Source organism: Somniosus microcephalus, chromosome 12 (genome assembly GCF_052327205.1).
Source record: "Somniosus microcephalus isolate GS21.2 chromosome 12, FLI_Smic_1.0, whole genome shotgun sequence".
Taxonomy (NCBI): domain Eukaryota; kingdom Metazoa; phylum Chordata; class Chondrichthyes; order Squaliformes; family Somniosidae; genus Somniosus; species Somniosus microcephalus.
In genome coordinates this window covers 54,598,961-54,671,049 of record NC_140998.1, presented here as the reverse complement: position 1 = coordinate 54,671,049, position 72,089 = coordinate 54,598,961, and the positions used below count along the sequence as shown (strand labels likewise).

The 72,089-nt window shown below is 43.3% G+C and overlaps 1 protein-coding gene and 1 long non-coding RNA gene across 2 annotated transcripts; one reads left to right on the top strand and one right to left on the bottom strand.

Annotated features, from left to right (window-relative positions):
- Positions 1-15,322: 15,322 nt before the first annotated feature.
- Positions 15,323-68,138, bottom strand: LOC147109199 (potassium channel subfamily K member 10-like). Its single transcript, XM_086002898.1, has 7 exons — positions 67,344-68,138; positions 65,068-65,390; positions 62,757-62,874; positions 52,758-52,918; positions 44,032-44,218; positions 39,346-39,488; positions 15,323-17,899 (listed from the first exon to the last, which is right to left on the bottom strand). Exons 1-7 carry the CDS (start codon positions 67,426-67,428, stop codon positions 17,294-17,296), a joined length of 1,623 nt encoding a protein of 540 aa, XP_085859024.1. The 5' UTR covers positions 67,429-68,138; the 3' UTR covers positions 15,323-17,293.
- LOC147109200 (uncharacterized) lies at positions 53,557-66,139 on the top strand. Its single transcript, XR_015080191.1, has 2 exons — positions 53,557-53,673; positions 65,169-66,139. It is a non-coding gene; the product is annotated as an uncharacterized LOC147109200 (long non-coding RNA).
- Positions 68,139-72,089: the final 3,951 nt, after the last annotated feature.

Sequence of the window (72,089 nt, the reverse complement as noted above, 5' to 3'; positions counted from 1 at the left end):
CAGTTTCTCACTCACGAGCCAAGCAAATTTTTATTGTGGGAACTTACTAGTATGTAAATGCTTGCAACATTCAAGTAAAATGCAGCAACTTGCTATTCGCATCCAAAAATAAAAATAGAGGATATATGCCAGGCTACAGTGGAATGTTGTTTTGCATATTATTGAAAATTTTTGGAAGAGTTTTCTACTCTGACGGGGGCTGTCGGCAAGTTTGAAAGGCTGGCTTGTAGTTTAAGCTTTTAAAATTAAATATATACTTGGATTTCCAAAAGGTTATCCCCTTACGCACTACAAACAGGCTGCTGCACCTGATCGTACCAGCTGTAAAATTTTCAGGCATAATTGCTGGGAAGCTGGTGGGCAATTAGCCCAACTCTGCACCAGCAATTAGGATTTCCATGTTTCTGCGGATTCTCTGTCAATTCGGAACGTGACAGATCGCAGGTTCTGGATTTAGCGTGTGCACAAGCGCATGCGGAAATCCCGAACTTGCTGTCAATTTCAAAGGCAGTATGACGCCGTACTCTGAGAGTATGCCATTTAAGAAGGAGTTAGATATATTTCTTAAGGCTAAAGGGATCAAGGGATATGGGGAGAAGGCAGGGACAGGGTATTGAGTTTGGGTGATCAGCCATGATCTCATTGAATGGCGGAGCAGGCTCGAGGGGCCGAATGACCTACTCCTGCTCCTACCTTCTATGTTTCTATGTTTCTATGTACCCACCACAAATTCTGGCCAATATTAATAGACACTAATGGTAAGCAAGTACAGGAGAAAAGCATTCATATTTGATTTGTTTAAAAACCTTCACTTACCCGGAGCTCTTGGCTTTTTTTGTTGCATTTAAGTCAAATGTTCTTGAATAGCGCACACCCACATGCCTGGCCCCAGAGACAACAGATATCATCCTGGCTCAGGTGCAGTGAAAAGCAGGGAACTAGTGAATATGAGTTTTTTTTTATTCATTCATGGGATGCGGGCGTCGCTGGCAAGGCCAGCATTTATTGCCCATCCCTAATTGCCCTTGAGAAGGTGGTGGTGAGCCGCCTTCTTGAACCGTTGCAGTCCATGTGGTGAAGGTACTCCCACAGTGACTTTGTCGTAGCGGTTTGGTACAACTGAGACGCTTGCTCGGCCATTTCAGAGGGCAGTTAAAAGTCAACCACATTGCTGTGGGTCTGGAGTCACATGTAGGCCAGACCAGGTAAGGATGGCAGATTTCCTTCCTTAAAGGGCATTAGTGGGTTTTTACAACAATCCAGTAGTTTCACAGTCACCATTACTGATAGTAGCTTTTTTTAAAATAAAATCCAAATTTTTATTTAATTAACTGAACTTAAATTTCCCAGCTGTTACGGTGAAATTTAGAACCAACATTTCATTAGCCCAAGCTTTTGGATTACTAGTCCAGTAACATAACCACTATGCTACCATTCCCACATCTACCTCATGTTTTGGGGCAAATGGGGTGATATACCTTAAATAGCTACAGAGACTGGTAGTTATAACTCAAACAGTTGGCTTTTAATAGCTTAGAACTGGACAGAACAGAACACACATGTTAGCCTTCTGACCAGCTTCTCAGAAGTGAACTAGGAGGCGGAGCCAGGGGCAAAGTAACAGATCAGGACAATCAATGGCACAGCAGAGTGGTATACAGTACATCAGCATTCCTGGCCAACCAAGAAAACAGCAGGGTTACAATAGATTACATTAGGAAACTATACACAGGTAGAATAAGGTATATACTTATAAGACTTATTTCACCACATTCACCCCTCCTATAAGTTAAGTCTGACCGGGGGTTTTACAGTTCGTAGTGAGCGACGTAGCGTCGGCCGAGGAACCTCTTGGGGGACTTGCTCAGGTTCCTCCGCCGTCCCGGCGTCTGCTGGGTTTTCCAAAACGACGTTTTGTACGTCTTGTACCTCCGGGCATCCCACCCCCACAGGCGGCGCATCACGGTGCTCCACACCCGCATCTTCGCTAGCAGCATCGCTCTCTCTCTCTTCTCCTGCCGGAGCCAGGTCCTTTATTGAAACAGTATCCTCACGTCCATCAGGGTATTGGATATATGCGTACTGAGGATTGGCGTGGAGGAGCTGTATTTCCTCCACTAGGGGATCAGTCTTATGACCTCTCACATGTTTTCGTAGCAGTACCGTGCCCGGGGACATCAACCACCCGGGTAGTGAAATACCTGAGGAAGATTTCCTGGGGAAACCGAACATCCTCTCATGAGGAGTAGCATTTGTTGCGGTGCACAGCAGAGACCTTATGGAGTGCAGTACATCGGGAAGAACTTCCTGCCAGCGAGAGGTCGGTGGGCCTTTCGATTTTAAAGTCAGAACGACTGCCTTCCACACTGTCGCATTCTCCCTCTCAACCTGCCCATTGCCCCGGGGGTTGTAGCTAGTGGTTCTACTAGTAGCAATCCCTTTTGATAGTAAGAACCGGCGTAACTCATCACTCATAAACGACGTCCCTCTGTCGCTATGGATATAGTTGGGCATACCGAACAGACAGAATAAGTTGCAGAGGCTTTTGATTACCGTAGCACTGGTCATGTCCGGGCAGGGAATGGCAAAGGGGAAACGAGAGTATTCGTCTATAACGTTGAGGAAATAGACATTACGATCAACCGATGGGAGAGGACCTTTGAAATCAAGGCTTAGGCGCTCGATGAGGTGAGCTTGTTCGGGCCTGTAGAAGCGGGGTTTGCATTCCGCACAAACGCGGCAGGCCTTAAGAAAGTGTCTGGGATTCTTCTCTTATTATGCTCAGTGGGTGGCCAACTATTCGGACAAAGCCCGAGCCCTTATCAAGTCGGACCTCCTCAATGGAGTAGGGTAAGTTGCGAGACTTGATGAAGTGATTCAATCGGGTGATTCCTGGGTGGCAGAGTGTGTCGTGGAGACTTTGGAGCTTGTCAGTACTAAGGCTGGCATATACCCCTCGAGATAGGGCATCGGGTGGCTCGTTGAGTGCTCCTGGCCTGTACATAATATCGTAGTCGTAAGTGGACAGTTCTATCCGCCATCTTAGGATCTTGTCATTTTTTATCTTGCCTCTCTGCTTCGTGTTAAACATGAAGGCCACAGACCGCTGGTCAGTGAGGAGTGTGAAACGTTTGCCGGCGAGATAATGTCTCCAATGTCTGACCGCCTCGATAATTGCTTGTGCTTCCTTCTCAACGGAAGAATGCCTGACTTCAGGACCTTGTAGTGTATGGGAAAAGAAGGCTACCGGTCTCTCGGCCTGGTTGAGGGTTGCAGCCAATGCGAAATCAGAAGCATCGCTCTCTACCTGGAAGGGTATCCTCTCATCTACAGCACATACCACGGCCTTTTCAATGTCCCGTTTGATGTTGGTGAATGCCTCCTGCGCTTCTACTGATAGAGGGAAGGACGTCGACTTGATAAGGGCTCGGGCTTTGTCCGAATAGCTGGCCACCCACTGAGCATAATAAGAGAAGAATCCCAGACACCTTCTTAAGGCCTTAGGGTTATGTGGCAGTGGTAGTTCTTTAAGCGGGCGTAATCGTTCAGGGTCTGGCCCGATTATCCCATTCTCTACCACACAGCCGAGAATACACAGGCGAGTAGTGTTGAAAGTACATTTGTGCTTGTTATAGGTCAGGTTTAGTTTTTAGGCAGTCTCTAGAAATTTAGCGAGATTCCGGTCATGCTCCTGTTGGTCGCGTCCACAGATAGTAACATTGTCCAGATACGGAAATGTTGCCTCCAACGCATTCTCATCTACCATACGGTCCATTTCCCATTGGAAAACAGAAACTCCATTCGTGACCCCGAAGGGTACCCTAAGGAATTGGTACAGGCGTCCATTTGCTTCAAAAGCCGTATAAGGACGGTCGTCTACTTTTATGGGGAGCTGGTGATAGGCAGACTTTAAGTCAATAGTGGAAAACACACGATACTGGGCAATCTGGTTCACCATCTCGGAGATGCGAGGCAAGGGATAAGCGTCTAGTTGCGTATATATGTTGATGGTCTGGCTGTAGTCGACCACGAGCCGTTTCGTTTCGTTAGTTTTAACCACCACTACCTGAGCACGCCACGGGCTATTACTATTTTCAATGATACCCTCCCGCTGTAGCCTTCCTACTTCTTCTTTTATAAATTTTTTATCTTCCGAACTGTACCGTCGACTTTTGGTCGCGATAGGTCTACAGTTTGGGGTGAGGTTCGCAAACAGGGATGGCGGGCTTATCTTTAAAGTGGAGAGGCCGCAAACTGTGAGCGGGGGCTGGGATCCGCCATATGCAAGTGTGACGCTCTCGTGGTGGCACTGGAAATCTAGGCCTAGAATTAGTTTCACGCAGAGCTGCGGCAACACAAGGAGTTTAAAATCTTTATACTCTGTGCCCTTAACAGTCAGTGTTACTTTACAGAAACCAATTACCTCCGAAGTGAGGGACTTAGATGCCATCGCGATTTTGCTCCGGGTAGGGTACACCTTTAGAGAGTACGGTTTGATGAGGCTAGGGTGAATAAAACTCTCAGTACTCCCGCAATCGATTAAACACTTCGTCGGGTGTCCGTTTACCTTAACGTCCATCATAGACTTTGATAGTGGATGCGGTCTGGACTGGTCAACCGTGACTGAGGCTATCGTAGATCCGTAGGCGGCCGCTGAGACGGTATCAAATTCTGGGACCACGTGTAGGGCCGCGGAGACTGTATCAGGTACGGGATTCCCCTTACATACCTTGCTGAAATGTCCCCGTTTCTTGCACTTGAAACATGTGGCGTCTCTCGCAGGACATCGGTGTCTGGGGTGCTTGAGCTGGCCGCAGAAGTAGCATCTTGGTCCGCGGGACATCGCTGCAGTGGTGGGGCTGGGTGGAGACTCCCGTGGTGTAGGGCTGGTCCGAGGCCCAGGCGGAGAGGATGGCACCTCCTCGCTCGGCGCGCACGAGGCTGAGAGGGCCGCATGGCCTGACGCATAGGTCTCGGAGTTCTTCCGCGCCACATCCAGTGATCGAGCTGTAGCCACGGCCGTCTTTAGATCCAGAGTGTCCCTTTCAAGCAACCTCTGCCTAATGTAATTCGATCGAAGGCCCGATATAAACAAATCGTGAACCGCTTCTTCCTGGTCCAAAATGGCCGTCACGGCCTTGTAGTTGCAGTCCTTCGCCAGGGCCTTTAGATTCTGTAGAAAATCATCCAGCGATTCCTCCGGTAGTTGCCTGCGGGTAGCCAAGAGATGCCTGGCATACACCTCATTAACAGGCTTCAGGTATTGGGCCTTGAGAGTCGCGAGTGCATCCTCGTATGTAGAAGCGTCCTCGATTAGCGAGTAAGTCCGATGACTTACTAGGTTAGTCAGTAGGCCCAGTTTGTTGGCCCCATCATCGAGCGATGCAATGAAATGTTCGAAACACCGGAGCCAATGTGCGAATTTCTTCGATGCGTCCGCCGAATGTGGATCACTGTCTCGACGCTCCGGCTTCAGGAGTCTGTCCATCCCTGGAAGTAATAAGCTATTAAAATTGATATATCTTAAATAGCTACAGAGACTGGTAGTTATAACTCAAACAGTTGGCTTTTAATAGCTTAGAACTGGACAGAACAGAACACACATGTTAGCCTTCTGACCAGCTTCTCAGAAGTGAACTAGGAGGCGGAGCCAGGGGCGAAGTAACAGATCAGGACAATCAATGGCACAGCAGAGTGGTATACAGTACATCAGCATTCCTGGCCAACCAAGAAAACAGCAGGGTTACAATAGATTACAATAGGAAACTATACACAGGTAGAATAAGGTATATACTTATAAGGCTTATTTCACCACATGGGGACTGTTCTTGAGGGAGAAAGTGAGGGAAAATGAAACCACAGTAAATGTATATTATCACTTAATTAAAATAGCAGACAGGTGCGTTACTTTTTTTTATACACGATGAGGAAAATAAATGAACAGGCAGGGGCAATTTTACCCTAACCCGCCCGTCAGGAAACTGACGATTTTGGGTACAACACTTGTTTTACACCCTGCCCGATTTTACTCTCCATTGAAGTCAACAGAGAGTGATATCGGGCGGGGTGTAAAACTGGCGTTCCACCCGATCCCGTGGGTTTCCCACTCAACGGGTTAGGTTAAAATTACCCCCAAATGATACTATCACTGAAACTGGTGTACTTGGATTATACTGAGTTTACCGATACAATATTACAGTATTAGATCCATTTCCAAACCAAGGGAGCACCAAGCTATGCTGATGCTTTCACCACTGCTAGTAAGAGGGGGTGAACTGCAACTCTTTAGACCTCTGCACACAAGCAGTCTGATGCCCCCACTTTGAGATTTGCACTGCCTCCTGCGTAACCATTCTGTTTCTTCTGACTGAAAAGAGCTGATGTGAAAGCCAATTCTTTCTAACTGGAAAGAAATAGATTGAGAGGGGCTGTGCGAGATTTATATTTTTTAAATATATGTAAATGTATCTGCTTTAAACCACCTGTTGTGATACTGTGAAAGGTACAAAAAAGAATTGGTTGGAGAATTGAAGGAAACGCCATTTTCATTGCCTTGCTGGAGGGCGTGGAGGAGATCGCAATGTAGTGGTTCATCCATTGTGCTGTGAGAGGGCTGAGGACATGAAATCTGTAGGAAGCTGATGAATAGAATCATCAGTAAGCAATGCATAGGGTTGGATGTTGAGTGGAGGAGGTTGTTGATATGAAGAGGGAACAGAGTGGGAAAGGGAACATTTCAGAAATTGATAAGAACTGTTCTGTGATTTGTACTAGTTGCAAAAGTATGTAAATAAATTATTAGACACTAACCTTTAACAGCATCTTCCTGCTTCCTACCCAGCAAAGCCCTCAGCAGTCAAGAGCTGTTAGTCTCCTAGTATCCAGCACACACAGTCATGTCTCCCTGATCTACCTGCAGGCTTCACTTAACCTCTTCTGGCACTCCTCCATATCTCCCTTGATCTGGGAAAACATACTCATTCTGGGAGCTATCTTCCTCTCCCCTCCCACCCTGTGGGCTGTGGGAGGAGGAGTAGACCAGTTTAGGACTTCATCTTTTTTGTGCTGTTTGTCAGTCTGTATTGTTCTTTTCTGTGCCAACTTTGAAATTTACCCTCAGGAGCTCATTTATACCATGCCATCAGTCTCAGTCACATCTGATTTCTATGCTTCTGTAATTCTTTCATTTTTTTCCTGATATTTTGCATAAAATAACACCAGCTTAATGTGTGCCAAAGTGAGATAAAAAGATGTATCATTTTTATCATGAATATCAGTGCCCACACTAAGGAAGGAAAAATATATTCTGCTCAGTAGCTGCTCCATGTTTTACATAGGATATACAGCACAGAAACAGGCCATTCGGCAAACCAGTCCATGCCAGCGTTTATGCTCCACTCGAGCCTCCTCACATCTTTCCTCATCTAACTCTATCAGCATAACCCTCTATTCCCTTCTCCCTCATATGCTTATCTAACCACCCCTTAAATACATCTATACTATTCGCTTCAACCACTCCTTGTGGTAGCGAGTTCCACATTCTCACCACTCTCTGGGTAAAGAAGTTTCTTCTGAATTCCCTATTTGATTTCTTAGTGACTAACTTATATTGATGGCCTTTAGTTTTGCTCTTCCCCACAAGTGGAAATACTCTCTCTGTGTCTACTGTATCAAGGCCTTTCATAATTTTAAAGGCCTCTATTAGGTCACCCCTCAGCCTTCTCTTTACAAGAGAAAAGAGACCCAGCTTGTTCATCCTTTCCTGATAGGTATATCCTCGCATTTCTGGTATCATCCTTGTAAATCTTCTCTGCACCCTCTCCAGTGCCTCTATATCCTTTTCATAATGTGACGACCAGAATTGTACGCAGTATCTAAGTGTGGCCTAACCAAGGTTCGATGCAAGTTTAGCATAACTTCACTACTTTTTAATTCTATCCCTCTAGAAATAAACCCTAGTGCTTGGTTTGCTTTTTTATGGCCTTGTTAATCTGTGTTGCTACTTTTAGTGATTTGTGTATTTGTACTCCGAGATCCCTTTGTTCCTCTACCCCACCCAGACTCGCACCCTCCAAGTAATATGTGATCTCCCTATTCTTCCTACCAAAATGTAATGGCCCAGAAATTCGGGTCGGAGGCTTCCCGCGGGTGCAAGCCTCCGACCTGCACTTACCTAGCGTGCTGGCCGTTGTGCTGTGGGACCGCGTGGGATTCCGATCCTGGGCCTCCTCCAACTGCCGGTGCGTAGTGCTTGCGTATCCCAGGGGCGCAGTTAGTTCGAAGCGTCCCCTGGGATCACGTGGGCCATGGAGAGCCAATGGTAGCAGGGAATGCCCATTCATAAATTTGACAGGACGTGCTGTCAAAACTATAAATACAAATCAGCCCCAAAACTTAACTAAAACTTCAAATAAATTTTTTTAAAAATCACATTTTTAAAATAACTATAAATTACATAAAATAACTTTTAAACAATAATTTAAATTTTTGAAACAATTAATTACAGTTTCTAACGGGGCTAAAAATAAACTTACCTTTCTTTAAAGTATTTAAAAATAATAAACCTATGGAAAAAACGTTTTAATTTTACTTAATTCACCACTTACCTTGTTAAAAGCAGGCCTTGCGACTACTTTTTAAAAGTGTAACTGCTGGAGACTTACCCTCCTGGAGAAACCTGCAAAAAAAACGGAAGTTCCAGGCGTACGCGCTGCCTCGCCGGCGCACGCGTCCGACCTTTGAACCCCTTCCGTTAAGGGAACGGAAGTTCCGGTTTCCCGCACATGTGCAGTGCGTGCATGAAACCGGCACTTTTGTTGGGCCTACGCGTGAGTACACAGCGCGTACTCACCCGCGGGGACCCGAAGTTCTGGCCAATACCTCACATTTATCTGTGTTGAAATTCATTTTGTTTTTTGATAGTGGTATTGATAAGTTTTGAAGTTATTTAGCAAATACTGAACAATTCTACCATTTTCAGTAATAATAAATGTAAGTGATTTACAATCACCATCCTCTGCTGAATGATCTCAACCATAGGCTTTAAATTTGCGCAGCATTTTGCTGCTACCAATGGTGGTCGACAGTGCATTATCATGACTGGTCGCTCTGTAGCTGCACAGCAATATTTTCCATAGAATGTTGGCTCACAAACAAAGAGACACAGCTGGGAGAAGACATTTTATGAGTCAGAATTTAATGGAAAATTATTTAACGCAACAAAACATAAATTAGCCGTATGATGTCATTCTATCCAGAATGCCGCATACCTTCTGGGGTTCTTGTGAATTGTGACTTTACCTCCTCGAACAAAACTCTGAGATTTTACTGAACTATTTTAAAAGGACAGATTACAAACTGCCTTTCTTAATCTTCAAGAAATGCCTAGAAATTCAATGGCCCCACGCCCATTTCTGGGGCGCTAAATGGGGGCCTAAGCCTCCAATATGGCAGACAAGAAGTGCAGGCTCATTTTGAGCCAGAAGATGCACAGCCTGCCATATTTGTATACAAAAAAAATAGGCGTCCATATGCAAATAAAGGTTCTAATGCCTGTTTGAAGTCCCTCTGCAATATTGGTTTGCCCTGAGACAGCCAGCGCCAGGTCTACATGCGACCTAACAGGCGGCCCTCAAAATGGCTGCTGCAGGCTGCCAACAAAAAGGTCCGTTCATTAAAAATATTTACCTAAATGTGGATCTGGGCGCGGCAGGGCTGCTTCTCCCGACCCCATAATAAAGCCATGGGCTGCTGTCGGCCACCACTCGTCCACCTTCCGATTGTGACCTCGACCCCCTCTGATCGCCACCGCTGCCCCCTCCCCCCATCCCAGCCACCGCCCTCCTGATCAACCCCCTTTCCAGGTCCCCTTTAAGGACTCACCTGAGGGACGCTACCAGCAGTGCAGCGGCCTGATCCTCGAGGCCTCTTCACCAGCGAGCTGCCCGGGACACCCATTAAGTGTCCCCAGCCTATCGGTTCGATGACTTTTTAAAAGTTAATTCACGGGATGTGGGCATCGATGGCAAAGCCAGCATTTATTGTCCATCCCTAATTGCCCTTGAGAAGGTGGTGGTGCGCTGCCTTCTTGAACAGCTGTAGTCCGTGTGGTGAAGGTACTCCCACAGTGCTGATAGATAGGCAGTTCCAGGATTTTGATCCAGGGACGATGAAGGAACGGGGATATATTTCCAAGTCAGGATGGAGTGTGACTTGGAGGGGAGCCTGGAGCACAAGTCTTCAGCACTACAGTCGGGATCTTGTCGGGGCCCATAGCCTTTGCTGTATCCAGTGCGCTCAACTGTTTCTTGATATCAAATTGGCCGAAGATGGGCTTCTGTGATGGTGGGGACCTGAGGAGGAAAGCGAGATGGATCATCCAGTCGGCACTTCTGGCTGAAGATGGTTGCAAACACTTCAGTCTTGTCTTTTACACTCGTGTGCTGGGCTCCACCATCATTGAGGATGGGGATGTTCATGGAGCCTCCTCCTCCCGTTAGTTGTTTAATCGGCCGCCACCATTCACAACGTGATGTGGCAGGACTGCAGAGCTTTGATCTGATCCGTTGGTTGTGGGATCGCTTAGCCCTGTCTATAGCGTGCTGCTTCTGCTGTTTAGCATGCATGTTGTAGCTTCCCCAAGTTGGCACCTAATTTTTAGGTACACCTGGTGCTGCTCCTGGCATGCCCTTCTACAATCCTCATTGAACCAGGGTTGGTCCTCTGACTTGATGGTAATGGCAGAGTGAGGGATATGCTGGGCCATGAGGTTACAGAATGTGGTGGAATACAATTCTGTTGCTGCTGATGGCCCACAGCGCCTCATGGTTGCCCAGTTTTGAGCTATTTGATCTGGTCTGAATCTATCCCATTTAGCACAGTGGTAGTGCCACACAACACAATGGTGTCCTCAGTGTGAAGACAGGACTCCGTCTCCACAGGGACTGTGCAGTGGTCACTCCTACTACTACTGTCATGGCCAGATGCATCTGCGACAGTTAGATTGGTGTGGACAAGGTCAAGTAGGTTTCTCCCTCATGTTGCTTCTCTTTCCACCTGCCGCAGACCCAGTCTAGCAGCTATGTCCTTCAGGAATCGGCCAGCTCGGTCATTAGTGGTGCTACCGAGCCACTCTTGGCGATGGACATTGAAGCCCGAGACATAGAGTATATTCTGTGCCCTAGCTGTCCTCAGTACTTCTTCCAAGTGGTATTCAACACGGAGGAGTACTGATTCATCAGCTGAGGGAGGGCGGTAGGTGGTAATCAGCAGGAGGTTTCCTTGTCCATGCTTGATCTGATGCCATAAGACTTCATGGGGTCCAGAGTCAATTTGAGGACTCCCAGGGCCACCCCCTCCCTACTATGTACCACTGTGCCACCACCTCTGGTGGGTCTGTCCTGCCGGTGGGACTGGACATACCCAGAGATGGTGATGGAGAAATCTGGGGCTTTGGCTGAAAGGTATGATTCTGTGAGTATGACTATGTCAGGCTGTTACTTGACTAGTCTGTGGAACAGCTCTCCCAATTTTGGCACAAGTCCCCAGATGTTAGTTTGGAGAGCTTTACAGGGTCGACTGGGCTGGGTGTGCCTTTGTCGTGTCCAAATCCGATGCCTAGTTCAATGCCCGGTGGTCTGTCCAGTTTTAATCTTATACTTTGTCATAGCAGTTTGGTACAACTGAGTGGCTTGCTAGGCCTGACACCTGAAGCCCAATATTCACGTGAGCCCCCGTTTTTGGGCATGAACAAATTTTTACACACAATGTTTACAGAATACACTACATAAAGAAAAGTATTATAAACTCCTGTATTCGCTGCTCAAAATGCGGTCTCCTCTACATTGGGGAGACCAAACGCAGATTGGGTGACCGCTTTGCGGAACACCTCCATTCAGTCCGTAAGGGGGACCCCGAGCTTCCAGTCACCTGTCACTTTAATTCTCCGCTCCACTCCAACTCAGACCTCACCGTCCTCGGCCTCTTACACTGTTCCAATGAAGCTCAACATAAGCTCGAGGAACAGCACCTCATCTTTCGATTAGGCACTTTACAGCCTTCTGGACTCAACATAGAGTTCAACAATTTCAGGCCATAACCTCTGCCCCCACCTTTTTTTTTCCATTCATTTTTTTTCTTCTCTCTCCCACATGGCAGCTGTCTTTCATTCTGCCAGTGCCATTTACACTTCATCTAAAGCCATCTTTTGTTTCTTAACTTGTCCCATTACCATCTCCTTTTGCCTTGCACCATCTCTTAATCTCTCTTACCTTTCATCCTATCACCGGCCTTCCCTTCTGTTCTTTCCTCCCCTCTCCCCCTCTCCCTGCCCCTGCACTTGCTTAAAAACCTGTTCCATCGCCAGCTTTTTCCAGTTCTGACGAAGGGTCATCGGCCTGAAACATTCTCTCTCCACAGATGCTGCCTGACCTGCTGAGTATTTCCAGCATTTTCTCTTTTTATTATAATAAACTCCTGGTGGGTAAAATTCAATGTTATGAGCTGGGCTTCTTCAGACAGGCTAGAAGATTTAAATCTATCCTGTTCCACTGTCTATGCATGTAATGTGATCAGCACCAGTGCTAACCAGAGTGTGACAGATCAATTCGAACAATAGGTTAGGGTTAGGTTGCAGCAAAGGAATTTGTAAAGGACCACCATGAATATCTTTGAATACACAGCTGGACACTGGCAAACGGAAATCAAGGCAATGTCAATGTCTTATCAAAACAAAATAGTGCTACAGAAGTCAACTTTTGAAAATAAGGAATTGTGAGACTATAGAACCATGGAAGTTTAAAGCACATTTGGCCCATCGCATTTGTTAGAGCAATCCAAAACTTATCCCACTGTCCGGCCCTCTCCCATAGCTCTGCTTCATTTATCTTAAAAGATGCAACGGTATCTGTCTCAACCACACCCTGTGACAAAGCATTCCATTCTCTAACAATTCTCTTTGTAAAGAATTTCCCCTAACTTCTCTCCTCACTTTCTTAGTGACAATTTTAAATTGATATACGTTCATACTGACCTCCCTACCAGAGGAGGTAATCTTTCCCTGTTCACCCTATCAAAACTTAAGAACCTCTATTAAATCTACTACTAGCCTCTCTACAAGTCAGTAATTTTACTGATTTATCCCCAGTTACTTCTTCTTAGGCAGCCCCTCGGAACCGAGGATGACTTGCTTCCACATTAAAAATGAGTTTGCAGGTGACTGATGAGTCCAATGCGGGACCTACAGTCTCTGTCACAGGTGGGGCAGACGGTGGTTGAAGGGGCGGGTGGGTGGGGTGCTTGGGTTGACGTGCGCTCCTTGCGCTGCCTGTGCTTGGCTTCCGCTTGCTCCCGGCGAAGAGACTCGAGGTGTTCGGCGCCTTCCCGGATGCTTCTCCTCCACTTTGTGCGGTCTTGGGCCAGGGATTCCCAGGTGTCGATGAGGATGTTACACTTTTTCAAGGAGGCTTTGAGGGTGTCCTTGAAGCGTTTCCTCTGCCCACTGTACAGTAGCTTTAGACAAAGGACGATCCATTTACCAGTTGTCATCGTGAGAAAAATCTCTATCACATTCCTCTATTTGTAGTGATAAGTCTCAGCAGGATACCACCAATGTGACAAATTCATATGGTCTATGATTTATTGGAGAAAAAATAATTTAAGCTGGAACCACATTTTTCTGCCTCAATGCTGCTGAAAATGTTCTGTACTTTTGCACCCTAATGGTGTGGCAGTCGTCTTGTGCAGAGGTGCAGACTAGATCAAGGCTTCTTTCACTGTTGTGGCTGGCTGTAAATTCGGTATTATTTTACTCCTGTTGTGACAATTTTCATCACAAATATAAATCACAATAATAAATTATAATGGAAAATGAATTTTCCAACCTCTTCCCTTTGTATGTCGTCATAAATTTAAACGTTCCTGTTATTACACATCTTGTCATGAAAGTAGTGTAATTTTGGGCAGGACGAAGTGTGAGAATTTAACTCCTCACTCCCATTAAGAAGATTTTTAAGATGCTGACAAAAAGTGAAAGACAACTCGCATGAAAAAATGGGAAATATTAAAGCATCCTTTATGCTTGTGATGATCATCAATAAAATTAAATAATTAGATTAACTTTAAAAAAAAAATCCTGTACCTGTTGTACACGGCATAATGGATAATCTGTGGAATATCTCATTTATTCCTTCCAAAGACTAACACAGCTCACTGCTGGCATTATCATATTTTGAATACTGTACATAAAGTATCACCTGGGCAGGGCACAAAGAGGAAAATTGGAGGGGCGATGCCTCTGATGAAGCCTGGCCTATTCCCCTTCCATTTAAATTAACGGAAAGAAAGTCAGGCAGACTCCAATACGGGCTGCAAACCTCCCTGTGATACAATACGCCCAGGATGAACATCTGCCCTTAGGTCATTCCCACTTGTGGAAAAAACTAAGCATTCCACTGTTCCCATTATAGAACCTCTGTTCTTGTTTCATCTAGTTAAACATTTGCTTGTTTTCGCTGGGTATAGTGACATGGGTGACAATTACATAATTTTAAGTAAGATCAATAACAGTGGGAGAAATGTCCTATTCAATGATAGTCAATTGTTAATCTTCAAAGTCAATTGTTAATCTTCAAAGTTTTTCCTAACGGTTTCTTCTCTTATATCCATGATGCCACAGTTGATGATTGCTCAAACACTGAGGTCAGAGAAATCTCATGGAAATCAGTAAGACGCAGTTATATTTTATGTTTTCCAACAGCAGAGATCTGCAAATGCATTTTAGTGCCAGTGTAATGAAACTAAACCTTGTGTTTGAGCATTTTGGAGGAGGAAGGTTGTGGGAATCCCCAGAGTCTGGCATTATCAGCAACTTTGAAGTAACTTCTTATTCTTTTAGTTGTCAATAGTCTATTCCTTTTCTGTAAAATATCATGAAAAATTGTCAGGTGCGGTTATGGTGCCGTGCTACCGTTTTGGGAAAAAAAACAAATTAAAAATACGTTAGGATAAATTGCCCTCGAAATTTCCTGCACTGTGTGTTGTCATTTCTCTCTGATGTTTCAGCAGAAAATTTCATTTTTAGCTTAGCAGAATTCACATTGTACTTTAGTATTGAAGTAATGCCATATAATGACATAACACAAACACTTAGGAATGCTATTCTTTTGAGGAGCTCAGAATGCGATTTATATTCTCCCATATAAATTAGGGCTCAATGGGTTTATAGAACATTAGTTATCTCTTACTTTCTGGACATAAAATCATTTAGTTCTGATACAATACAGTCATCAACACTGACATCAAAGAATCACAGTAAGAAAACATCTCAAAGTTATTAATTTTTTTAGTAAAAAAATAGTTGTACAACTTCACAGAAATAAAATATGAAAATTGGATTATTCATTAGAAACGCTCTACCAATAACATTGGATCCTTCTCACTTGACCAGTCGTAAATGATCGTACATTATTCCAGTGCTGTTTTAAAATATGATTCTTTGATTTTCTACACTTAAAAAACACATACAATTTGGCCCTGAAATTCATTGGCCTTTCTGGCGCACCCCTGCTGAAACTTTTAACAGGAGTCACAAAATCAGCCGGGACTCAGATACGCCGGGGGCAGGGCCTCCCCAAGTCAAGAGTTCCCACACCCCAGCCGGGACCCCAGTGTGGGGCCACAGCATCTGGGGAGACCAGGTGTACCTGCGCCAACAGATATGGAGCCAACCTGGGGCTTCAGGTTGGGATCAGAGCCTGAGTTCCCAAAGATGAGGGGCCATAAATGTTTTAATATATTACAAGTGGCTCCCTGACCCAGTGGGGTGCTGGGGGCAGCCTTTGTTTCCCTTTCCGGGGGAGGAGGCAATAAACCAGGCAGCCTCCCAGCTTGGAGAGCTTCAACTGGTGTTTCCAGATTCTTCCGCCAGAAGGCAGAATACACCCCCTAAACCATCAAAGGCCCAACTTTTGCAGCCCTTTCCCCCCAATCCTGTGAACTTTGGTGTGGTTAGCGGCGGAGTCCCAAGGAGCGGGGGAAGCAGATACCGGCACATAAGCGAGGATGCGGTCCCTCACTCCGTGGATTGTCAAGGTCTTTGCGTTTTGCATCAGTTAAACCACTCCCTTCAAATTGCTGAAGTTGCAGGTTCAAGACCCAGCAATATCTGACATAAATATACCAGGTAGCAATATGAATCCAAGCATCAGTCCCCATTCAGGCTGCTAAATGAGACATTCCAGAGGAGAAGTGTCTGGCCCGGGGAGAATATCCTTTTTGAACTGCAGCACCTGCACTCTAGGCAACTGCGGGGTGTCTAACCTGTTTGACAAGCCTCTTCAGCAGAAAGCTGAATAGAGGGTGGTAGTCTTAGTATGGGGAAACAACAAAAATGGCACAACATGGATTAAAAATACCTGCTTAATTTTATCAGGCTCTGTCTTCATTTTATTGATGTTAATTTTCAAGAACCAATACCAATTAATTGTATTAATTGCAGAAGAATCACAGACAACAAGAGGATGATCATAGATCCATACACCAACATGCTTTCTTTGAATTATTACTTTTGTGTAATATTATTCCCAACGCCCTATATTTTTTTAAAACCTAATATAGGAAACTTTGTAAAAGCAGGACAAGGGAGCCCTGCGAAATCAACGTTTATCAAGATCAGTCCAAGAAGTTGCTTATTAAATTACAAAGATATGGACATGCAGACTGTGGTCTTTCGTTGAGTGCTTATGTCAGTCTTCAGCAATTACACCAGGATATTGCAACGGTGTATGCAGAATTCTCATGTCCCTCAGAAATGTAACATCTTCAAAGGGTCATACAGCACACGCCAAGTAGATGCACAAGGTTCCTAAAACAAACTGACGTTTGTTTAAAAACTGTAGAACAGTTTATAATAAATTAGTGGAAATAAATATTCCAAAGCTGAATCCTCTCAGTAATAAACATGTACAGAGATTTTGTGGGACTTCTGCTAACAATATACAGAGCCATCCACTTCTTTCCTCAGATATACTGCATTGGTAATGAGCACTAGTGGTCCACGTATAACTTTTTCAAGTTTGTATTAAGATAGTCTTCAAACATATTCCCATAGATCAAACAGATTAATTCAAGCCGATGTTTGATATTTGGTATATCACAGTGGCACAATAAATCAATCTAAAGGTTTGTGTAGACCATGCATGTATGAAAATGGTTTTCTCACATTTTTAAAATGATAAGGCACATGTCAGTAGTTAAAAAAATCTCCCAACTTTTTATATTGTTCACCAAAGTGTTTTCATATCTTTTTTTCAAGTAATTTCCTATTCTCTGGATTTTTGGTTTCATTAGGTAGTCGGTCATCCTCCACTTCTGGATGCTGAACGTAGCTTGTTATAGCTGGAACATCTGTGTTGTTTTCTTTCTCTATTTCCTGTTCCTTTTTCTCTTCATTCAGTGTGCAATTTCCAAATGTTTCATATATTTTTCTAACATCCTCTGGTATCTCTTTCTTTAGTTCTTTATTTTTGTATCTCTTGGCCCCTCTTGCTGAAGATCCAAATTTATTGATGATGTTGTCTTCTGAAGCTCCTTGCATGTGCTTGTCATAATGCTTTGTTTCTTCCTGCTGTAGATTGTTAGAATTGCCATTTATACTTTCCTGAGATGATGCCTTGAATTGACCTGTCTCCAGACCCGCAAACGCTAACCGTTTCTCAGGGGAGAGCATGTCCAGGGAATGAGCTCGTTGGTCCAAGCCAAGCCGCCTTCGCTCCATGTTTCGGATGGTTGCTGCCCTCTGAAGTTTGTCGTGAATCTCCACACTTAATCGTCTTCGTGTTTCCCTGAACTCCGCTGTCACATTTGCTTTCCATTCAGCGGCGTGAGCCTTAATTTCACCAACCTGCAGCCACATAGGAATCATTATTTATTGTTACACAAACACGAAGAGTGACTCAGTAACACACCAACAGTAGTATATGCAAGATCAACAATGGTGTTAAATAAAGACAACTTTACATACAAAATAGGAACAAAAATAAAAGCTGTGTGTGTGTTTGTGGCAGTGTCAATGTTTCTTCCTTGCCACAGTTTTAGTTACTCCTTTAATAAACAACCATGGTAAAGGGTCAAGGCCTGTAATGCAGAGCACCAAAACCAAAATGAATAAAGGGGAAGAGAAAGCAAATCAGTGTTTAGGTGACACCAGGGCAAACTTTTAAAAGTCTGAAGGTTCCAGAAGGAAGGAAAGGACTGAGGGAAATAAACAGTTCTACAGTTTAAGCTGTCATAACTATAGAAGATAACTTAGAAGACCAGCTATTAAATCCATTTGTTATACATGTCAGCAAATCAGAAATGGTTCTGACATAGGGCAAAAATCATCAATAAATAACAAAAAATAAAAACAAAGTCCCCAAAATTCCTCGGGTTGCAATCTTGACAGTAACACCAAGATCACGGCCAATGTCAGCCGTGGCTCAGGGGTAGCACTCTCGATTCTGAGTCAGAAGGTCGTGGGTTCAAGTCCCACTCAAGAGACTTGAGCACATAATCTAGGCCAACACTCCAGTGCAGTACTGAGGGTGTGCTGCACTGTCTGAGGTACCGTCTTTCAAATGAGGTGTTCAACAAGGCATTTTCTGCCCTCTCAGGTGGCCGTAAAAGATCCCATGGAACTATTTTGAAGAAGTGCAAGGAAGATCTCCCCAGTGGCCTGGCCAATATTTATCCCTCAACCAACATCACTAAAACAGATTATCAGGTCATTATCACATTGCTACTTGTGGGACTATGCTGTGCACAATTTGGCTGCCACATTTCCTACAGTCTCCATAGGGAGGGTTGCCTGGGCTCCCTCACCCCTATCATAGAATCATAGAAAGATACAGCACAGAAGGAGGCCATTTGTCCCATCACGTCTGCGCTGGCTCTTTGGTAGAGCTATCCAATTAGTCCCACGCCCCTGCTCTTTCCCCATATCCCTGTAATTTTTTCCCTTCAAGTATTTATCCGATTCCCTTTTGAAAGTTATTATTGAATCTGCTTCCTCCACCCTTTCAGGCAGTGCATTCCAGATCACAACAACCCGCTGTGTAAATTTTCTCCCCCCACCCCATGTCGCCTCTGGTTCTTTTGCCAATCACCTTAAATCTGTGTCCTCTGGTTACCGACCCTTCTGCCACTGGAAACAGTTTCTCCTTATTTATTCTATCAAAACCCCTCTTTTGAACACCTCCATCAAATCTCCCCTTAACCTTCTCTGCTCTAAGGAGAACAACCCCAACTTCTCCAGTCTCTCCACATAACTGAAGTCCCTCATCCCTCATACCATTCTAGTAAATCTCTTCTATTCCCTCTCCAAGGCCTTGACACCTTCAGCTGAGGCCTAACCAGTGGTTTATAAAGCTTTCGCATAACTTAGTTGTTTTTGTACTCTATGGCTCTATTTATAAAGCCCAGGATCCCGTATGCTTTTTAAACAGCCTTCTCAACTTGTCCTGTCACCTTCAAAGATTTGTGTACATATATCCCCAGGTCTCTCTGTTCCTGCACCCCTTTAAAATTGTACCATTTAGTTTATATTGCCTCTCCTCATTCTTCACACTTCTCTGTGTTTAATTTCATCTGCCATGTGTCTGCCCTTTTCACCAGTCTGTCTATGTCCTCCTGAATTCTGCTACTATCCTCCTCACTGTTTACTACATTTCCGAGTTTTGTGTCATCTGCAAAATTTGAAATTATGCCCTGTATACCCAAGTCCATATCATTAATATATATCAAAGAGAGCATTGGTCCCAATACCGACCCCTGGGGAATACCACTGTATACTTCCCTCCAGTCTGAAAAACAACTGTTCACCACTACTCTCTGCTTTCTGTTCCTTTAGCCAATTTAATATCCATGCTGCCACTGTTTTGCTAACAAGTCTATTATGTGGTACTTTGTCAAACACCTTTTGAAAGTCCGTATACACATCAACCGCATTACTCTCATCAACCCTCTCCATTACTTCATCAAAGAACTCAATCAAGTTAGTCAAACACAATTTGCTTTAAACAAACCCATGCTGACTTCCATTTATTAACCCATACTTTTCCAAGTGCTAATTAATTTTGTCCCGGATTATTGTCTCTAAAAGTTTCCCTACCACCGATGTTAGGCTGACTGGTCTGTAATTGCCGAGTTTATCTCTCTCCCCCTTTTTGAACAGTGGTGTTACATTTGCAATTCTCCAGTTCTCTGGCACCTCCCCCATATCTAAGAAGGATTGGAAGATTTTGGCCAAAGCCTCTGCAATTTCCACTCTTACTTCCCTCAGTAACCTAGGATGCAACCCATCCAAACCGAGTGACTTTTCTACTTTCAGTACTGCCAACCTTTTAAGAAGACAGATGCAAAGTACTAATTTACTACCTCTGCCATGCCCTCTGCCTCCACAAAAAGATCTCCTTTTTGGTCCCTAATCGGCCCCGCCCTTCCTTTGACTATCCTTTTACTATTTATAGGTTTATAAAAAGACTGAGATCCCTTTTATGTTAGCCACTAATGTATTCTCTTACACTGCCTTTGCCCCTGTTATTCCCTTATTTAGATCTCCTCTGTACCTGGCTCCCCAGCCATTAGATTTTCACCCCTCTGAGCAAGGGAGCTGGTTGGGCAATATTTTAAAATAAATTTGAGAGAGGGCTTCATGGTCCAGGCCACTTTTCTTGCTCGGACCCCACTAATGGAGCCCACATACTCCCTTGTGGTAGCCAAGATGGATCCACACACTTGGTGTACCAACCCTAACAATGCCGGGTCCCAACTGTAGCAGGAGCAGAAATTCCCGGATTAAAAATGTTCTCAACCCCTGGCCCTATCCGGTGCCAGTCATTTGCCTTCTAAGGGGCGGCTGGATGTTCTACCCCTGAAAAGTCAATGAGCGTACTCTCAGAAATAGTGGCGACCTAGTGTGACCGGGTTTCACTGGGTGTTCTGCTGGGCTTCTGCTGGAGTTATGGCGGGAGACCAGTGGAAGTCCTGCAAACTTTCAGCTCAATATTTTTGGTTGTCAAAAATTTCAGCCTATTTAATTACTGATATTAATCATCTTTCAAGTAACTGGTGTTAAAGCTATATTTCTATAGAATATTTTAAGCGTATAATTGCACGCAAATTTTAGCATCACTCCAAAGTGATTTCCACTTTAGTGCAGCACTAAAGAAGCAAGGACTATACTAGTGATCTGACTACAGATCACACTATAAAATTAGAAGTGAAATTGCCATCAGCTGGGATTTTCACCTACAAACTGCAAAACCCCAGACCACAGTGTAAGTGTGGTCTGCAGTTTGAGTTCAAAAGTGTACAATATACTGGAACATTCCTAAAACACCATGAAGTCGTGATATCAGAACATCAAAAGGCGTCAAACCAATTTAAAAACTAGTTTGGGTTGGGAAAAACCAGCGTAAATTGGCTTTCTAACCCATAGCAAATTGTTCTCAGTTCACTTGGGGAATTGCTAATGCACCCTCATTTATTTTGCTCTAGCAGTATTTAGGATTTAGTGCTCCTTGAAAACTGTAAAATTTGATAAATTTGGCATCCAAAGCTTAATCAATAAATTAGGAGCTGCACCATTAGTTTTTCTGTCAATCATGCAAGTTGTCAGCACTCTGCATATTAAAAAAGCAAGGTTTGTTTCAGGGTTTTAAAAAAATGACAGGAAAAATTTGAAAGTTTGTTTAAAAACTTGGTGCTGTTTCCAGCCTGCTTGAAGTTTTATGTATTTTAATAACTAAAGAAAGATCTATTCAATTGTTATTTCACAACGGTTTGATCTTTCCCTAACAATTTACAAAGTATAAGGGCTAATTTCCCAATCAGATGCTCCTGGCAACGAGCAGCACTCGCAGGAAGTACTGGTTAGGAAAACTTGGGCTTACGGCTCTGATTTTGCATTCCTTTAAATTGATGAGGGTAAAAATAAGAGAGTCAGTAGCAGAATTTAATTTTTTTTTAAATGGGGGAACCGAGGACAAGGAACTCCTCACATTTTGTGAAAATGCTTTGTTTCCTCCATTTTTTCTCTCCCCTCCCCAGAAGGTGTCAACAAACTATTTGACAGTGGCGGCAGCACAACCAAGTTCAATCCTATTGCCAAAGGCAAAATATCGCGGATGCTGGAAATCTGAAATATAAACAGAAAACGCTGGAGATACTCAGCGGGTCAGGCAGCATCTATGGAGAGAGAAACAGAGTTAACGGCCTGTAACATTAACTCCATTTCTCTCTCCACAGATGCTGCCTGGCCTGCTGAGTCAATCCTATTGTCCCTTGACATCCATATGCTCACACTGAAATCAGCAATCCCTGCATAGACTGGAGACTGAACTTGGAGTTCCTGATCTATGTGGCTCAGCTATTCACTGGCTTACCCAGCTGAGGCATCAGAGAGGTCATGCTGATTTATTGCACTCAGATTTTCAATTCTTTCTCATCAGTCTTTACCTGTATTCACTGTGTATTTTTCCAGTTTCCTGGATAGCCATGAGCACAATCACACCAAGGTAAAGTATGAAACACTGTTTCTACATGTTTCTTGGTTATAACATTTATATTGTTTGCTTACAATACCTTACCTTATCTCTCCCTTACTATTTCTCTTCCACCCTTTCCCTGCTTTGTTCCTTTCCAACTCCCTCCCCTCCATATATTTTCTATCCATCTCCATTATTTTTCACTCTATCGTGAAGTGTCTTCCAGTCAGATGTTGCAGTGTCTCTGCAGTTAGCTTCTGTAATATGTTGCCCAGTAGATGTCCTCCCACCAATCACTTATGGCGTTGGCAGAAATTGTTTTCTTAAATAGTGCCTGTGGCCCCTGTACTATAGTGAGAATATGCTCAAGAACGACTGGCACCAGTTTGCATTCTATCATCATCTTGCAGGTTCTTTCTCCCCCCTGTGATATTTTAAAGCTGTAGATGAGTTTGTTAAATCTTTCCATTTTGGAAAGTTTGCAAAATGTTGGAACTTCTGTATGAACAGAAGCAAAACTGTTTTGCAATTTATTTTGGATGATGGACTGCCAAAATATTTTTTCTCCAGCGGTAGATTGAGCATTTTGTTTCCCTTACTTCAGATAAGAATTGTTCAATTAAGGCAATTCCCTAACCACATAAAGTGCAGAGTGATGAAGCAAAGAAACAAACACTACAATTTAGTGGTTAAGTTGTGGAGACTTAACCCATTTCTTGAACCATCTACTCATTAATATGTACAATGGAGCTTTTCCTTTTGAGTTTCACAAAGTCTTTAAAATGTACCAACGGAACAAAATATTTAAATGAATGAGGACTGCAATATAAGCTCTAGATTTAAAAAAAATGAACAGTTATCTTCGATTCTGCTGGCACAAAACTTCAAGGTTTTAAAAATTACCTTTGGGATCTATCACCAAATAACAATATTGCGAGCCAATTAATGCTTTCTAAGGGAAATTCCTTGTTGTTGACTTTAAATCCCCAGGTACTAAACGGAGACACCCTGACTTAATTTCAGTCTAGAGAGCCCATTAGAGTGAAGACTTTAATTACACCTGTCTGAGCAGGTCCCACAGGTGAAAGAAGAGTGATCCAACATAAAATGCCACACATCCTGACTTCTCAAAACTAGTGCCATGCAATGCAGGGTGACTGTATCATCCTCGATAGGCTGCTTATGAGCTTTTGCAGATAGTGCCCCTCATCAATATCTGTGGCGTCCTTGGCTTTTGAGTTATCCCTTGAGGTACAGTCGTGGTTAGTACTGAAGCCTTGCATTATAACTCTGATTTTATGAGGCATTGTGGCACCTCACTGATGATGGGTATGTCACAAACTCAGATGCCTGATACTTTGCCTCTGAATTTTGTGACGTGATTTTTCTGAGCCAAAGAAAGCTGTGCTAGCGGTAAACAGAACCCTAGTTTTAATTACATTTCATGACTTTGGTAAATCTCTACCTCAGTACACCTCGCCCATACAAATGATAGTTAAATGGGTCTCGCCTGCTTAAAGCTAGTCCTTGAAGCAAGGTTTGAGTTGGTGATGAACTGTAGGTATTTTCTTTGCAGAAAGATTTAAGTACAACTGCAATTAACTTCTTGCATAGCCTTTTTGGCCTGTGCATTTCTGCCTTTTTGCTAAAGCCTTCAGTTGCAATTGTTCTTCCCATTGTGCTGCATGAATTTGATGAGGAGATCAGTTTCATGAGGAGGCAAAATCTTCACCGGGGCAGCAACTTCACTCCCATCAATATCCTAGGACCTGTATTTATAGACTACGACACTCCTCTCTGATTAAGTCAGAGGAGAGCTGACTTTTCTGCCTCCACTTAACTGCAGAGGCAATGATTGTGCTGTGGGCCGTCTTACAGACAACATCAATGACTGGGGTAGCTTCTCACCTAACGGTAAAGGTTTCAATGGCATCAAATTGCTATGCAACAGGATCCTTCCTGGTCACTGCAAGGGACATCTGCCAGACAAACTAATGTACATTTGTATAAAGAAAGTGACTGATGCCATGTTTACCAGGGAAAACAACCTGTAAGCATCAGTGCAGGCCCCAAGGATTTTTGTATCGGACATTTTGTATAAGAACATAAGTAGTAGAAGCAGGAGAAGGCCATACGGCCCCTCGGGCCTGCTCCGCGATTCAATAGGATCATGGCTGATCTGAACCAAGACTCACGTCCACTTCCCTGCCCGCTCCCCGTAACCCCTAATTCCCTTATCAGCTAGGAAACTGTCTATCTCCGTTTTAAATTTTTTTTAATGTCGCAGCTTCCACAGCTCTCTGAGGTAGCAAATTCCATAGATTTACCACCCTCTGAGTGAAGAAGTTTCTCCTCATTTCAGTTTTGAAACGGCAGCCCCTTATTCTAAGATTATGCCCCCTAGTTCTAGTCTCACCCATCAGTGGAAACATCCTCCCCACATCCACCCGATCAAGCCCCCTCACAATCTTATATGTTTCGGTAAGATCGCCTCTCATTCTTCTGAATTCCAATGAGTAGAGGCCCAACCTACTCAACCTTTCCTCATAAGTCAACCCCCTCATCTCCGGAATCAACCGAGTGAACCTTCTCTGAACTGCCTCGAGAGCAAGTATATCTTTTCTTAAATATGGAAGCCAAAACTGTACGCAATATTCCAGGTGTGGCCTCACCAGTACCCTGTATAACTGAAGCAAGACTTCCCTACTTTTATACTCCATCCCCCTTGCAATAAAAGCCAAGATTCCATTGGCCTTCCTGATCACATGCTGTACCTGCGTACTAACCTTCTGTGTTTCATGCACCAGGACCCCCAGATCCCTTTGTATTGTAGCACTTTGCAGTTTCTCTCCATTTAGATAATAACTTGCTCTTTGATTTTTTCTGCCAAAGTGCATAACCTCATGTAGTGTATGTACCTTTAAGAGGAACTATGTTTTTGAAGCCCCTGTATACTGTAGTACCAGTAGTGACCACTCGGGTATATAAGCCTGTGTAGCGTCTTGTGTAGTTAGTTCACCTCCAGACTTTGTTCAGTAAACACTTGTTAAATCAACTCCTGCAATCCGTGTCTCCATTAACACACGGATCTAACAGTGGCGACAAGTTAGAAACGAACTTACCTGCAATTCGGCAGCACCTCAAGGGGATCGATTCCTCAGACGAAGGCCGAAGCCAGAAGCCAGAAGCAAAAAAAAACAAAAAACTGTGGTTTCACCAGCTAAACGAGCTGGTGGCAGGTAGTGCACTGATCCTTCCTGGGCTGCGGCGGGCTAGAGCTCGATCGGGTGGCTCTGCAACGGGGCCGGGCAGCGAGTCGGGAAGCAGAAGCAAAGAGAGAGAGAGGGTGGAGCACTCAGGGCACGGCCGGTGCTGCAAAGCAGGTCGGCGTTCGGACCGAGCAGAGGGAGGGGAAAGTCCCAGAGGGTCTGCTCCACGACGGGAGCGGTTCTCCAAGTAACGGAGAAACTATTGAAGCGATATATAAAAAAAAATAGAAGTACCGCGAAAAGCTGCAGGTCGCAACGGGAACCGCGGAGAACAGCGTTGGCAGCAGCGGCAGCGGCGGGAAAGCGCGGGAGGCGCCATCTTAACTCGGCGGGGAAGAAAGAAAAGCGCAGGAGGCGCCTGATGTAAGAAAAAGGAGACTTACCATCAAGTAACTTTAAAGTAAGCTTTAAGTAACTTATAAACACACTATATACAAGAGAGGTCTTTACCATGCCTCTGGTAGAAGCCTCTTACAATACTGAACAGACCAGTATTTATACCAGTCCAACAGGAAGTGACATATGACAGGAAGTGAGGTATGTACACAGTTCATAGTTCACAGTTCATAGTTCACAGGAAGTGATGACATAACTTCCCGGAAGTTAGCATTTTTATCACATTCTTCCCTCCTGCAGGATTAGAAGGCTGTGGTCTACCTTTTGGTCCGCAGCCGCCGAACAAGGAAGAGTCGCACCCGTTTGGATTCCCGTCGTAGAGGGTCGCTGGTCCGCTTACATGCGGTTGGCCATTGGTCAGAGTCTGTGTGGCCTGGATTGCCCTGTGAAGGGTCGGGGAGATCATGGCTTCGAGTACGAGCCCCAATAGGTTCAAAGTCGGACTGCCTCTGTTCAGAGGGAGGTGCAGAGCTGGTCTGTGGCGGATCAGTACTTTCATGCGCGGTACTGGGAGGGTCGCAACCTTGAGCACGGGGTTCTACCGGCACCAAGCTAGTTGGTGTCCGATCAGGATCCTGGAGAGGGGTACCCGATAGGTCCCAAGAGTTTCCTGGTGAAATGCCATCACCCAATGTCCCACTAGGTCCTGGTGGGCAGGGAGCCAGATCCCGTAATGATACGGTAGATTCTCGGCCGTCGGAATATCGTATGTTTGCATAGGTGGGGTTGGCATCGGTTAGTTCAACCTCGTCTACGAGAGGGTCATTTTTAGACGTCCGAACGTATCTTCGGAGTAATACAGGTCCAGGAGTAGTTAGCCATGACGGGAGTGATGTCCCATGAGATGAGCGACGCTGGAATCCAAAGAACCGCTCATGAGGTGTAGTATTTGTGGCTGTAGAAAGCAGGGACCGTATAGAGTGCAATGCATCCGGAAGCACTGTTTCCCATTGCTGGTCTGGTAGGCCCCGAGATCTTAAAGCGAGACGTACGGAATTCCAGATGATACCGTTATACCTCTCTACCTGCCCATTTCCGATGGGATGGTATGGTGTTGTTTTGCTTGTAGCAATTCCCCGTTCTGAGAGGTAGTCCTTGAGTTCCCTCGACATAAAGGATGGACCCCGATCTGAGTGAATATAAGCCGGCATGCCACAGAGAGAAAATACCTGCTCAAGGCAGCAGATTACTGTGGACGCCAGCATATTGGAGCAGGGGAAGGCAAACGGAAAACGTGAATATTCGTCGATCATGGTGAGCAAATATGTGTTCCGAGTTGAAGAGGGCACTGGGCCCTTAAAATCGATGCTAAGTCGTTGCATCGGTTGGGTTGCATGTATGAGTATACCAGCTGAGGGGCGGAAGAACTGAGGTTTTAATTCCGCACAAAGCCGGCATTCTGAGCATATTTTCTTTACATCTCCAGTGGAAAAAGGGAGATTCCGTGATCGTACGAAATGTAGCATGCGCGTAACGCCAGGATGACACAAACCATTGTGGACATCCATGAGAGTGGAGGATGACATAGTGGAGCAGAATGCCCGTGTGAGGGTGTCCGGGGCCACATTCTCCTTGCCAGGCCGATAGAGAATGGTATAACCAAAAGAGGCCAGTTCCATCCTCCAAAGTTGTATTTTATTATTCTTAATTTTGGTTCGTTTTCGATTATCGAGCATGAAGGCGACTGATCGTTGGTCCGTGATCAATGTAAAGTGCTGGCGAGCTAGAAAATGGTTCCACTTCCGTACTGCCTCTATGATGGCTGTGGCTTCTTTCTCAACCGGAGGATAATGTAGCTCGGCACCTTGTAAGGTCCTGGACATAAATGCTACAGGACGACCTTCCTGATTCAGAGTAGCCGAGATCGCCACCTCCGAGGCATCACATTCAACCACGAAAGGGAGATTCTCATCGATGGAGTGAAGAGCCGCTTTCTCCAACTGTTTTTTGAGAAGGTTAAAGGCTGCAACAGCCGCTGTTCCCAGTGGAAATGATCTAGCATGCAGCAAGGGTTGGATTTTGTCCGAAAAATGAGGAATCCATTTAGCGTAGTATGCAAACAGACCGAGAGCCCGACGTAAAGAAGCCGGATTCTTAGGTGACGGGAGCTCTTGGAGCGGGCGAAGTCTTTCTGGGTCTGGCTTAATGATACCATTGCCTACGCAGTAGCCAAGGATGTTGATGGTCGGTTGCGACTCAACAGATTTGGATTCATTCAGGGTCAAATTACGGCGATGGAGGGCATCCCGAAATTTTTGGAGGTTGGAGTCGTGTTCCTGTTGATCGTGACCTGCAATGGTAATGTTATCAAGATAGGGAAAAGTGTCCCTTAGGTTTTCCTGCTTAACCAGGCCATCCATTGCCCGTTGAAAGGCAGCCACTCCATTAGTAACCCCGAATGGGAGGCGACGAAATTGGTACAGCCGTCCATTAGCCTCAAAGGCTGTGTACTGCTTATCTGAGACCTTCAAGGGTAACTGATGATAGGCACTTTTTAAATCGTAAGTTGAGAACACTTTGTATTCGGCCAGTTTATTAACCATATCATCAATGCGTGGCAATGGGTAGGCGTCCAAGTCGGTATATTGATTGATGGTTTGCGAATAATCGATGCATAGTCGCTGTTTGTGAGGTTTTAGAGGGTTCTTGACAATGACGACTTGAGCCCGCCAGGGCGACGAACATGGTTCAATGATATCCTCTGCTAGAAGTCGAGAGATTTCAGCCGCAATAAAAGATTGGTCTTCCTGATTAAAGCGCCGCGATTTCGTTATTATCGGTTGGCATTGAGGCGGAATACTGGCAAATAATGAGGGTTCATCAAGTGAAGCTGCTGATAATGCACAAAAAGGTAATTTAGATGGTATATTAGAAATAGTAAGTCCGGGTTTGGATCCACCAAACTCAATGGTGAGTTTCTTATGCTGTTTTTGGAAGTCCAGCCCTAAGAGGAGATCACTACATAAGTCTTTGAGCACCGAAAGTCGGGTGGAGGGATACATACGACCATGAAGTGTCATATCAACAACACAAAAGCCGGAGATTCTGGTATTAAGTGATGACTGGGCCATCGCAATTGCCTGGTCCGATGGGAAGACATGTAGTTTCAATTTCGCAACAATCTGTTCCTTAATGAAACTATCAGTACTTCCTGAGTCAATTAAGGCATCTAAGGTATGCCCTTTAATTGAAATTTTTGTGGCTGCCTGAGACAGGTTCTGTGGGCAAGCAGCTGTAATTGGTGTCGTTGCACAGAGAGTGGCTAAAACTCTCGGTGTGCTTCTTCGGGAGAGAGCTCGAGAGGAAGCTTGATAGGTCCTAGCTGGAGCATCTTGATAGGCCCTAATTGGGGCAGTTCGGTAGGTCTTAGCTGGATTGGCCCTCGTAGAGGCCCTTGATAGGCAAACTTTAGCAAAGTGTCCTTTTTTCCCCGCAATAACTGCAGATTGCATTGCGAGCAGGGCAGGTTTTCCTAGGGTGAAAAGCATCTCCACAAAAGAAGCATTCCTTCCTAGATTGCCAAGAGGCTGCTAAAGTGGGGTCGTCCTCCTCTTCTTCATCAGAATTATCAGAATTAGATTCCCCCATGATAGGGTTCACCTGAGACCGCTTGAATTGTCTGGTTGCAGCTACAGCAGCAGATCGAGATCTGGGCAGCTGATAGAGGTCTGCATTTCTCTTTGCCAAATCCAGTGAACAAGCTAGGTCAAAAGCTTTTTGTAGCTCAAGTGTTTTACTTTCTAGTAGACGCTGGCGTATAAATGGAGAGGCAATCCCGCAGATGAAAGCATCACGAATCATTTCTTGGCGGTACAGCTCAGCTGAGGCTGCCTGAAAGTTACAATCTACACTGAGCCTGCGAAGTTCTTGCAGGAATTCGTCAATTGATTCCCCTGGCCCTTGTCGGGCTGTGGCCAGTAGATGTCTAGCATAGACCTCATTTGGGGTCTTCGCATACAGTTTCTTAAGTGCCCGAATCACCTCTTCGTAATTATCCCAGTCATCAACATATTCGAACACTTTTGGGGTCACATAATTGACAAGTATCTTCAATTTAGCAGGAGCATCCACTTTACATTCATCCAGAAAATTCTCAAAAGTACGATACCAATGCTTCCATACCCTGCCAGCTGCTGGTGTACTCGGGTCCAAGTCCAGACGAATAGGTCTAAGGATTTTCTCCATGATGGGTGGTTCCCTGGATCCTTAACTTCCGAGTTTGTCTGAAGGTCTAGTATTTGTCAGTGTAAATACTAAGTTACTTAAATTGATGTAAGAAAAAGGAGACTTACCATCAAGTAACTTTAAAGTAAGCTTTAAGTAACTTATAAACACACTATATACAAGAGAGGTCTTTACCATGCCTCTGGTAGAAGCCTCTTACAATACTGAACAGACCAGTATTTATACCAGTCCAACAGGAAGTGACATATGACAGGAAGTGAGGTATGTACACAGTTCATAGTTCACAGTTCATAGTTCACAGGAAGTGATGACATAACTTCCCGGAAGTTAGCATTTTTATCACAGCGCCATTTTGATCCATCGGGGACGGAGGAAAAGTGCGGGAAGCGCCATTTTAGATTTTCAAGATGCCGAAGACTGGCAATATTACTGCTTTCGATAGTGATATAGAGGATTGGACCACATATGTGGAAAGAGTGGAGGTATATTGCAAGGCGAATGAAGTAGCGGATGATAAAAAGGCATCGGTACTTCTAAATCTGATGGGCGCAAGGACATACGGGCTGTTACGAAACTTGATCACTCCAGCCAAACCGATGGACAAGAATTTTAAGGAGATTGTTGATACCTTACAGGAGCACTTAAACCCAACACCGCTGCTGATAGCGGAATGATTCAAATTCTTCAGGAGGAATCAGCACAAGAATTAAAGTAACGCTGATTACCTCACCGAATTAAGAAAGCTGTCAAAGCACTGCCAATTCGGGGCAGGACTGGCAGATTCTCTACGAGACAAATTCGTCTGCGGTCTCCTAAGCGAAGGAACACAGAAAAGACTACTTTCTGAGAAAGATTTGACATTGGACAAGGCTTTCAGTGTGGCTGTATCATACGAAGCAGCAGCAAGAGGAGCTGCAGAGATACAACAAAAGCCACAGGACTTCGGCACCCATGAAATGACACGGGGTTTCGAGAGATGTTATCGCTGCGGCAGATCCACCCATGACCAGAAGGACTGCTGGTTCAAGGACAAAGCATGCAGGCAATGTGGAAAGATGGGACACTTTGCACGTGTATGCAGATCTGGAAAGAAATCCGCTGACAGTAAAAAGGTCAATAAGGAAAAGTACAGAAAGGTACAAATGATGACGGACAGTAGCTCCGAAGACCAGAAGAGCGATAGCGACTCCAGAAACAAGAGACTAAGCTGTCTCAAATTACATAATGTAATTGCCAAAGAAGATTACCAGACCATTTGGGTTACCCTCATGATAGCGGGGTCCCCAGTCAAAATGGAGCTAGATACAGGATCAGCTCTGACCGTCATAAGTCGACGGGATTACGAGCGGCTATTTCCGCATATACCTTTGAAAGACACATCCATTATCTTGAAGACATATACGGGCAGAAAGTATACCCCAGAGGGAAAATAAGGGTGCCTGTTGTATACAACGGCAAGGAAATACAGAAGTTGTATTTATACGTTCTGCAAGATGGTGGTCCACCGTTGTTGGGACGTGAATGGATCAGAAAGATACGTTTAGACTGGCACTCCATTCAGGCACTGACGGTGACCAGTAAGAAAAAAAACGATGATGACGTCATACCTGGACGATTAAAAGAAATCTTGGCTAACGCCAAAGAAGTGTTTCAACAGGAACTAGGAACCCTGAAAGGCGCCACCGCCTCAATAAAAGTGGAAGATGCGGCAATTCCCAAGTTTTTTAAGGCAAGGCCGGTGCCATACGCAATTCGTCCAGCTGTCGAGGCAGAGCTGGAGAATTTGGAAAAAGCAGGCATGTTATCCAAGGTAGATTGGAGCGAGTGGGCAACACCCATCGTCCCGGTCATGAAGAAAACGTTGAATAATGATAAATCTGAAGAACAGAGAAAAGTTCGCATCTGTGGGGATTTCAAGGTGACTGTAAACCCGGTTCTTCACATGGTACAGTATCCTCTTCCGAGGATAGAAGATATTTTTGCCTCACTATCCAGAGGGAAACGTTTCACCAAAATTGACTTAGCACAGGCATATCTACAGATGGAGGTTGAGGAGGCCTCTAAAAAGTATCTCACGATAAACACACACAAAGGCCTGTACCAGTACAATCGACTGGTTTTCGGAGTGGCATCAGCTCCGGCTATCTGGCAAAGAGCTATGGAGCAAGTCCTGCAAGGGATTCTGGGGACTCAATGCTACCTAGACGACATCCTTGTAACAGGAGAAAACGACAACGAGCACCTTGCCAACTTGGAGCAGGTGCTCACGAGGCTGAGAGAACGGGGCCTACGAGCAAATCGCCCCAAGTGCGAATTTTTCCAGAAACAAATATCATATTGTGGCCATGTCATTAACGAAGAAGGGTTGCATAAGTCACCTGAAAAAATTGAAGCGGTCGTAAAGGCCCCAGCGCCTGAAAATGTCTCACAATTAAGGTAGTTCCTGGGATTAGTAAATTACTATCATAAATTTTTACCAAACTTGTCGACGGTTCTGCACCCTCTTAACACACTGCTACAAACAGGAGTAGTTTGGAAATGGAGCGAAGACTGTAAACGTGCCTTCCATAAATGCAAAGGCTTGATCACGTCCAGGGAAGTGTTGGCTCATTACAACCCATCACTGCCAATCAGACTGGCGTGCGATGCATCCCCTTACGGCGTGGGAGCGGTATTATCGCATAGATTCCCTGATGGCTCGGAGCGGCCGATAGCTTTTGCGTCACGCTCATTGAACTCAGCTGAGCGTAACTATGCCCAGATCGACAGGGAGGCACTCAGCCTGGTGTGGGGGGTGAAGAAATTCAACCATTACCTACACGGACAAAAATTTACCTTGCTGACTGACCATCAACCCCTCGTCTCCATATTCAACCCTAAAAAGGGCGTTCCCATTATGACAGTGCAAAGGCATGGGAATGCTGACGGGTTATCGTGCCTACCGTTGCCAACGGTGGAAGAGGCGCCTACAGTGGACCCAGTGGAGATATTCCACTCGACCATAGTGGAATGTCTACCAGTGACAAATTCTACCATTGAAAAGGAAACACGAAATGACCCGACTCTCTCACGAGTCTACGATTTAACGGTGAAGGGATGGCCAGCACATGGCGAACCACTGTTGCCAGCATTCTCGCAAAGAAGAGAACAGCTGTCAGTGTGCCGAGGAACCTTGATGTGTGGATCCAGAGTGGTGATTCCACCCAAACTCAAGGTTAGAGTGCTAAAAGGAACTTCACGAGGGGCATCTGGGTGGAGTGAAAATGAAGAACTTAGCCAGAGCATTTGTGTGGTGGCCAGGTATCGATGGAGACATCGAAGAAATGACCAAGAGCTGTCTAGGATGCCGGAAGGTCCAACACGCCCCACCACATCCATGGGAGTGGCCCTCATCTCCATGGCAAAGGGTACATATCGACTTTGCTGGTCCATTTATGGACTCAATGTTCTTAATCGCGGTGGATGCACACTCCAAGTGGCCGGAGGTAATAAAGATGTCCTCCACCACCACGGAAAAAACCATCACAGTATTAAGGACCATATTCGCCAGGAATGGGCTGCCTGAACAGATCTGTTCTGATAATGGACCGCAATATGTATCCGAAGAATTCAGGAAGTTCTTAAAAAACAATGGGGTTAAGCACTACACGTCCGCCCCATACCATCCCGCCACCAATGGATTGGCTGAAAGGTTTGTCCAGACCTTCAAGGTCATAAAGGCCATGGGTAATGAAGACATAAATCTACAACATAAGGTAGATAACTTCTTGTTTGCGTATAGGAATGCAACACATGTGGTTACAAACCAAACCCCCGCCATGATGTTTTTCAATAGAAGCCTAAGATGCCGGCTGGATTTGGTCAAGCCAAACGTCAGAAGGGACGTAGAGAACCGGCAATTTCAAAGCATGAATGAAAGGCCAGCTAGAACCTTCCAGATAGGTCAACCAGTTTTGGCCCGGGACTACCGTACCAAGAAATGGCAGCCTGGAACTATTTGCACACGACTAGGACCGCTGATGTATACCGTGGACATTGGAGAAAGCATAATAAGGCGCCATGCTGACCAGATCATAGAGTCATCCGAAAAAGGACAACCGACACCACAACTCTATACGCCTAGTGATGAAGCAGAGATACGCATAGTATCTACCTCCGATCCGGTGATACTGGAACCAGATGAATCCGACACTGGCATTGAAGCCGAATCGACCTTGCCAAAAGAACCTACTACACCACCAAGGCGTTATCCGGACTGAGTCAGGAAGCCTCCAGCGAGACTGAATTTGTAATTGATTAACTTCAGCAAATGTGTATATTATTGTTCTTGTAAAAATGTTATTTAATGATTACTTAAAATGTTATGTACTATTTATCTAAAAGGGGAGGAATTGTAGTGTATGTACCTTTAAGAGGAACTATGTTTTTGAAGCCCCTGTATACTGCAGTACCAGTAGTGACCACTCGGGTATATAAGCCTGTGTAGCGTCTTGTGTAGTTAGTTCACCTCCAGACTTTGTTCAGTAAACACTTGTTAAATCAACTCCTGCAATCCGTGTCTCCATTAACACACGGATCTAACATCTCACACTTTCCAACATTATATTCCATCTGCCAAATTTCTGCCCACTCACTTAGCCTGTCTATGTCCTTTTGCAGGTTTTTTATGTCCTCCTCACTCACTGCTTTCCCTCCCATCTTTGTATCGTCGGCAAACTTGGATGTGTTGCACTTGGTCCCCTCCTCCAAATCGTTAATATAGATTGTAAAGAGTTGGGGTCCCAGCACTGACCCCTGCGGAACACCACTAGTTACTGATTGCCAACCCGAGAATGAACCATTTATCCCAACTCTCTGTTTTCTGTTAGATAGCCAATCTTCCACCCATGCCAGTATATTACCCCCAATCCCGTGATTTTTTATCTTGTGCAGTAATCTTTTGTGTGGCACCTTGTCAAATGCCTTTTGGAAGTCCAAACATACCACATCCACTGGTTCCCCTTTATCCACCCTGTTTGTTACATCCTCAAAGAATTCGAGCAAATTTGTCAAACATGACTTCCCCTTCATAAAACCATGCTGACTGTCCGATTAAATTATGCTTATCCAAATGTCCTGTTACTGCTTCCTTAATAATGGACTCCAACATTTTACCAACTACAGATGTTAGGCTAACTGGTCTATAGTTTCCAGCCTTTTGTCTACCTCCCTTTTTAAATAAGGGCATTGCATTAGCAGTTTTCCAATCTGTTGGGACCTTTCCTGAATCCAGGGAGTTTTGGAAAATTACCACCAATGCATCCGCAATCCCTACCGCTACTTCTCTCAAGACCCTAGGATGTAAGCCATCAGGTCCAGGGGATTTATCCGCCTTAAGTCCCATTATCTTACCGAGTACCACCTCCTTAGTGATTTTAATCATGTTTAGCTCCTCCCCCCCATAGACCCCTGTTTGTCCAGTGTTGGGATATTTTTAGTGTCCTCTACTGTAAAGACTGATACAAAATATTTGTTCAGCATTTTTGCCATCTCCATGTTCCCCACTACTAATTTCCCGGTCTCATCCTCTAAGGGACCAACATTCACTTTAGCCACCCATTTTCTTTTTATATAACTGTAGAAACCCTTGCTATCTGTTTATATATTTTTTGCTAGTTTACTTTCATAATCTATCTTCCCTTTCTTAATTAATCTTTTAGTTATTCTTTGCTGGCTTTTAAATGCTTCCCAATCTTCTATCCTCCCACTAGATTTGGCTACTTTATATGCCCTTGTTTTCAGTCAGATATTATCCTTAATTTCTTTACTTAGCCACGGATGGCTGTCTTTTTTCTTTTACGCCCCTTTTTCCTCAGTGGAATATATTTTTCTTGAAAGTTGTGAAATATCTCCTTGAATGTACACCACTGCTCATGTACCGTCTTACACCTTAATCTATTTTCCCAGTCCACTTTAGTCAACTCTGCTCTCATACCTTCATGATTGAAGGTATGATTGTTACTGCTGATTGACCAGCAGCCTGTTTGGAGAAGATGGAAGGGGCCCAGGTGTTTGTGATGGACAGGAGATTCCAGCCAGGCCTGCAAACTGATGAGATAGCCCCGAAAGGCGGGAACCGGACAAAGGAGGGCCATTGGAAATTAATGGGAAACCACTTAACCCAGGATCGGGTGAGAAGTGCGGCCCATCATCTGCCATTAACACTAGCACCTAGATGGGATAGCTCCGAAAGGCGGGAAACCAGACAAAGAAGGGTGATTAAAAAGACATCACTGAACTTTTAGGGTATAAGAGAAGGTAGCTTTGGCCATTCTCGCTCTCTCTTGCTTGCTCTCGTCTTCGCGTGCCCTCATCTCTGAACCAAGAACCGAGCACTCCATCCGGGATGGAGAGAAGAAACCACCACGAGCGACAAGAGCCTCGCCTTGCTCTTTGACTGTAGGAACGAACCTCGAAACTGGGACTTGGATACTGCATCGGCGATACGGAACCAGGAGACACGTTCTACACAGGGAAGCAGCGAGCAAGAAAACGAACAATTGGGGTGAGCATTGTCCAAGCCCACGCATCCTTAAGACCACCGGTACTGTGTGAGGGGGTGTTGTGTGTCCCAACCAATCCAGAGGGGCTTAGTGGGGAGGTTCTGTGTGTATTATATAGTGTATGTTCCAGGGTTTGTAGGACAAGTCCATGTTATACTCTGTATTGCAACACAGTGTGATTTTAGGTGCCTTAATACGAGACAGGGGCCTGTTCGACGGGCCAAGTTGTATTGTTGTACTGTTTGTTTTAAGCCACCAGGAATTTTACATACTGGAAGCGGGTGTGTGTATTAACCTTATCGGTTGAGTCCGAAAAGCTTGTCTGTGTTCCAATCCAGTTCACCGTAATCCCTGTCGTCTAGAACTAAGTAGGAGAGGTGATTCGAACCACCAAGGCAAACCACCTACAAACCGTACCACTTTCCCAGTGGAAACTAGTGTAGACACAGCATAATTTGGCTGGCAGACTTCCTGAGAGGTCAGGTTGCTACAAATGGAACTCACGTGGCAATAAGGGATACCAGTCCTTAAATATTCAGGTAGTATCTACAGGTTAATGCCCAGTATCCAGGAATCACCCATGATGCTTTTATTATGTAACAATCCATAGTGCCCACATTATTTGTAGGTCTTGATAGAATGGCTGTTGGGAGACCAGGTCTACCCTTTGCATCTGTCTCATGTCCCCAAATAGAAAGCCCCGCACAGCAGAGTACAAGTACGATTTCCATGCCACCACCGTAGTACTGTTGAACACACCTTTGTGATGCTAAAATAATGGGGTAGATTTTGCCGAACCTGTCGGGAAGAAGGCGGGACTTCCCCTTTTGGGTTTTTGACCCGCCTACTTCGACGTCCGGCCAATCCGCGCAATTTTCCCTTGATTGACCTTGTTGAGCCCACCCAGTGGGCTCAGCAGGCCAATTAAGGGCCACCCGTCAACAGGTGACGTCACAGACTGAAATTTCATCTGTCAATCTTGACAGATGAAATATCAGTGTCTCACAGCTGTTTGAAGCTGTGAAACACTGACACTCTGAGTTCTAAGCTGAGTCATTCTGCACAGACTCAGTTAGAACTCCTACCGGCACTCAAAGCTGAAGGCTATCACTTTTGACAGATTGCAGCCGTTCAGCTTTCAGTTCTGGCTGAGTGATGCGCTCCCGACGGCTACAGGAAGAAAGGCTGCTAAGTACAGGTAAGTAAAAGTTCTTTATACACTTTAGACACACCAAACACACTTACCTTTGCACTCATGCACCCATCACTCACCTGAGCGCCGACATCGCGACCCCTCCAACTCCTTCAACCCGACGGCCCGTCTGCTCTACCTGGCGTGGTTTGGCGCCGTCGGGAAACCTACACGAAACCCCTCAAAATAGGGATTAGGCTAAAAACTGCCTGTTAGTTAACAGGCAGTTAATTGGCGCTAATCCCTTCCCGCCTGGTTTCGGCGGGTCCCAGTGCGGGGCAGGTACCTGCCGCCCCTGAAACTTACGTGGGGTGGGGTTTTGGGCAGGATGGTGGCGGGACCCCCAAATTCAGGATTTTCCCTCCACCCACATGCCTGAAACCCCGCCTGATGGCTCCCCGAAAATCTAGCCCTATGATTCTGTTATTTGGACTACTCAGGCGGGGTGTTGCTCTCCATTTCAGACAAGTTGTCCCAAATCATCACCATCTTGCTGTACAATTTGCCATCCAACGAGAGGAAGCAAACAACAGCTCGATTAGAAGGCCAATGGGTCTGCACGACCACAGAAAGACAATGAGGCAGGGGAGGAGATCTACAGGGAAGGAGTTGATGGACAGGCAAGGATTGGTAAGGCATTCTGCAATCAGGAACTTCTTCCAGTAATGGAGACACCTGCCACTGAACAATTTTGTTTTTGTTATGAAAACCCACACAGTGTCCCACCCAAGAACATGCCGTACATTCCTTATACCGAAGCGGAACTGCCATTTTTCAGTCCCCTCCCACCTCCCTCTCTGTGCAAAGTAGCACACATACTGTTTGTGTTGTCAGTACTCACTCAGAGCAGAACTTTGAACTCTTTCATGCAAAGTATTAGTGAACTCTACTAGGATTGTGTCCTACAGCTTTTTTGCAACAATAGTGTGCTGAGAAAATGGGCAAATGTCATCTCCACATTTGCATGCTATCTCTCTGAGGGTGCAGCAGCTCATCCTTTAGATTTGCTCCACGCCTTCTGTGCATGAGTGAGAATCATGTTTACAAAGAATGGTACACTTGGCATTTCTCCTGATGCAACTGAACCTCTTACGTAATTTTTCCCAGGATCCGTTGAATCTGGGATACTACATTAACCTGCTCTACAACCTCCACCCTGTACCTATAATTTAATTAGTGGCTGGCCTTTAGCTCCAAAAAGGGCTTGCATGTTTACAAGAGCAAATATAACATCTTACCTCTTCCTTTGTTTTCTTGGATATCACACGAAGCCAGTCTCCAATCATGCTGAGGACAGCTGCAAAGTAGGCCAAACCCACTAGAATCCAGAACCAGACTAATGGTTTATACCATTCTCGATAATGAATAGCTATGTTTCCGCCTGAATAAACAGATTACACAGAACTAAGTGCACACATTTTATAGAGGTAACTTTTAATTGTTTCTTGTTATTGTGCAGTATATTGGAAAATGAGAGTCTCTTGCTTAATTTTCAGACATGATCTAATTTCACAGCAATTGCTGTCCCTAACCTCTATCACCTGCTGTGATGTTTCAGTGACAGAACACAGACACATTCAGCACTGGCAGAAACATTACTGATGTTCTACATGTTGTAATGCATTTTTTGTAAGTGTTAAAATTCACAAAAATACTCAGCAACTCAAAAAACAGCAGTAGTTTTTATTAGCATTAAGTAAATTGGCCTTGGTTTGACCAAAACTGGCCTAAGCCAATCAAATTCAGAGCTGGAAACAAACAGCTAAAATTACTATTTCCAATTATAAATCAATAGGAAAAGCACCGATTTTGTCACAATCAGCAATAATTTGCTTACGCAAATGTATTCCTGTCTGGCCTGAAAAACAATACTAGCCGCTGTTTTGTCTGACTTCAAGATGGGGCATCTGGCCTGCTGTTTCTGTTGCCATTATTACAATCCTCTGTCACATTTTATTTACACTAATATATGTTGTACATCCTGCTCTTTCAATTATTTATCTCTTTATACAGAGTAATACATTAAGCCATCAGATTAGTCTAACATAGGGCCCTGCAGTTGGCAAGCTATCAAAAAATGCATGAAGCAAACCAATAGAAAAACTTAGGAAAAGAAAGACTTGCATTTATATAGCGCCTTTCATGACCAAAGCGCTTTACAGTCAATTAAGTACTTTTGAAGTGGAGTCACTGTTATAATGTGGGAAACGCGGCAGCCAATTTATGCACAGCAAGATCCCACAAACAGCAAGGTGATAATGACGAGATAATCTGTTTTTGTTATGTTGGTTGAGGGATAAATATTGGGCAGGACACCGGGGATAACTCCCCTGCTCTTCTTCGAAGATAGTGCCATGGGATCTTTTACGCCCACCTGAGAGAGCAGACGGAGATTCAGTTTAACGTCTCATCCAAAAGATGGCACCTCCGACAGTGCAGCACTAGTTTTATGTGCTCAAGTCCCTGGAGTGGGACTTGAACCCACAACCTTCTGACTCAGAGGCGAGAGTGCTACCAACTGAGCGACAGCTGATTCTTGGACATTTAGATAAACAGAGAAACAGACTCTGAGACTGTAAAGTGCTATTCATCCCTGAACTTTTTTTTAGCTCTATATAAGATCTGAACTTATCTGAAGCATTTTGTAAGTTTGAAGCTAATTTCACATCAGTTGAGACTGATATCCATAACAGAATGAGAGAAAAAGGTGAAATCTGCAGTTTGTGTTTTTAGATTAATTTGAGTTAATTTCTATTAGGAAGAACATCTGTTACATGTGCTTCAATAGTCTACTACTAGCTAACAAGTTGAAGAATAGATCCCTTCAACACCTTATAGCATGTACAATACATCATCAATTTTCAAGCTCTCTACATTGCATTCCTACTAGAACATAACTTGTCAATTTTCTTATGAATTTGCCGCTTATTGGAAAACCCTTCTGATGAAAACTAAAAATGAGCAATCTGTTTATACTTTTGAAAATGGAATGTATGCTTCCCTTTTCATCTAATTTTCCCCATTTTGTTGTTAGCTTTAGCCATTTTAGGCCCATCAAGCTTCATACTTTTCCTATCTGACAGAGCAGGGAGGTGATCTACCTGCGTGCATCCACAGAGGATAATGTGATGGTAAAACAAGTGTAAAACACCAAGGTATAAACATTAGACACAGACAATTGCTGCCTTTGAAATAAACATTTGGCATTTCACTCTTGTCTTTGCTCCATTCATTTCTAAATTCTCTAAAATTGCCACATGTACACCGTATAATTTCTCCAACAAGTATTAGTAACAATAGGATAACTAGCCAATAATTTGATGTTGGACTCCAGACATTATTGCACTGTAAAATTTATGGGGATTTTTCAAAGGAGTGGTACTTATACTAAAAGCCACTCAAAAGGCAGGGCAAAAGAGTAACAGAGCTGTTATAGTAACAATTTGGTTTTTGTGGTAATTGCTTGCGCCCTGGCCAACATTAATCCCTCAACCAACACCTAAAAAACAGATTATCTGGTCATTTATTTCACTGTTGTTTGTGGGAGCTTGCTGCACGCAAATTGGCTGCTTTGTTTCCTACATTACAAAAAAAAGGACGTGAAAGTTGCTATATAAATGCATGTCTATCTATACCTATCTGTCTTACATGAATATTGCATCAGGTTTGCTAACTACTAAAGCTACTGACAGTAAAGACAACTTTATTCAAGTTTTGTCATAATCCATATGATTATCTTCACTACTCTGGCACAATGCAACAGGATGAAAATGTTTTAACTATCACGTTAATGTATATTCCAAAACCACACACAGGATCTCGTCACCAGGTTCTAGTTTTAGAAGGCATCAGTATTTTCCATGGGCTCGTATAATGAAGATGCACATAATTATTCATTCATTATGGTTTGAACTTTACTGAAGCAGAAGTTGTAGTTACCATGGGGTTGCTATAGGTTCAGCAAAAATAATAGAAGTGAATAACTAAGGTAGAAACGGCTTTTTGGTTGATAGGATATGTGAGTGATTTTGATTTGCGTCAAAGAGTACTGCTGCAGAAGTAATCTTAGGTGAAGCAACAGAAAAGGCTACTAGAAAAGTAATGTAAGTTATTAAATATTAAAAATATGCAATCTCACACACTCGTCATTTTTAGAAAAAAACTTAAAACCTGTGCTTCACATAGATAAATATTTGGGAAAATTACAGCAAACTGCCGACAAACTAATTTTAAAAAAAAATTCTCCTTGTAAAAACACACAAATGGGGTTAAAATATACAATACCATATTATTGTTAGTGGTTTATCAAGTGTTGAAGCCCCATAGTGTCATAAGTGTGAGCAATTATTTATTTAATGCAAGTTATGCTCAACGCTGTGTCTAAAATTCAGCCAAGGTGGGCAACTCACCTTTGTGAGGAAGCATGAGGAGGAATGTCTGATCCAAGTGGGTTTCTTGATCAGCGGCACATTGCTTTAAAACTCTATCACTGGACAACCAAAGCAAAATGACATATGATCGGCCTAGAGTTTCCGCATGATTTACGCCCAGATATCAGCGTAATCTGGGCGGAATCAAATAAAATAGCGCTAAAGATTGCGGAATTTTAAGCGAGTGAGTTGCGCGCATAACCACTTTACGCTGGAGTATCTGCGGTCTTTTACACTGGTTCAAAAGTCCATTGGCCCGAAGCAGTCCCCGCCCACAAAACTGGCCGCGCCCCCAGGTCAGAATGGCGACTTTCTGCCAGGTGCGCCTGTTCGAGGGTATTCATTACATTGTGCCCAAATGCTCAGGTGCACAGGCACCTGTGGTCACATTAATCCAGCATTAATCATCTGTCCAGCAGTCAACTGAAACCTAATCTAGGTCTGTTTCTCCTGCCGATGCTGCAATTACAGTAAATTACTTTAAATTCAGTCAACTGATCTACCCTTGATACATCAAAGACCTGTGGCCAGCTGTCAATTGAAGCCACACAGGTGTGTCCTGCTGTGCTGCAGTAATTAGCTAATTGAAGACAGCAGCAACCAATTGTACAAGTGACTTAACTTGTGATCTTCGGCCTCACTCTGAAGGGAAGTTTTATACGACCCCACCCAGTACCTTGAGGCCCCACTGGCCCTGTTCTGTTCCTGAATCGATTACATTCAAAATACGCTGCTTGATTGCACTGATTCATGGGAGATTGTATGTTCAGGTTTATGCTAATGAGTTTGCCAGAAACATCAGCATAACTTCACCTCGGCAAAACCGGCGCAGTGTCCCGCGCATTCTGGCCACATTTTGCCGATTGCACCCCTAGCGGAAACTACATACCGATAACTTTGCATAAAAACATAAAATCCATAATGCACCAGAGTTTGTACAATTGTTCCATAAATTGAGTTTTAAGTGCATTCTGGACTGCATTGGGCATTGTGTAACAGCAATTTTTTTTTAAATTAAGAGCATGCACTCACTATTTTTATTTTCACTGCAAATAGTTAACATCTTTCTGTAATGTAAAATAATCAGACATTGCTATAGCAGAGCTGATTTATGCTGCTTACAGGCTGTTTAAATTGCCTATGGTCACTTAAACAGCAACTAGTGCAATGCTCTGCCTGCCAAGGATCAACCCAGAATGTCATTATTTCCCAATCATATGCTTCCCAACTGTGCAAACAATATCAGGGATAGCTCAGGTTTTTGACTCAGATTTACATTCATCCCTAGTTAGACAAACTGTAGCAGCAACAAACTAAGATCCTGATCCCTTATTCTAGTCATACTAAGTGGATTGGAACTAATAATAAATTGCAATAAATATAAGATTGGTTGCTGAAAAATGCAAGAAAAAATATAAACAAACTAATATAGAGATATTTTATTAAAGCCATAAATTTGTACCTGAAATGATCTTAGGCCAGTACACTGTTTACCTGCTACGTAGTCACCAAATCCTACAGTTGTTAAGGTGATAACAACAAAATAGATGGAGTCCAGAGTTGTCCAACCTTCGATGTGCTTAAAAATAATTGCCGGGATAGTCACAAAAACAAGGCAGCCCGCTAGAATGAAAAGGATTGTGGAGATGACTCGAATTTTAGTTTGGCTCACTTGCTTTTTCTGAAAAGAAGAGACAAGCAATTAAGGTTTATATCTATAACTGATGACCGAAATTGATTGAATGTAAATACTGGATATTGAAATGGCAAATTGCTTTGTTTGATAGAAATAATTGTAAATGAAAGGTCTTTATTAAGGTCACAGATAATGTTGTTGGGAAATAGAACATTTTTCCTACTTTACCCTCAATGACACGTGAAGCCTCTGAGTATAGATTTTAGGAGAAATGCACAAATAGGGGACAGGTGGTGCAGTGCCCTTTACCTCTGAGACATGGGTTCAACTGCAATGAAAGTCTCCTCTCTGTGAGGGTGGGGGGCAGTGGTGCAGTAGTTATCACACTGCCCTTTAACTTCTGGGATATCTGTTAAAACACTGGTCAGAGGAAACTGGACTTTTACATTGCCGTGCCAGTTATAGAAGAGCAGCACTGTACTGGCCTCCCATTGTTGCACTCATTTACTTTTCCGCCTGCAACTGTACTCCGCCCAGAAGTGGCGTCGCCAAATGTGGTGACAGTTCACGAGACCTGCGGAAGCATGGACCACAACTTCTGCTAGAACAAAGGAAGTCACTCTTTCATATTTCCAAGTACAGCCAGCAGTGAGAGGACTGGGGACTTGTCATCGGCTGGACTTTTATAAAGTAAAGGCGCCTATAGTGACCTCTGTCTGTTAGGTGTAAGGGTCTTACGTGAAATGAACTTGGTTGATTTTACACCAATGAGCACATGCCCAGGTCATAAGACTTCCCCTACTTTGACAGTAAATTGGCCAGTGAGAGATCACAAATGACGGGTCTAGGAAATGGTGCAACAAGAAATGTTGTTGGGCCTCGTTGCCAGCACTAATATCCCTCACTTTATAAACACAAAATTTAGCATAACATTTAAAGAAAAAGAAATAGATTCTTAAGTTCTCTAAACATGTGATAGTCAGCAATTGAACAAAATATATGCCAAATAGCCATCAGAGAGAGGTGACCAGTTTCTGGATTGGATTCAAGACTACAGAAGAGAATTTCCACAAGATTCTCTTGATTTCTTGATGAAATTTCAGCAGGAGATCAGTGGAAACCCTGGAGAAACTGCATTAAATGGCTGTTTTCAGCTGTTTATGCCATTTCTCTGGGAGTTCTGCTGATCTCTCAGTGGAGAACACCTGTGGAAATTCTGGGCACACATCTCTGAGGTCCAAGAACCACTGCACAGTTTGAGGAAATCCAAATCCAAAACTGAACTTGAAGTTCATACTTTGATTTTTGGATTCATGAAGGCAAAGCTTGCATTTGGATTTTGAAATAATATAATCCTTTGGTGTAGTTTCAATTGTTACCACTCACAGCGCCTATTACTACATTTACCTGAAATGGGTACAAGAGCCATCTGAAGTCCAAATTGATCTGAAATTCTGCATTGAAGGATAGGATGGTAGCACAGCATGTTGGCACTTCAAAGCACTATGCCATAAAATGGTAGGATTTGGGTTCTCCTTTCCAATTGACCATATGGTGAATTTCTATCCTTAGCCATGCTATCAGCGTAAGGTGTAGAGCAAAATCAAGATATTTTCATACAGGCTGGAGGAAAAATCAAAAGGCAAGACAAACCAGGGCATTCTTGCACACCTCCTAGTACTGTACTCAAGAGCAATACTTGTTGATTAACTGCCATCTCAGTCAGATGTGGCATAAGGAAAGAACTATAAATTAAAAAAACATATGGGATGTAGGGCAAATCTGACTAAATTGACCCAATTCAGATCACTTGGCTGGCTCAGACTGTGTGTGGGGGAGTGGGGCTGCTAAAATTCTTATGGGCTTGGTCTGCCAGCACAAGTGTGGTGGACCCATGGCCACCCATATTGAATGACATCAAACTTGCCCCAAATTGTGGGGGTGGGGTCATTAGTTTGTTCAGAGCTGGTGGCTGGTACAGGCAAGGGCACATCAGGAGCACCCACTCCCAATCCGCATGCCAGAAGGCAGAGCGGCGCACACGCACCCCATTAGGTTGCACCCAAGGCTGTTCCCAGGCTAAAGAGAAACCAGCACTGAAAGACCTTCGGCTCCAATGGAGCCATAGCTCTGGCAGCATAAAATAATCAATCCCCTCCAGGATTTATTATCTTACTTCAGTCATGGTCTGGCACCTTTCCTATGTTCTCAGCTGGACTCAACCCAACTTTCAACTGGCATGAGTGCCACTAAGACCTTTTAAGGGCACAAATGGCAGAATTCCCAGGGCAACCCAGGAACTCCCCCAGACATCCCCTCTTGATTTTTTTGGGGGGGATGGGGTGGAGCGCAGGTCAAAGATCTGCCCATGGTCCCCACCCTTTAGAAATGGTTGGACCAAAATCAATTTTCCAGACCACCCCCAGAACTGTCCCAGGACTGATTGGAACTTTGACCCTAGCTCTCTCTGCATTCCCTTTAGATCTGACGTCTCCTAATATAATTCCCCCAAAGGCATGATATCCTTTATCATAAACTTCAGTACACTTCCACAACTAGCTGACATGGTGTGGGAGGATTAATTTTGCTCTAACTGAGATGCACTGTTGCATTGTTATGCAGCGCTTCATCTAGCAGTCAGGCCAGGAACTGATAAGCGTGCCCATTGAGAAAAAGTAATTGGAATCTCAGTGAATGTTAGGTTCTGAACTCAGAATCCTTTGGATGGAAACTGATCATTTTGAACGGCTGCTGGGAGCCTGGTGTAAGATATTTCATGAAATAGCAAGCCAGGATTTAAAGGTGCAAATCTGCTTTGTCTTTAAAATCTACACAAACAACTTTGGGCAAGGTCTTTTCAATGTATTCTTTAAGCCATTTTAGTTGACGGTCTTGGTAATCCAGCAAATTTAGTCTGATGACCCACATATTTACATTAATAATATAATTAACAAACAAATTATGGCTGAAATTTCACTACTTATTGGAATTGTTGCAACCATTTCATATTCAGATACACACCAGAGAACAGCTGTAAATGACATATTGATAATGACATTGATAATGATATGACAAATCTAATTCAGCTGGTCAGAAGATCCATTTAACTGGAAAGTTATACATACAATTAATTTGTTGTCTGAAATTTTTCAATGTTTCCTCCAAAATTAGGATGTTGTTTAATAATTTGACAGTATTTAACAATTACAAGTAAAATAATTGTACACATTTAGCCAAATAAAGTAGGGGATTGGGACTCCAATGTCTCCTGAATTACTCATATGCTGCCAGACAGTCTACTTCTTTAAAGAAGGTAGATTGCAACATTCTTCTAATAAACATGAATGCAAAGGGTTCCCTTTATTTTTGATTTGTTTTATTGTGGTTTTCTCCCGCTTTAGGTCTAAAGGTGTCACACACCATTCTCTTTTTGAGACAGTGGGGTGGAGGCTTTGCTACCTGGCAGCTAATTAGGTGGCTCTATAACCATCCGCAAGGATGGCATAACAGTCACCAAAGGTGAAACGCCTTCAATTTTCCAGTCTTCCATGTGAAGAAAGGCCTCAGCTCCACTGATATTGCACCCAACACCACACTGGGAATTGCAGGTAAAAACACATGCCCTTCCACTGCAGGTAATAATGTATTGTCACACCCACGCACTATGTCACCATGCCATCTCGTGGAGCAGTCTTTGAAAAAGTTACGTGGATTTATGTATTTGCTTTTGGCACAGCCGTTACTGCTAACATTTATTTCCTCATTGTTTAAAACTGAATTAAGTGAGCGGTAACTCAAATTAAGATACAGCAAAGTACAAATATTTTTGTTGTTAGCTGTTTCCAAAGTTCCATCTCCCCTCAGGTTCGCATTCTATGAACTATATGTTGGCTGATAGCATCTGTCATAAAGGTTTGATGAATTGAACAAAATGGCTACTTTCATAAAATCTATAAATTCCTGCTATATATCATCTATAGTAACGTAATTAAATAAATGATTTTAAGTCAATTTTCTGGTTTAATTCACATCCCACATATTAAATGTTCAAGTTTCAGTGCTAACCCTAAAAACTTCACATAAGCCAAAATAAACCTGACACTTCACCTGACGAAGGAGCAGCGCTCCGAAAGCTTGTGATTTCAAATAAAGCTGTTGGACTATAACCTGGTGTTGTGTGACTTCTCACATTTGTCCACTCCAGTCCAACACCGGAATCTCCACATCATGAGTAAAATAAAGTTATTTTTCTATTGTCTATTTTGGGGTCTTTAAATCAAAATAATCACCTACCGTCTAAAAATGTCAACTTGATGTGAAACAAGAATATAGATTTTTGAGGCTGATAAACGTCCTTGGTTAAGGGTGTGGTATTTCGGAGGGTGCTTTACTTTAACTGTATACTAAGTAGTTACCACACAATCAGCATGTTGTTTTCCCATATGTAGAAAGAAGCATTGTAGGTGATTAGGGAAGCTGCAGTGGATTTTCTTTCGGTGGTTTCAGTAGCTGAAGAATTACACCATAAATTTTTGATTAAGTCTTTCCACAATAGAAAAATTGCCTCTAAATTCTAAGGATACCTTAATATTTCTCAATCTATGGAACACTCTGCAGTATCTGGAATTCCACTGCAGTATCTGGAATTCCACTGTTCTTTGTATGTATATTTCGATAAGGTCCCACATAAAAGGTTAGCATGCAAAATTAAGGCACATGGGATTGGGGGCAAGGTATTGACTTGGATAGAGAACTGGTTGGCGGGCAGAAAGCAAAGAGTTGGAATAAACGGGTCGTTTTCCGAGTGGCAGGCAGTGACTAGTGGGGTACCGCAAGGATCGGTCCTAGGACCCCAGCTGTTCACAATATATATTAATGATCTGGACGAGGGAATTGGATGTAATATCTCCAAATTTGCAGATGACACAAAGCTGGGTGGGAGGGTATGCTGTGAGGAGGATGTCATGAAACTCCGGTACGATTTGGACAGGTTGGGTGAATGGGCAGAAACATGGCAAATGCACTATAATGTGGATAAATGTGAGGTTATCCACTTTGGTGGCAAAAACAGGAAGGCAGATTATTATTTGAATGGCAATAGATTGGGAGAAGGGGAAGTGCAAAGAGACCTGGGTGTTCTTGTGCACCAGTCGCTGAAGGTAAGCATGCAGGTGCAGCAGGCGGTTAAGAAGGCAAATGGTATGTTGGCCTTCGTAGCAAGAGGGTTCGAGTACAAGAACAAGGATGTCTTGCTGCAGTTGTACAGGGCCTTGGTGAGACCGCACCTTGAGTATTGTGTGCAGTTTTGGTCACCTTATCTGAGGAAGGACGTTCTTGCCATGGAGGGAGTGCAGCGAAGATTCACCAGGCTGATACCTGGGATGGCAGGAATGACGTACGAGGAGAGATTGTGTCAATTGGGCTTATACTCACTGGAGTTTAGAAGATTGAGAGGGGATCTCATCGAAACCTATAAAATTCTGTCAGGTCTGGACAGACTAGATGCAGAAAGGATGTTTCTGATGGCCGGGGAGTCCAGAACCAGGGGTCATAGTCTAAGGATAAGGGGTAAGCCATTTAGGACTGAAATGAGGAGGAATTTCTTCACCCAGAGAGTGGTGAACCTGTGGAATTCTCTGCCACAGAGGGCGGTGGAGGCCAGTTCATTAAATATATTCAAGAAAGTGTTGGATATATTTCTTGAGGCTAAAGGGATCAAGGGATATGGGGAGAAGGTACTGAATTTGGATGATCAGCCATGATCTCATTGAATGGCGGAGCAGGCTCGAAGGGCCGAATGGCCTACTCCTGCTCCTATCTTCTATGTTTCTATGAATGACATTAGGTACGGTAGTGTAGTGACTATGTTACTGGACTAATAATCCAGCAGCCTGGACTAATAATCCAGAGAACACGACAATGGCCATTTGGGAACTTGAATTCAGTTTTTTAAAATTCTAGAAATAAATAGCTGGTACCAGTAAAAGTGACAATGAAGCTGTAGGATTATCGTAAAAACCCAACTGATTCACTAATGTCCTTTAGGGAAGGAAACATGCCATCCTTACTCGGTCTGGTTTATATGTGACTCCAGTTTAACACCAATGTGGTTGACTCTAAACTGCCCTAACAAGACACTCAGTTGTATCAAGACAACTATGCAGCGGTTCAAGAAGAAGGCTCACCACTGCCTTCTCAGGGGCAATAAATACTGGCCTTGCCTGTGACACCCACATCCCAAAAATGAATTAAAAAATATATAATAACACCAGGCCCAGACGAGATGTATCCCAGGCTGCTGTGGGAGGCAAAGGAGGAGATTGCAGGGGCTCTGACACAAATTTTCAGAACCTCTCTGGCCACAGGGGATGTACCAGAGGACTGGAGAACAGCTAACGTAGTACCATTATTCAAGAAGGGTAGCAGGGATAAACCAGGGAATTACAGGCCAGTGAGTCTAACATCTGTGGTAGGGAAATTATTGGAAAAAATTCTGAGGGACAAAATTAGTCTCCACTTGGAGAGGCAAGGATTAATCGGGGATAGTCAGCATGGCTTTGTCAAGGGTAAATCATGTCTGACAAATCTGATTGAATTTTTCGAGGGGGTGACTAGGGGGGTGGATGAGGGAAATGCTGTGGATGTGGTTTACATGGACTTCAGTAAAGCTTTTGACAAGGTCCCGCATAGGAGACTGGTCAAGAAGGTAAGAGCCCATGGGATCCAGGGTGCCTTGGCGCGTTGGATCCTAAACTGGCTGAGTGGCAGGAGGCAGAGGGTGATGGTCGAAGGTTGCTTTTGTGACTGGAAGCCTGTGTCCAGTGGGGTACCTCAGGGATCGGTGCTGGGTCCCTTGTTGTTTGTGATCTACATAAATGATTTGGATGAGAATGTAAAAGGTATGATCAGTAAGTTCGCAGATGACACGAAAATTGGTGGGGTGGTAAATTGTGAGGAGGAAAGCCTCAGGCTACAGGACGATATAAACGGGTTGGTCAGATGGGCGGAAAAGTGGCAAATGGAATTTAACCCTGAAAAGTGCGAGGTGATGCATTTTGGACGGACAAATAAGGCAAGGGAATACACAATGAGTGGTAGGACGCTAGGAAGTACAGAGGGTCAGAGGGACCTTGGTGTACATGTACATAGATCCCTGAAGGCAGCGGAACAGGTAGATAAGGTGGTTAAAAAGGCATATGGGATACTTGCCTTCATTAGCCGAGGCATAGAATATAAGAGCAGGGAGGTTATGATGGAGCTGTACAAAACGCTGGTGAGGCCACAGCTGGAGTACTGTGTGCAGTTCTGGTCGCCTCACTATAGGAAGGATGTGATTGCTTTGGAGAGGGTGCAGAGAAGATTCACCAGGATGTTACCTGGGATGGAGCGCCTCAGTTATGAAGAGAGGCTGGACAGGCTGGGGTTGTTTTCCTTGGAGCAAAGAAGGCTGAGGGGGGACCTGATTGAGGTGTACAAAATGATGAAGGGCATAGATAGGGTAGATAAAGAGGAACTTTTCCCCTCAGTAGGGGGGTCAATAACAAGGGGGCATAGATTCAGGGTAAGGGGCAGGAGATTTAGAGGGGATTTGAGGAGGAACTTTTTCACCCAGAGGGTGGTTGGAATGTGGAACGCACTGCCTGAAAGGGTGGTAGAGGCAGGAACCCTCACAACATTCAAGAAGCATTTGGATGAGCACTTGAAATGCCATTGCATACAAGGCTATGGACCAAATGCTGGAAAATGGGATTAGACTGGACAGGGATGGAAGGGCGGCGCAGACACGATGGGCCGAAGGGCCTCTTTCTGTGCTGTAAAACTCTATGACTCTATGACTCTATGACACTGACCTGTAGATCCTGTGCAGTTTGATATAGTATTATTTATTCTATTGTATCTAGTTACAGGAAACTTTCTGGTATCCGGCACCGACGGGACCGAGTTGGTGCCGTCCCATCAAAACTGCCGTATAAACCAGCGCTAATGTTAAAACATACGGAGCTTCTCAGCTCCGTATGAAACAACAAACCCTGTTTCAAAACAGTCGGCCGCAGCTTAAAAGCATCTCTGTAGCTAAGCAACAGCTTCAGCTAGACGCTTGGGAGCCACGACTGGAAAAAAAAAAGCAACGAGAAGTAAAAAAACTTATAGGAAACGGCTCCTGAATTTTGCCGGTAGATAGAGCTTTCTGGACATTTAACCTCCGGTTAAACGAAAGTTTCCTGTACTTTGCTACATTAAAAAACAATGCTTTGGTTAAGTTTCTACTGTGATTGCCCTACTTATTTTGCTGTCTGTTCATTCATGGATCATTCTCTCATAATGCACCAAAGGAAGTGTGAATTATTATTTATTTTGGTGAAGGGGGAACTGTGTTACATTAATGGAGTAAAATGTGTGAACATTTGAATCTATAATGATGTAATCATTGTTAAATACATATACATACAAGTATAAATATTCAATTTATACTTTGTTAAATTGTTCAGTATATCAAAACCTTCTGAGAATGAACAGCTTATAGTCCATAAAGTTCATGATGCATAAAATAATATATTAAAATAATGAATATCTGTCAACTTACTCTGAATACTTTCTCCACTCTTGCAATGCTTTTACCAAAGATTGTGCCCAATTGATCCCCAATCCCTGCTAACAGAAAGCCGAAGAGAGGAATTCCAAACAATGCATATAAGATGCAGAATATTTTCCCTCCTTCAGTACTGGGTGCAATATTCCCATAACCTATTAAAATAAATAAGAACACATTTTTGGGATATAATAGTAAAGACAGGCTTGTCTGCTGCTACTTAACAGATAGTTGTCAGGAATTAATACACTAGATCATCAAACAGTTCTAGAGATAGACATGAAAGATATAGCGTAGAAGTGGCAATTGGGGTCAAACCAGGGAACTATCAACCTGCACAATTAAACTACTGCTCTATCTTTTATTCCCAGGTCTCTTATTCCTTACATTGGGAAACAAAAAATATATATTTTTCAGCGATTATGTAGTTAGTTCGGCCCTAATGGTAGGTTAGTTCAGTGCCCTCCAGCAGTGCAAGAAATGCATATACTAATATTTCATCTGAGAACATACAACTAGAGATCTGCTTAGAGGCCATAGCAACCCAAAAATCAGTATTCAGTTTCTCTATTTAGGTTCTGAAGCATTGATACCTTATTTTGAAATCTGAATGTTCTGTGTACCCGTCAGAAATGTTCAACTGATAAAATAAGTGATGTCCCAGAAGAAACAGTTCAGAGGTGATGGATTCAAATATAGGCCAGAATTGTAAGTTTTTGACTCGCCTGGAGCAGGGGGGCCCGGTAGAGTGCAGGAAACCCGAAGTCCAGCTTTCCCCACACGCTGTGGTGTTTTGACTTCACAGCATGCGTGTGATGTCACTGGCAGGTTCCTCACCCGGAAGTCAGCCTGATTGACAAGCTGGCTTCCAGTTGGGCAGGGAACGCTGGACAGGAGGCCGCAACCATAGGTAGGTGTGAGCCCCAAGTCCGGGGCAGGGGGTCTGTGTCCGGAGGGGGTCAATCCCTGACCCAGGGGGGAGGGTCTGATCCCGGGGTGTCTGATCACTGGGGGGTCTGATCCCCAACCCTGGGGGGGGGGGGGGGGGTCCGATCCCAGGGATGTGATTTGTATGGGTTGGGGGGGGGGGGGGGGGTGGAGGCTGATGGTGGGGGAGCTAAAAGGATTGCTCCTCGAGGCTGTCCTCGCCTCCCTACAGCTTCCGGGAATCCTGAGGCCCGGGATCCCCGGCCAGCCACAGTTAAACCTACACAGCAGGCTAATTCAGAGGCTTCCAGTCTCAATTTAATATTTAAAGTGCCAACACGCCTCCTGGGAGCGGGTTGGCTGCCCACCCCCCCTCCTGCTCCATTAAACACGGAAGTGGGCAGGTTGGAAGTAGGCGGGTTGAGGTCGGGATTCACATTTTTAATACATTATCCTCCCACCCGACCCCAACCCACTTGTTTTTTGGGGTTAAAATTCCCCCCATAGTGTCAATAAATCTATTTTTGGTCTTTAGTTTTTACTTTGCCTGCATATTAGGGAAAAGATAAGCATGAGAAATGAGTGGTTCCAGCATTAACCTCTTCATGTTATTAATTGTGCATATACTTTGTATATTATACATGAAGGTTGTAAATGTGCTGTCATTATAGATTACATATTAATATATTCTGCTAATTGGACCTAATCTACATGCCCAAAGTAACTATGTTTAGCTAATTAGCAAGACGCAGCTACATGAAGCTTAGAATAAGGGATCTACGATTATAGTAGATTGTTGATGAACAATCATCTACTTTCATTTGTAAATGAAAATTTGCTTAATTATAGAATTGATTTTCCTTTGTAGCATAAAACGGGCTCGAGGGGCTGATGGCCTACTCCTGTTCCTCATTTCCGAAAACCTATGAGGCTTATATTTTAAAACTTTAGTGGCCATCATTTATTTAACCTTTAGCACATTGTAATAGATTTCCCTACATCACAACAGTGACTACGCGTCAAATGTATTCCATTGGGATGTCCTGCGGTCATGTAAGGAACTATATAAATGCAAGCTAGTTCTTTCTTTTGTTAATAAACAAATTTCAGTTGTGCATAAACTGAAGGTTGTTAAATTAAATATTGTATCGCCGATGTTCTATCGTAAGTTTATATAAAGCTGTAGATGATTCCATTGGAATTTTATGTGTCAGCCATGGCTCAGTTGGTATCACTCTTGCCTCGGAGTCAGAAGGTTGTGGGTTCACGTCCCACTCCAGAGACTTTGCACAAAAATCTAGGCTGACACTCCAGTGCAGTACTGAGGGAGTGCTGCACTGTCGGAGGTGCCATCTTTTGGATGAGACATTAAACCGAGGCCCTGCCTGCTCTCTCAGGTGAACGTAAAAGATCCCATGGCACTATTTCGAAGAAGAGCAGGGGAGTTATCCCCGGTGCCCTGGCCAATATTTATCCCTCAATCACAAAAACAGATTATCTGGTCATTATCACATTGCTGATTGTGAGAGCTTGCTGTGCGCAAATGGGCTGCCTTGTTTCCTACATAACAACAGTGATTCCACTTCAAAGTACTTCATTGGCTGTAAAGCGCTTTGGGACATCCTGAGGTTGTGAAAGGCACTATATAAATGTAAGACTTCCTTTCTTTAATTGGGAAAAGTTAATTCAATCTGTGAGTAGCAACAGGTGAGTACTTCTCTTATACAGTATAAGTATGTAATGGTTGATAATTTGCGATTGTTTTGTGTGAAAATAATATATTTTCCCCCCTGCAACTTTTAAAATTGGTTTAGTAGTTTATATACCAATGTGGTCACACTGACACTGCTGCTATTTCAGGGAAATAAAGATGTTGATCTCTAATCATACAAATGATAATTGAATTAGTGGTAACCAAGAGTATTAATTTATTGGCGCCCTTTTTGAAAATTTTTAGCCCATGGTAATGGTGGAAGTAAGTTCCAGATTTTCCCATTTCTCTGTTGGTAAGGAGCTACCTCGAAAGTATGGTTAGAATTCTCTTCAACCCATTATTTGAAACAAAGCACCTCAACAATGGATTGAAGAGAATTCCAAATTATTTTAAAAGGAAAGTAGCTAGTTGCTTGAAAATGAACAATGCCAAAGGATATGGGGTGTGAACAGGAAAGTGGAATTAGACTAGTTGGGACGTGTGGAGAAAAGCACTAGCACAGATTTGATGGAATGAATGACCTGTTCCTGTATTGTAGCATTCTATGATTCATTCTTGATCCCTAAGGCTCAACAAAAGGGATTGGTCTATCTCACAGGCAGAAAACCTACTACCCTGTGTTTCACTTTTTGTTTTCCAGTAGAGTAATATCAGCAGTAAAGATAAAGTCAGCTTTAGGCTGGTCTTGCCATTACCACATCCTTTTAGATTGGAGGGCACTTTTCATCAGCCACAGCTGTTCTCCAGTCATTTCCTGTGACAGTAATCATCGGATCTATTAAAAGATTTACTTATAGCTTAAAATTGACCCATACGTATCACTTGCCAGCACATTAGTAAACTGCCTTTTTTCAAAATACTTGTTTGAACAGTGAGCATTGATGAAAAGCTTTCAGAAATTGACCTTAAGAATTACTGAGCCTAACAGTGAGGGAGCTGAATTAACACCAGTATCTATCCAGTCATTAACTCAAGGAACCTCATATACAACTGTGTATTAGTTCTGCTCCTTCACAATCTTAGGTTCAGTAACTTTTATTAATCAATTTCCCTAGTTCATGTCATCATTGTTCAAACAGCAATATTCATATAATTATAATTAGTTCTTAAAAGTGATATTTGCTCTTTAAAGGTGTTTGAAATTGTTAACTACAGAATAACTGTACCCTAAAATATAACACTTATTTGCTTGTGTTTTCTTTCATGATGGGTCAATTTAGGTCATTAGTCAATACATGTGTCCAGTGTGGTGCTCAAAAATAACACCACACCAAGACGTTCAAATGCGATAGTGCTGCAGAAAGCACACTAGCATGAGTTAATGTGGAATCACCCTGACATTTGCGACATCCATTGAGACTGAAAAATAAAATAGGATAGGCAAGTGTTACCTTTCTGAAGTAAATTACTTTTGGGAACATTCACTGAAATATACTTTCATTGGGGAATCTCGCCATCAAAAGTCAGATTGTTAGAATTATTTTGACTAACCTAACATACTGTGTTTCATTCTGTTAATTTAATGAATATGTTTATTTCAAAAAAGAATGTTGGTGACATCCAAATATCAGTGGAAATTGACATGCGAAAAAGCAAGTTACTATTATCCGTAATTCTTTGCAACTACTTAATTTTTAATAAGCGGCTTGATGATGGAATTCCCTGCTTAAATATTTGCTTTTATTTAAGTAACCAGTCCAATACCTTAAAAGGTAATTAATCACATTTAACTTTAAGAACATGCTCACTGCACTAGTTGTGCATGGTGCACCAAATGTAGATGCTACACAACATGGTTATATATCATAAAATCAATCTGGCATATATTTTGGAGGGATTGGTATGCCAGCAACCACGTTTTCAATTAAACATACAAACATGATGCAAAGAAATATGCAGAAATCAAGAAAGTGCAGAGAGATAATTTCAAAACTATGTTAGAAAGATATTCCATTGCATTAGCACAGGGATAGAAAGCAAAGCAAATGTATTGTCACTGTACAATGCATTAGTCAGACCCCATCTGAAATACTATGTGTAGTTTTGGTCACCTAATCATAGAACTATATTATTGACCTTGGGCCGGTGCAGAGACAAGCACGTTTCTGGATATTAGAATTCTAAGGTATGAGATATCTTTAAGGAAGGTGGGCTTTTTTACTTTGGTGGGAGAAGAGAAGAAATGAACCAATTGAACTTTCCAGCATTATGATGAGCATTGACAAATTCGTTCCAGGGAAATTAGTGGCTGTGATGAAGCATTCAAATACCAGGAGCCACGTTAAAAAATTAGGAAGTTAGGAGTAAGAAGGAAAGTTGAGTGAAACATTTTCACCCAAAGGGTAGTGGAATTGTGGAATGAGTTACCAAGAAGAGCACTTAAGCAAGCAACATAAAATGGGTTCAAGAGACAGTTAGATAGAGAAGGGATAAAGAGAAATCCTGAAATTTTGCAATCCCAATGGGGAGCTGTGCTTACAGGGAATTAGGATTGGAGAATATTGTAGCCCTATCTCTGACCCATGGCCCTCGTGAATGCGGCTGTTCTCTGGGAGTGCTGGATCATGGAATTACCCCTGTGGTGAGAAGGCAAATTAATGGGATTGATTAGGAGAAGGCTTGTTAGACCTAATGGACTTCTAAAAAATGTTTCTAAACAATAATTATGTTGTAAAGGGGGAAAAGGTGTAACTGAGGGAAAATTTATATTGAAGGATTTTCAACTCTTAAGCATTCACTCCCTCCACCATCAGCGTACCATGGCTGCAGTGTATACCATCTACAAGATGCACTGCAGCAACTCGCCAAGGCTTCTTCGGCAGCACCTCCCAAACTCGCGATCTCTTCCACCTAGAAGGACAAGGGCAGCAGGCGCATGGGAACACCACCACCTCCAAGTTCCCCTCCAAGTCACACACCATCCTGACTTAGAAGTATATCGCCGTTCCTTCATCGTCGCTGGGTCAAAATCCTGGAACTCCCTATCTAACAGCACTGTGGGAGTACCTTCAACACACAGACTGCAGCGGTTCAAGAAGGCGGCTCACCACCACCTTCTCAAGGGCAACTAGGGATGGGCAATAAATGCTGGCTTTGCCAGCGACGCCCAGATCCCATAAGTGAAAAAAAATAATAACCAAGAGCAAAGACCAGAAAGCAAAATGCTACGGTAGGGAATTTTAGAACTTAATATATGTGGAAGAAAGAAAAGTGGAAAAAAATGGAAAGAGTTGCATAGCTAGCTTCCATACTGGACAGTTGTGGCTTTGAACTCCAGACCTCCCCATCACTAACTGCATTCTATGCTAAAGGTACATCCATTCTATCAGTCATCAGTTGAGCTGTTAGGTATAATCCTTTGAGACAATACAATAATGTACCTCGGAGAGGGGGTTTGCTTTTGTCTGGCCATATTACAAATGCTCTCTGTCACTAATCAAAGAATATTATTTGCAGTGGTCATGAGAAATCCAAAGCTTGGAACATTCTACCTTCCTGGAGGATAATGAAACTTTGAGGAAATAAAAACACAAAATGCTGAAATACACAGCAGGCCCATCAGCATTTAAAAAAGAGAAAAGATAGTTCAACATTTTAAGTGTAAAATCTTCATCAGAACCAATACTGATGAAGGGGCTTCACCCAAATTGTTAACCTCTTTTTTCAGATGCTGACAGCTTTCTGGTAAAAGCACAGCTCCCCACTGGGAATGTACTTCTCTTTTGATTAGTGCTTTGAAGAAAGTATTTTCAAAATTAAGTGCATTCCTCTTGCCTACGTACCAGGTATGGGATTTCAGAACTCCTTAATACAATAGTACAGTATACTGCTACACCACACTGTTGAAAGAAACTGACATTTCTGGTCATTTAGAGGCCCTTATTGTAACCAGTTGATATTGGTGATGAGATCAGTTCATGAATGCTTCGCTAGGGGAACAGCATACTTCTAATTTCTGGATACCAATCATGCTACAAATGTGTAGAACATACCACATTCCATCTCTCTATAGATTGTTCCATATAATTTCTGTCAGATGCATTTTTCTTATAAAATGATTTTAGATAATGATTCCAGAATTCAACACCTAATGATTTACTTATTGACTAAGAAAATAAAAACAAAGAGCATGCTCACTCATTTCTTCCATCCTTACTATCATCATTTAGTAAAAGCTACAGTGAAACATGGAACCTTTATTTGATACACATTAAATTCAAACTGCATCTCTATATAATGTCATGAAAAATATGTTCTACATGTTTGGTCATGTACTGCAGCACCTTATGGTTCACATTGGGCCTTTAAAAGATTGAAAGTTAGGTTGCCAATTCAGATCGTAAATGCATTCTCTTTTACAATACCAACTGAGTCACTCACATAAGCTGATCACAAACCAAAACCTCTATCTGACCTGTAATGTCATGTCTCCTTGGGAGTGTTGCACACCAGGCTACTGTAGTTTTCCCCCGACATATACAACAACTTGTATTTATATAGTGCCTTTAATGTAGTGAGCGTCCCAAGAAGCTTTACAGAAAAGAAACAGACACCAAGCAATAAAAGATGAGCGAAAGCATGGTCAGAAATGGGTTTTGAGGAGGTTTTACACGAAAGAGGTAGAAAGATGGAGGGGTTTAGGGAAAAAGTTACAGAGTGTAGTACTTATTCTCGAAAGGACTTTTCCCAAAGTCTGTTCTCCCTTAATTGAAGGATATTACAGTAAGGTGCAGGGGTCTAGACATGGCCCACCCAAATCTAAGCCTGTGTAAATGCTGCGAATGCAGCGAAGTCCAGCGATTCTCAACGCATTGGTGTCGCCAACATCCCAATTCCCTTCAGCCAACCAAAAAAGGAGCGTGTGTGAAGAGGGGGGCATATAGGGGAATGAACTGCACTGACGATCTTGCAAGATTTCCTCCCAGGGTTGCAGTGTGAGATGAAAAAGGAGAAAAAAACTCCAGTAACAGATGAGCCATGAGTCACATCGTTAGTGATGTCAGGAGTTTTTGGGTCCAAGTCAACAAGAGCAGAAGCAGCCTGAGTTTCTATGTGAAACAATTAAAATAACAACAAAAATAATCAACAAAAAAAACAAAATGCACACCCAGCCAAGGCTGAGCCACGCCCGCAGACAGCTAGTGAGTGTGATGTGGATTTGTTGGTGAGCCAGCCAGCGGTGCACTGAGTGTGAAGGTAAGGGAAGAAGAGAAGGAGGGGATGAAGCTGGAGATGTCTGGCTGATGGGATCTGATGTGCAGGTAATGAGCTGCTGGTGCAGGTCACCCTCAGCCAGTGCCCGCTATGTGTTTGTTTCTTTTTGTTTGTTTTGAAAGGAGGAGACCTCAGGTGGGTGATGTACGTGAAAAGAAAGACTTGCATTTATATAGTGCCCCTCATGACCTCAGGATGACCCAAAGCACTTTACAGCCAGTGAAATACTTTTTTTGAAGTGTAGTCGTTGTTGTAATGTAGGAAATGCGGTAGCTAATTTGTGCACAGCAAGCTCCCACAAACAGCAATGCGATAATGACCAGATAATTTTTTTTGTAATGTTGATTGCGGGATAAATATTGGCCAGGACTTCCCTACACTTCTTTGAAATACTGACATGGGATCGTTTATGTCCACCTGAGTGAGCAGATGGGGCCTCGGTTTAACGTCTCATCCAAAAGATGGCACCTCCGACAGCACAGTCTCCCTCAGCACTGCACTGGAGTGTCAGCCGAGATTTTTGTGCTCAAGTCTCCGGAGTAGGACTTGAACCCACAACCGTCTGATTCAAAGGCGTGAGTGCTACCCACTGAGCCATGGCTGACACTTTTTTTGTGGGGGGGGTCAGTGAGGAGAGGGAGCAAGGCAGGAGGAGTTTTTGATTGTGGTCTAGTCTATATCATTCTCCACCATCATCATAACTACTACTAAATAACCTCAATAACTTTGCACCATTCACATCACAATTGCGCCAGCAGGGACCGGCAGTAACTGTCATTATTATTGCTGGTGTCTCATTGCAATCTGCACGACCGCTTGCTTTTTGACGAGTACTGTATTTATCTTGATGAAGAGGAGATGGGGAATGATGCTGGGTTTAAGACCTGTGTGCGATTATTTTTTTTTTTTTACAAGGTGACATTTTTATTTTGTGTATTTTTTTAATTTTTGCACACCCGATCAGGAGTAAATAAAGCAGTGACTTCTTATTATAATCCTGTCAGACAGTCCCTTTCATCCCTCAGCCAACATCTAAACCAGATTATCTGGTCATTATCACACTGCTGTTTGTGGGAGCTTGCTGTGTGCAAATTGGCTGCCGCGTTTCCTACATTACAATAGTTACTATACTTCAAAAGTACTTCATTGGCTGTAAAGCACTTTGGGATGACCTGATGTCGTTAAAGGCGCTATATAAATGCAAGTTGTGTCTTTCTTTACAGTCCCTTCAGATTCACACAACACTTTTTATCCTTTATAATGAGGTGCTCCAGATTCATCAAACAAACGAGTCTCATTCAGGGACGGATTGCTTTTGGCTATCATATTGGAAGTCGTCGTCAGGAGAGGGTGATGTGGAGGACAGAGTCACTCCAAGAGACTGTTCAGCTAGCTGGGCTCAAGGGGAACCACTAAAATGAACAATGTAACCATTGTGAAAGATGGGTGCAGAAAAGGGGTATGGTTGCTATTATTATTGTAACGTATGTTCACCCCAAATTGGTAGCAAATTCAAGAATGGAAACAGATTTTTAGAAAGGATGAATGGGAAGGAGGAGGAGAAAATAGTGTCATAGAGAAGTTTTGTGTGTGCGTGTGTGTGTATATGCATGGAGTCAGTTTACGGCAGAGTGTTTTCAGTGCTGATGCATTCAGCACAATTTGTGGTTTGTAAACATGTTTCAATTTTGATTCAGAATTTTTGACCCAACGCTTTAACTAGATGATCATTTTTTATCTTTTTTTAAAAACTTGTTTTCATTTTGAGTCACACCTACTCCTGTTGTGCATTTATTAGATACTATTCAAAATATGAAATAAAGCGAATGCACGCTATGAGAGCGATCAGCAGACCTTTGGCCATTGCCCGTCCACCATAAGTTGGTGCCCGTCCACCATAAGTTGGTGCCCGTCCACCATAAGTTGGGGCCCACCCAAATTTCCATTTTTAGTTACGGCACTGTTAAGGCAGGTATCTAGTTTATGTGTGAGGAGAAGGGAATTGTAAAAGAAAGTAAAAGATAAAGGGGACAGAACATCACACAGGGACTCTGGGCTGCTTTACATCCACTTCCTGCACTGAAACTTTTTTCACTTATACTATTAATATTGGTAACAAAGTTTTTAAAAAAAATTACCTATGGTGGTTATCACAGTCCCAGCAAAGAAAAAGGCACTGCCAAGCTCCCAGTGACTTGTATTGTTAGCTGAGTTACCTACAGGATTCACTCCTGCACCAAGAGCCTCAATTGCATGCTGGAAAGAAATGATTGTACATAAATAAATTGTACTTTAAAACAAATTATCCACAATAAAGCAATAGAAATATATGCTTGTGAGAGCATAAATCTATATCTTTACAGAGGTGTCCAAAATACAGTATGTAAGCCAAATACAGCCCATTAGCCCTAACTATCTGGCCCACAAAGCCCTAGCTTCTCACTCTCTAGCTGGCTAATCCAGAAACAGAGCAGCAAACTCAAACGGTACTGCTAAATTTAAAGTTAGTTTCTAGCGTAGCTTGGAGGGAAGTATTGTTATGCATTTTTAACTCTTGACTGAGATTGTGAAGTAGTGCTTTTATTTATATTCCTTCAATTTAGTGTTTTATACTGTAATTGTTTATACTGGGGAGCAGGCAGGGTAATGGAGCTGAGCCCAAGATCAGATCAGCCATGATCTCATTGAATGGCGGAGCAGGCTCGAGGGGCCAAATGGCCGACTCCTGCTCCTATTTCTTATGTTCTTATGTGAACTATTGGGTTTCATGGTACGCAGCTAAGTGGCCCGCTCAAAAAAAGAGTTTGGACACCTCTGGTTTGAATATTTAAGATCATGCTAAACTGCTTAAACATCATTAATTTTATATATATATATATAACAGAAAATTCTGGAAACACTCAGCAGGTCAAGCAACATCCGTGTAGAAGAGAAGGTAGAGTTAACGTTTCAGGTCGATGACCTTTCATCAGATAATTTATATCTTGATATTTGTTCAACTGGCAATATCAATTGTAACAAGAGTTATAGAAAAACATCCCTCAAAAATTGTTACACATTTTACAATAGCTTCCTTTGTATCTATCAGTTACCAAGTTTTTTGGAACTAATTATGGTAAAACTTTCTTTTTTATTTAACGACCTATTCTTTAAGGATTGCCATTCTCTAAATTCCCAATATTTGACAATTTCATAAAGTTTTTTTTTAATCACCCCCACCGCCCCATGTAAAAGATCCCATGGCACAGCTAGGGAGTTCTGCCAATATTTGTTCCTGGCCAATAATAACACCTCAACCAACATCACTAAATAAAACAGCTTATCTGGTCATTAATACAAAAGCAAAATACTGCAGATGCTGGAAATCTGAAATAAAAACAGAAAGTGCTGGAAATACTCAGCAGGTCAGGCAGCATCTGTGGAGAGAGAAACAGAGTTAACCTAGGTCGACGACCTATCTGGTCACTATCTCATTGCAGTCTGTGGGAGCTTGCAGTGTACAAATTGGCTGCGGTGTTTCCTACATTACAACAGTGACTACACGTCAAAAAACTTAATTGGCTGTAAAGCACTTTGGAACATTCTGAGGTCGTGAAAGGGCGATATAACTGCAAGTCTTTTCTTTCTATTCAGTGTAACAGATAATGCACAGGTGAGTATTAGTCTAGGTTTAAATTGAATATATATTATGATCAGCTGTTTGCTCTTTTTTAAAATAATTATAGTTAACTGACATGGTTTATCATATTTGTTCATTGTTTTGTTTCCTGTATTCTTCGTATCTGACTGGTAGCCACTGGCTAAATGAATGAACCTATGTCAATTCCAAATACACTGTACAGGTGATGCCATTGTCTATGTACTGATTGAAAACTAGATTAGTGAACCATCTGCGCACGTTACGGTGGTGCACCGAATTAACGTCGAAATCAAAAGTGAAATGAGTGTACAGTGTTTGAAGAGCCACGGCCTCCTTGAAATGCAGAACCAAGTGTACGCGGGTTGTTACTTTCACCCGGGACTTTGTTCAGATATTACTTTTCGACCGTGCGAAAATCCTGTACTTCTTTACGATTAACCAACCTTTAAGAAGACTAAGCTGTTTAAGTAAGAAAATAAAGATATTTAATGTAACAGCTACAATCTGACACTCCTGTTGGCGGTTAGTTGTGGATCAAGGTGATCTTGTGGGTAATAAAAAGCAACTTTAATTGGCCTGTCAACAAGGGCTGAGCATGAAGTCTAAACAATACCTTCCCCTCCCTCTCAAACCAACCGCGTCCCTTTACCGAAACCCAACAAACGTTCTATTTTAAAAGTAAAATGAACTCTCTCTTTGGTGTGGAGAGTTCAGCTGATCGACACTATACACTCATCAAACCACGTTCGTGCACGAGATGCAAATAGTTGAACCTGGGCACACATTCAGATGTGCATCCATTTCCTTACCTCAATAAGCGCGTCAAGTTCTCCGGGGTTCACGCAGGGGTGATTCCGAAGAAAATTGAATTTCTCTGCCGTGATCTTATTCTTCTGTTTGCTTTCGAAAGGTTTTTCCAGAACTCTGAAGACTGCGCCTCCGATCACCAGGTAAACCACAACCACCACGAAGATGGCCAGCACCGTCTTCCACTTCATGACGGTGGGCGACGTGTGGGGGCCACTGTCCATGCTGGCGACCACCGTGGTTCTGGAGGATATGGACAGCCTGGACACGGGGTAGTGCCCGTTGCTCTTGGGGTCACAGGCTTGCACAGTGGATTGAACAGCCACTGAAACAAGAAATAATGAAGTATAACTCTGATCCCAGGATGGAGAGAGAGAAAAAACTTATTATACTTCTGTGCACAAAGAAAGGGTAGCTGCTGCTTTAAGTGTCAAGCTGATATCAATTTAGGATACATACTAACTTCATATATTTTCCTTCCGAATCTGACCTTGTGACCAGAATGTTTCCTGGGGGTGTGCAGATTAGTGGAACGCCCCCTGTTTCAACTGTGTGTAACTCAGCCTCTACACGTTTGTTCTGTGCAGTCGAGTCATGCAAACGTGTACCTATTGCCGGAGTAGTATTTTCATAGTTTTAAATAGGCGCATGTTAGTAGCATTTCCTGGTGACGATGATATCATTGTGCGCCGTTTCTCATAGAATAAGTTACTTGTCGTTGTGTCAGGCTACACGCGTAGACCCCCGGTGTTGGGCGTGTAGGGTCTATGGAACCGCCAAACTATATTCATAAGAATTCATAGCCTCCATGCTGTAGAATTCAATCGTTTATTCTCCCCGACCCACACTTATATCTTCTCAGCTATAATAATGTTAATTAAAATATGCGAACTGCAACTAACTATGTCAAATGTGCATTAACTGGTAGCATGCGTCTGTTTCGCCCAGGTTCAAATCCATTTTCAATGTATAAGGCTTATCAGGCGTTGTTCTAATGACCACTGATATCATTGTGCGAGGGTGACTCGAGCCAGTAACACTGGCTTAGAATCATTAAAAGCATTAGCAGAAACAGACATCTTGTGTACGGTTACCAGAAACGGTCGATTTGCATGCAATTTATTCTGCATTCAACGGAGCGATAAACTCCTAGGCAACACTGCACTCGCCGCTTTTATTGTGGCGAACTAATGTACTCTGATGTCAAGCATTGATAACGGCGGATCACCCAACCCTGGGAGTTGCTTAATCCAAGAATCGGTTTGGATATTTGCATAGTTTCCAAAGCCGTCGGGAAATTCGCAAAAAAAAGTTTGGGTCTCTGTTACGAGAAATTGCAAGCTGTTTGGAATGATGTCATCCGCTGTTTACCAGCAATATAAAGCAGTTTATGGGTTAATACTGCCCTCCTTCACATTCCGCGGTGTAAGGACTTGAGTTTTCAACCGGGGAAGTATCACTGCTGAATCAAATCAATGTTTTGAAATTGTTGTGCAGTGTGTGTTGTGGGTGCTGCGATGAGGTGTTGTCTTAGACACAGCATCTCACCGGGAATATGACAAGGCAGCAACAGAGGGATAGCGAATGGGAAAACGGGCAATAGCTGAAGAGGTATATACAGATTCGTTTTCCATGTTGATATGTCAATGAGATACAGTAGTCTAGGAAGAAATCCATTTAGCAGTAATTTGCCCAGGCTCGCTTTTGTTCCTGGCTCCCCGCACCAGACTGCGGGTTTTTGCTCGCTGTGTGCTGATCCGATCCGTGCAATAATGCAAAACACACACACACTAGACCACAGCTGCACGGGCGAGCTCAACGATCGATTCAAAAAATAAGGGCAATGAAATAAAAAGAAAGCGAGCACAATAAACGATATTCCCAGTATGCATTTTGGAATGAATAAAAGTAACCCCTCTATTCCGAGCCGTGCGGTTCGATCCCACGATGTAACTGCTCAATGCAGCATATATAGAATGATGATGAATCGGTACAAAATGGTTATTGCGAGGACCTGGAGTCGAAATCCCATTAAAACGAATTCTCTCCAGTAAATATCGGTGAAACGAAGAGAACGCTTAGCTATTTAAGGGCAACAGTTGCTCGCGTAATTGTCCATCGATTTGTTTATTATACATACATAATATACCTTAAATGATATGCTAAGAATATCAAAGCCATGGGCAGATACCGTTCAATTGACGGAACAAAAATCCCAATAGCACACACACACACACACAACACACACATAAATTCTTACTGCATTACGGTTACAAACCTGGCGGGTCACAACTAGTGTGTTTTCTTGACGATTCTATTGGAAATTTCATCTTAGATCGCCAAAACCTTTCCTTTTCTTGCATCCGCAAATTGCAATCAGTTACTCGGAATGCGCGCACTTAAGATGAAAGGCCATCCTTTGAAGTCAACATTTTACGTGTTTTAGTCCAAGCAGGTCGATAAAATAAAGAAAATGAGATTTAAAAAAATAAAATAATGCAAAAATCATAAATCGGACTGAAGCTCAGCAACGCCAGAAACGATTCGTGCATCAATGATCTCACACTGCAGGACGAATTGCATGCGTCTGCGTTTCATATGTCAATTTTTTTTAAAAAAGTCGATTATATCTATGGAGAAAATAGCAGATCTTGCTTCCGGAGTGGCTGGAGTGGTCGGACTCACTGTTTTGGGCTGGAGATGGAGGCTGTGTGTGGCTGTGTCGTGCTGTTAGGTGGAGTTGTGAGTCGGAGGCACGCTGGGTTTGTCGACACATGGCAGTGTCCTGCGGCAGGCGACAGCCACCTCATCAAACATTTCCCACACAAAGAGAGGAAAGGCGGCTTTGGAAGGCATTCTCTCACCGAACCGACTGTGCACACTATTGCTCCCGTAACAGGTGTAAAATGTGTATGTAGGTGCTCGTATCTAATTGTAGAATGTGTGCACGCACATCAGTTTGGGTCGGTAGTCCATGTATGCGTTTGTCTCCTAAGAGCCCGTTGTGTGTAACATTCCACCATTTACCAAGTGACATTACCGCAAACACGCAGTTTGCAATATTGCAGGCTACGTGCAACTTTATGCGCGTCGCATCGTGTGCAGTACATGTCTGAATATACTTTTAAAGTTTTTATTCCATAAACACGGTCTGAATATTGTACGGCCCTGCTTTTATCAATTGGATCTATAATACGAGTAAACACTGTAACATTTGTTTAGTATGTATACATTGTGCTGACTAACATCCCATGCATCTATGGTCAGGCGTGGCAATCGCGCAAGTAAATAAAAGGAGTAAGGAAGACGGATAGTATCGAATCACTGTCGATGTCACTTGGAAGTTCAACTGGTGATTGCATTTTGCATTACTTAATCGCACTGCGCCGCAACCGGTATTCCTGAGTCTTTGAACCTGTGCGGAATGTTAATGACGAAGGGTTCGCCGGACGGCGCTTTCATCTGCAACCACAACTCATACCGACTGAACCATCGGCTATTAAGGGGATTCAGCGAGAACAAAGGGGAGGGCGGCGTTTTCCAGGCTCTTTGACAACAGAAAGTAAAAAAAAAAAATCTGGGAGTGGTCGAGAAACCGGTTCGTTTAACCCTTTGTAAAGATTTCTTCAAAAAGTTTTCTAAATTGTCAGTGTATAAAAGCGCAATGCTGGACACTATAGTATAGAATTACTATATACACAGCATAAAATACAACCAGTTTAGGGTCGAAACAGAATCAACAATACCAACCTTGGGTACACTGGTAAAATACTAACGCAGTATTCAAGGGGTTACATGAAGATTTCTGCAGTATTTTTCCCAAAGCTCTCCCATCCCTTGTTTCCTGTGCACCTGCTACCATTATTAAAACTGCAGCATCCCTTTTCCAAGGATTTACTCATCAATTTCATCAATCAACCAGTAATCTTCATGTACTAAAACTAAACACAGGCCTAGAAGTTCGGTGGGGTTAGCGCCCAATTAGAGGCGTTAGAGGGTCTTGCGCCGGAATTATAGCTGGTAACGAAATTGCGTTGGGCCCTACCATCGGCGTTAGCCGGTAGCGCTGCGCCGGCACCAATGACGTCATCGGTGTGCGCAGCGTCCCGGTTGCCGTGGTAACCCGGCCCCAAGCCCAAATTCAGTTGCGGCCGCCTCGCCCGTGGCAGCCGCAACCAACGATTGTTGAAAGGGATGTTACACACCTTTGCGCCGGCGCATAAAGGTGGAGCGGCGGCTGGCCGCTTTCCCGGCGGCCGCCTGCCCACACCTCCCTCCCCGGACTCCTCCACCACCCCCCCGCGGCACTGATGTGTGTGGCCCGCGAGCCCAGCTCTTCCCCGAGGTGCCGGGCTCATTTGTCGGGCGAATCGACCGGCCAGCGGTCGGCTGCAGGCAGCTCCTCCTTAACAGAAGGAGGAGGCCTGCAGTACCCCAGCCTGCCGCACCGCCTCGGGTGCCGCAGCGGGGGATTAACGCCTGAAAACTGCACCGAACGCCCATAGTGAGGCGCAAAAACCCTCCATTAGCGCCCGCCGCCGTCTGGGCCCGGGGCAACCGAATTTTCGTCGGGCGCAGCGGCATTAACGCCGGCACAAAATTTCGGGCGCTAAAGCCCTGGCGGACCCACAACCGAATTTCTAGGCCACTACCTTAAATGTGGCTGTACCAATGCCTTGTACAACTTAAGTGCAGTATACGTTGTTTTATATTGCACTGTTCTAGCAATACAATTTGAAACCCTATTTGCTTTTCGAGTGGTATTGTCAGAATGTTTCTGGACCTTCAGTTTTTGATCCACTATGACCAACAGGTATCTCTCCTGCTCCACTCGCTTTAGCGGATTTCCCTGCATTGTAGATACATGTCAGGAATTACCCAGATCCAATGCAGTACACTGCACCACATTGAAGAACATCTGCCAGACACCAGCCATTCATCCACTATGTCTAAATTGGTGTTTATCCTATGTGTTGATTTAAATTCCTAACTCTATTTTTGTATCATCAACAAACTTGGTAATGCCTTCCTCCAAATAATTTATGAAGATGGGACTCCAAGTGGCATTGTCCCATGTAGAGCTATTTCCATTGAGAACTATCATCTGCCTACAAGGCTCATTCGTGCACGTGTGGTCAAATCAATGTAACTAATAGATATAAAGTATGTGTTTGAATGGAAAGACTTTGGCCCAAAGTATGCACATGAATGTGTGCATGTATAAGTATACAAGGAGCTAAATTGTTCATTTAATTTCAATCTATTATATTTTAAAAGCAAACAACCCCATCATCAATGGATGACTTCAGTGAAGTTTATAACATTATAATTATCCACTGCATGTCTGTGCCATATGCAGCTAACAATTAAACTTATAATAAATACAATAACAATACACAATTCTTAAAAGCTTACCCACAAAACTAGAAAATAAAGAAAGACTGCATTTATAAAGCGTCTTTCATGACCACCAGACGTCCCAAAGCACTTCACAGCCAATTAAGTACTTTTTTGAAGTGTAGTCACTGTTGTAATGTAGGAAATGCAGCAGCCAATTTGTGCACAGCAAGCTCCCACAAACAGCAATGTGATAATGACCAGATAACCTGTTTTAGTGATGTTGATTGAGGGATAAATGTTGACCAGGACACCAGGGAGAACTCCCCTGCTCTTCTTCAAAATAGTACCAAGGGATCTTTTATGTTCACCTGAGAGCAGACAGGGCCTTGGTTTAACATCTCAGCTGAAAGACAGCACCTCTGACAGTGCAGCACTCCCTCAGTACTGCACTGGAATGTCAGCCGAGATTTTTGTGCTCAAGTCTTTGGAGTGGGACTTGAACCCACAACCGCCTGACTCAGAGGTGAGGGTGCTACCCACTGAGCCACGGCTGACACTAACTTTCTCCCTGTCCACCAAAAATCTCACTGGATCGCTCAATATCCTGGGCTCTGAATACAACCGCTATTTTGCCAGCTTCACCCAGATGTGTCCTGGTTAATATTTAGCCCTCAACCTTTTGCTTACCTGGGCGGGTCCGGTGCAGATGGTGTTGGTGGCAGGCCGCTATCCCGCTGCTGGCCCCATCCTGCTGCAGAAAATGAACTTACCTTAATGGGGCCTATTAAGCCCGCCCAGCGCATTACCCGACCCAATTAGATGGTGCGGGTCTGGTGACGTCATTCATGACGCGTTTTCTGGGACCCTGGCCACATTAGATTTTAAGTTTAATCTAAAATAGTGGGTGTTGAATCTTTATTCTACAATAATATAATAAATGTTATATATGAGTGACAAAGAAATATTTAAATAATATTATCATTAAGTAATATGATGTCATCTACAAATACAATCAAGAAAATAATTTTAAAAGTACATTAATTGGGAAGTTATTGATGCTTTAGTCACAAATCTATAGACTTTTGTTTCAGTAACTGGTACAAATAAAAGATGTGTGTGTATATGTAATATATAACATTAAGCAGATTTTAAATGTAATTGTAAAGGGGTGGATTTACACTTTTATGCAAGTTCAGCGGAAGAGCTGCAGAATCCCTGACAAACAGTGTAAGTGGTGCGTACAATGTGTCTCTGGGATTTCTGCAGCTCTTCCGTTGAAGTTAACAATGGACAAGTGAGAGAACTTCTGCAGAAATTCACCCCAACGTCTCAGACTGAAAAATTTAATTTGTTATATTCGGGGACTCAAAGCAAATTGAACCAGTGGAATAAGTGATGAGAATGAAATTATTACAGTCGATGACTTAATTTAATGTGTAACTGGACAATCACAGTATACTGTGAGAGAAATCTGAACAGAAAGAACACAAACATTTATTTAACTTGTATATGTCATTTTTTTTAGTGCAGTTTAATTCACTGCAATTACTGTTGAGTTGGAAGGCAACAGCTGAGAATGACGAGTAAAAATGTATTTCCCTCACCACCCAGGGTAGCACTTACATCCCTTCAGGAATTTCTGAATTAACATGTACCAGTACCTTTTCAAGTAGAACAGAATCTC

Coding starts and splice junctions, on each gene's coding strand:
- LOC147109199 (XM_086002898.1), bottom strand. CDS start 67,428: ATGCAAGAAAAGGAAAGGTTTTGGCGATCTAAGATGAAATTTCCAATA. Junction 52,919..62,756: donor GACTGTGATAACCACCATAG/GTAATTTTTTTT, acceptor TTATTTTAATAG/GTTATGGGAATATTGCACCC. Junction 39,489..44,031: donor ATTTGGTGACTACGTAGCAG/GTAAACAGTGTA, acceptor CTGTTTATTCAG/GCGGAAACATAGCTATTCAT.